The sequence below is a fragment of the Oncorhynchus clarkii genome, chromosome 2, assembly GCF_045791955.1.
Source record: "Oncorhynchus clarkii lewisi isolate Uvic-CL-2024 chromosome 2, UVic_Ocla_1.0, whole genome shotgun sequence".
Taxonomy (NCBI): domain Eukaryota; kingdom Metazoa; phylum Chordata; class Actinopteri; order Salmoniformes; family Salmonidae; genus Oncorhynchus; species Oncorhynchus clarkii.
In genome coordinates, this window is record NC_092148.1 from 46388679 (window position 1) to 46460767 (window position 72089).

The 72089-nt window shown below is 42.0% G+C and overlaps 2 protein-coding genes across 10 annotated transcripts in view; both read left to right on the top strand.

Annotated features, from left to right (window-relative positions):
• The first annotated feature begins 243 nt into the window (after positions 1-243).
• On the top strand, positions 244-46136 carry LOC139368392 (protein tyrosine phosphatase non-receptor type 9a). Of its 2 annotated transcripts, XM_071107210.1 has the most exons (14): positions 1125-1197; positions 2064-2111; positions 15917-16060; positions 21346-21435; positions 32090-32214; positions 34404-34509; positions 34653-34763; positions 36178-36494; positions 36904-36991; positions 40694-40763; positions 42556-42634; positions 42815-42965; positions 43216-43423; positions 43803-46136. In XM_071107210.1, exons 3-14 carry the CDS (start codon positions 16007-16009, stop codon positions 43991-43993), a joined length of 1590 nt encoding a protein of 529 aa, XP_070963311.1. In that variant the 5' UTR covers positions 1125-1197; positions 2064-2111; positions 15917-16006; the 3' UTR covers positions 43994-46136. The 2 variants fall into 2 exon arrangements, with proteins under 2 accessions (XP_070963302.1, XP_070963311.1); XM_071107201.1 differs by lacking the exons at positions 1125-1197; positions 2064-2111 and adding an exon at positions 244-787.
• A 3637-nt stretch (positions 46137-49773) lies between these two features.
• Positions 49774-72089, top strand: part of LOC139368400 (SIN3 transcription regulator family member Aa) — a 30867-nt gene continuing 8551 nt past the window's right edge. The window contains exons 1-12 of one of the 8 annotated variants that reach the window (XM_071107281.1): positions 49775-49815; positions 65996-66209; positions 66429-66590; positions 66734-66840; positions 66958-67252; positions 67404-67652; positions 67750-67902; positions 68665-68820; positions 69001-69090; positions 71147-71265; positions 71467-71677; positions 72021-72089. The exon at positions 72021-72089 is cut by the window's right edge and continues 48 nt beyond it. In XM_071107281.1, coding sequence (XP_070963382.1) covers positions 66435-66590; positions 66734-66840; positions 66958-67252; positions 67404-67652; positions 67750-67902; positions 68665-68820; positions 69001-69090; positions 71147-71265; positions 71467-71677; positions 72021-72089 — 1605 coding nt within the window. In that variant the 5' untranslated portion in view covers positions 49775-49815; positions 65996-66209; positions 66429-66434. Of the gene's footprint in view, positions 49816-62632; positions 62889-64622; positions 64837-65995; positions 66210-66428; positions 66591-66733; positions 66841-66957; positions 67253-67400; positions 67653-67749; positions 67903-68664; positions 68821-69000; positions 69091-71146; positions 71266-71466; positions 71678-72020 lie in introns of those variants that run through there. The other 7 variants (XM_071107235.1, XM_071107254.1, XM_071107224.1 and 4 more) reach the window with 7 other exon arrangements.

The window sequence follows — 72089 nt, forward strand, 5'->3', positions numbered from 1 at the left end:
TCGCAATAAACACTATTTATGTTCACTATAACCCCAATATTGTCAACATACCAGCCTGAACATAGTATTTTTCAATTAGTGGTCTGTATATAATGTTTTTTTAAAACACGTGTATATATACACATACACACACATACACATAAATTCCTTCTTAAATGTTGGTTATAAGCACCAATCTTTTGAAAGAGTTATCCACCTCGCAATGTTTTGAAATACAGGCTTTTATTTTGAAGGTTTCTCATTACCATAGAAAAGTGACGTCACTAGTGCTGCTGGCAGAATAGTAGTCCAGGCGACGTACGTAGAGAATAAAAGATTGAACACCATGCCTTTTGACTTTACTCTTGATTCTTAGCAAAGGTGGGTGACTTTACTGGCTGGACAAATGGGTCAAATTCGATCAACTGCGATTCGTCCCAGAGAAACGCCAAACTGTTGAGGACTAATTTCTTCAGGACTCGAGAAGATTTGACACAACAGCGATTTTCGCTCATGCATGAGTATTTTGATGGAAGATTCCATATAATTTCTTATTCGACTAAAACAGGCCAGACGAACAAAAACAGTATAAGCTTTCCATTTCTATATGAGGAACATTTCAGTTTTGTGAAATGCCAGTAACCTAGGCAAAACCGGTTGATGTACTGCCCGGTACGAGGATAGAACTGTCGTCGTTTACCTTTACGAAAAATAAGGGAAAAAAGGCCACCAAGTTGAAGAATTAAGGTGTCAATCTCAAGAACGAGACTGAAGAATGGCAGCCAGTTTGTCAGCGGAGGAAGAACAGGTAATTTTGAAAACAATGCAAAATATTTGATCATCTATACCGCGGTTAGAAATCCTATTGTTGTGTGTCAAGTAAGTTGCATTCCAGGTAGCCTACCATAGCCATAATCCGACTTTCGTTCATTTTTTCTCACTAGTCTGAATGGTGTGGTACAATATGCTAGCCCAATAATTTACTGTTAATACGAGCCTACCGTTACTGTAGCAGGCCATTGGATTCCATGAAAATACGACGCCACGCATTGGCGTGAGTAACCGGAAGTGTTGTCGAATCCAACGGTTTGTTTTAGCATTAGCTAGCCTAGAATGCATTGCTGAAGACAATTGAAGTTTTAATTAAAATCTAGCAGTATTTAATTGTTCTCAATGTATAATTAGGAGTACAGCGCCCTCTCCCATCCCTGGATTCAGGTACGTTTAACGAGCCATCACCCGCCGACTCCGCGGTGTCCTGATCACGGCACCCTGCAGTTCAGACCTTAAAGGGAAAATGTAATTACAACGACCTTAATGTCTGACTCTATAGGCTACCTACACCACTGCAAGTTATGCTCTTAAATGGTTAAATTGTTGCGACGCAGGCATCCCAATTACAAACATTGTATACATTTATGGCACAGGCCTTTACATTGTCGCATACGTTGGCGATGCTTCTAACAGGGAAATTCAAAATATTACAATGGATTGTTTATGATGTATTAAAGCTAGTGAAAAACACAATTGAAACTTGATTTCCGCGAATGTAGACAGTCTATCAAATGCTATAGCATTACAAACGAACAGTATAAGGGGCGGCAGGTGGTCCAGTAACCGTAATGTTGCTAGTTCGAATCCCCGAGCTGAAAAGGTAAAAATCTTCGTTCTGCCCCTGAACAAGGCAGTTAGCCTACGAACAGTGGGTTGTCATTGTAAATAAGGATTTGTTCTGAAATGACTTGCCTAGTTACATTAAATAAGGGCAAGAATCTCAAAAGCAATGATTTGTGCGCACACTTTATATTTGCATTGATGCACTTAGCCCACACATCCCATGCCACACAACAACAATATGGCTAGTACAGGTCAATATATCCATGCCAAGCTGCTGCCTCTGTATTAAAAAAACCCAGGGTTTATAAGGCAGGGAACTGATTATATAATGATAGGCTATCTATTGCTAGAGTGGTATTGTCCATATGATTAACATTTATCCACAGCATAAAAAGGAGCTGGTATGCTATAAAGGCTGACGTCCCTTTTTCCAGCCTGTTGCTAATGATGCCTTTTACACTTTCCAGGCCCTAATCCCATTTCCCATTCTCCGTGGCTCATCTGGCCGGCAGGCAGTAAGTCTTATCTGGGGACTTCATTTCCTCTGCGGGCCCAGCCATGGTGGAGGGCTGAACGCCTGTAGGCTGGGTTATTAGAACCTCGTTCTGGTTGTGTCCGGTTGTAACAGGAGGCCTCTGGGGGCCTGCTAGTATGGTGGAACTTCACTTATAGGCAGCTGTTAAAAACATTTCCACTGGAGTGATGCTGCTGTTGTGGGGATACTTTGTGTGTGTATGTTGGGGGAGGGGGCAGGCAGTCAGTCGGCTCCCAGGAAGCTTAACAGGAAGAAAGAGCGAGTGGGGGATAGAAAGAATGACGCACGAGACTTCCTGTTAGGATCGACTTGTGCCAAATGGGACTGAACGGAATAGGATGGCACTCTCCACATATGGCTAATGTCGAAGTGCCTCAGCAATAATCATGTTGCATATGAATCATCTTTAACATTTCTAAATTTAACAGCTCATACATTTGGCAAGTCTATAAGTCCTGGCTGGTTTCTTTTAGATTCTGGCCTGTATATCCTAGTAGTGATGCACGGTACACCAACATTTCTGTAGTTCTTCAAAACGGTTTCTCGTGGCGTCTACTGATTTGAGAGGATCAAGTCTATCAGCACAGCTGATCCTTTTATAGTGCGAGTACACCGTTCATGCCTCCTCTTGCCTGCCTGTGCTACTTACTCATTGCTAGCTGTAGCCTGCCATGAGGAACCACTGATCTCACTGGGAGTCTGTACTGCATCGCCACTTATGCTGCACAGAAGTTAACACACTTGAATAATGCAACATGGCATGTAGAAATGTTGAAACTGTTCATTTCTGACTGTTCCCAAAACAATGTCGAGTACAGGTTAGAACACTGCATACAATGGGAAGCAGATACCGATAGCTTTCCTTGCTAGCTTTCAGCTGAAGCCAACATCAATTCACTACTCTTGTACCTTGTTTGTGTATGGAAAGATGTTTTTAAAGGGTAAGTTCACCCAAAAACACATCTGGGACATTTATAACACCTGCCTGGCTGTTTGTCAGTACCCTAGACAGTTTTTAGGTCCGTTGTTTGAGTATTTAGATTTGTGGTTTTATATAAAAATGCTGAATTTTCTAAATGACCAAAAATGCATGTATGCCATTTTTTTTGTCACATGCTTTGTAAACAACAGGTGGAGACTAACAGTGAAATGCTTACTTACAGGCAATGTTCCCTCTAAGCTTTGCGTGTGCAGTAGCCCCAAGACTGACATGCTGAAATATCAGCCCACTGAGAGAAGCAACAGATTGTACTTCAATCAACTTTTCTAGAACAGTGGTCACCAACCTGTTGCTCACGATCAACTGGTTGATCTCCAATGCATTCCTAGTTGGATCGGCAAACATTTCTGTAAAAAATAATAATGGAGCAATGACGCTTTGAGTTCCTATTTTTTTTAAAATTCTCTCTGGCTTTTGCGGAAGGCGCACCCGATTCAGCTGCCTTGCACTCCAGGAACGCAAACTGTTGCCATTTTGAACCATTTAATGTGTCTGACGGTACAAAGGTACAAAATCTGTCGTTCTGCCCCTGAACAGGCAGTTAACCCACTGTTCCTAGGCCGTCATTGAAAATAAGAATTTGTTCTTAACTGACTTGCCTAGTAAAATAAAGGTGTTAAAAAAAACAACAAAACAAAACACTGCATTTCAGGTTGGCACAGAGATCCAATCAAGTGCACTATAGGCCTACCACTGGCCAATCGGATGGCTCAGATGACCGTGTCTGCAGTAATGTAGCAGGCATAAAAGAAAGCTACAGCAAAGTTTATACTGAGATTTTTACAACCATGACTAGAGACTGTCCACAAATACAGCAAAGAAATGTTTTTGAGTGCGTTCTTAGCGCTGTCAACATTGTGTTCAACACTTTTAATATATGTATATTATATTAATATATAATATATGTTCTTCCTATTTCCAGTCAGCACTGCAATAATGAGTAGGAAAGTGTAACTACAGTGCATTCGGAAAGTATTCAGACACCTTTTTCTACAACTTTAATATCACATTTACATAAGTATTCAGACCCTTTACTCTGTGCTTTGATGAAGCCCCTTTTGGCAGCGATCACATCCTCGTCTTCTTGGGTACGACGCTACAAGCTTGGCATGCCTGTATTTGGAGTTTTTCCCCATTCTTCTCTGCAGACCCTCTCAAGCTCTCAGGTTGGATGGGGAGTGTCACTGCAACGCTTTTTACAGGTCTCTCCAGAGACATCTGATTGGGCTCTGGCTGGGTCACTCAAGGACATTGAGACTTTTCCCGAAACCACGCCTGCGCTGTCTTGGCTGTGTGCTTAGGGTTGTTTTCCTTTTGGAAAGCCGATATGAGCAAGACCTTTTTAAACAGGTGAACATTCCTCAAGGCTGTGGGGCTAGACTGATTACCAGGACGTGTACTCAAAGCATGCACGGACCAACTGGCAAGTGTCGACCGATTTATGATTTTTCAATGGAGATGGCGATTTATTGGAGAACCAAAAAAAGCCGATACCGATTAATCTGCATTATTTTTTTAGATGTATATTAATGATAATTACAACAATACTGAATTATTTTATCTTAATATAGTACATCAATAAAATCCATTTAGCCTCAAATAAATAATGAAACATTTTCAATTTGGTTTAAATAATGCAAAAACAAAGTGTTGGAGAAAGTAAAAGTGCAATATGTGCCATGTAAAAAAGCCAACGTTTAAGTTCCTTGCTCAGAACATGAAAACATATGCAAGCTGGTGGTTCCTTTTAACATGAGTCTTCAATATTCCCAGGTAAGAAGTTTTAGGTTGTAGTTATTATAGGACTATTTCTCTCTACACCATTTGTATTTCATATACCTTTGACTATTGGATGTTCTAATAGGTACTTTAGTATTGCCAGCGTAATCTCGGGAGTTGATAGGCTTGAAGTCATAAACAGCGCAATGCTTGAAGCACAGCGAAGAGCTGCTGGCAAATGCAGGAAAGTGCTGTTTGAATGAATGCTTACGAGCCTGCTGCTGCCTACCACCGCTCAGACTGCTCTATCAAATCATAGACCTAATTCTAATATAATAACACCAAAATACGAGCCGTAGGTTATTTAATATGGTCAAATCCGGAAACTATCATTTTGAAAACGAAACGTTTATTCTTTCAGTGAAATACAGAACCGTTCCATATTATATCTAAAGGGTGGCATCCCTAAGTCTAAATATTGCTGTTACATTGCACAACCATCAATGTTATGTCATAATTATGTACAATTCTGGCAAATTAATTACGGTCTTTATTAGGAAGAAATAGTCTTCACACAGTTCGCAACTAGCCAGGCGGCCTAAACGGCTCCATATACCCTGACTCTGCTTGCACAGAACGCAAGAGAGGTGACACAATTTCTCTCGTTAAAATAAATTCATGTTAGCAGGCAATATTAACTAAATATGCAGGTTTAAAAATGTATACTTGTGTATTGATCTTAAGAGAGGCATTGATGGTTAGGTACACATTGGTGCAACGACAGTGCTTTTTTTTCACGAATGTGCTTGTTAATAGATCACCCATTTGGCAAAGAAGGCTGTTATTTGATGATAAATTAACAGGCACCGCATTGATTATATGCAACGCAGGACAAGAGAAACTAGTAATATCATCAACCATGTGTAGTTAACTAGTGATCATGTTGAGATTGTTTATTTATAAGATAAGTTTATGCTAGCTAGCACCTTACCTTGGCTCCTTGCTGTACTCTCATAACCGGTAGTCAGCCTGTCTCCCCGTGGAGTGCAATGTAATCGGCCATAATCGGTGTCCAAAAATGCTGATTACCGATTGTTATATGAACTTGAAATCGGCCATGCCGATTAATCGGTCAACCTCTTGTCTTCACTGACATTTTCACCCTCTCCCTGACCGAGTCTGTAATACCTACATGTTTCAATCAGACCACCATAGTCCCTGTGCCCAAGAAAGGGAATTACTACTGCCCTGTAGCAGTATAGATGTGAGTGCTACGGGGTGATAGTCCCTGTGCCCATGAACAACAAGGGAACTTATGGTGGTCTGCTTTAAACATGAAGATATTAGACTGGGTCAGGGAGAGGTTGAAAATGTCAGTGAAGACACTTGCTAGCTGGTCAGCGCATGCTCTGAATGCGTATCCTGGTAAACCGTCTCGCCCCGCGGCCTTGTGAATGTTTACCTGTTTTAAAAGGTCTTTCTCATATTGGCTACAGAGTGTGAGATCACAGTTGTCTGGAACAGCTGATGCTCTCATGCATGGTTCAGTGTTGCTTGCCTTTGAAGCAAGCAGAGAAGGCATTTAGCTCATCTGGCAGATTCGTGTCACTTGGCAGCCTGTGGCTGGGTTTCCCTTTGTAATCTGTGATAGTTTGCAAGCCCTGCCACATCCGATGAGAGTCTAAGCCAGCATAATCAGATTAGATTTTACATGCTGACCAGACCGGACACATCAGTTTGAAATCCATGTTCACACTGCTCGCGCACGCCAACGAGCGTCTGCGATGCCAAGGGGTAAAATAGAAGTAATTCCTATTTCTGACGCAGATCGCGCTGCAAGTCCTGCCTCTCCCATCTCCTCATTGGTTTATAGAAGCAGGTACCCACGTGCCATATCCTCATTGGTTATACCCACGTGGGTGATTGAAAGATGAAATGTTTTGCCGGTTGTCGTAGTACTAATATGAAAGTGTAGATGCCAATCACCATATAAGTTCAAAGAAAGCCTGGAAGGAGGAGAGATGAATCGAAACGATTCAGTTGTCCGTTTTATGTGTGGATTAGTTGTCGGAGTAGAGGACCTTGTGCATTTCAGGTAAAATAACAACTCGATGTTTATATCCCAGGACAAATTAGCTAGCAACAGCAAGCTAGCTAAATAGGACAAATTAGCCAGCAAGTGCAAGCAAACGAGCTAAATTGCCATACATGTTTAATGCTTTTTTTTGACCTGTCCGCAAATGTCATTCGTTCAGAGGTTGTTTTGATATTTGAACCTGTGTCGTGATCGCGTTTGGTGTAGGGGGACAAAATAAATGTGTGCACAATGGCGCACGCGCGCAGCCGGTTAGGGTTCCGTGTTAGTCCCGTATTGACACTTTGCCTGTTGCTTGCTCATCGGAGGTCGTAACGGTATTTTTATAGGTGTCCCGCTCCTTGAAGGTGTAAGCTCAGTGCGGATGTTGCTTATAATCTATGGCTTCTGGTTGGGATGTACAGTCACTGTGGGGATGTCGTCGATGCACTTATTCATGAAGCTGGTGACACCTCAATGTTATCAGATGAATCCCGGAGCATATTCCAGTCCTGTAGCTTAGCATCCGCTTCATCGGACCACTTCCACATTGAGCATGTGACTGGTACTTCTTGTAAGCAGGATTCAAGCGGATAAAGTTACCGTCAGCTTTGCCGAAGGGAGGGCAAGGGACAGCCTTTCATGTATTTTGTGTGGAGTAAGGGTGAGCTAGAGTCTGTTTCCTCTAGTTGCACAGGTGACATGCTGGTAAAACAGATTTTAGTTTCTCTTTGTTAAAATCACTGGCCACGAGAACTGCTGGATCTACATTTTGTCTGCTTACGGCCCTATACAGCATTGGTTTGTGGTGGTAAGTGGAGAACTATGAAAAAATAACTCTCTTCATAAATAATAGGTATTCTAACTCGGGTGAGCAAAAACTCAAAACTTGCGCACCAGCTGTTAACAAAGAGATTCTGAAACTTCTACAAACATGGAGCATTGGTACATTGTGGGAGGCAACCCATCTGTCTAGAGACTAATCGGACGATGTTGGCCTTTTACGGATAGCGGACGATTATTGGGTGAAATTATGATAGTCAAATTGATTTAATATCTCTTGCTTATCTGAACACGTGGCCATTCTCATGCTGCTAATGCTGTATCATTATTGTCACAATGTAAGAAATCAACATTTTGAAGCATATATAACTACTGGGACTACTGCTCTTATGGATGGCAATGTTCATGCTGTAAAACAGTAGTGGTACATCTTCTGATCTATCAGACGGTTTTGTTCCCCCACCCCAAAAAAATCAATCAGACCCAGAACTTATCGTTCAGGCTCTAATATGAACTCAGTCACTGGTGGTTCGTATAGCTTTCAGACTTGTGAAATGGCCAGTCTCTCATGTCTACTCGCTTGATATTGATCTCCTCTGGCCCTTGTTACAGCATATAGCCAGTCCCCCCTCTCCATGTGAACCAAGGAACTCACTGAATATGGTCCTAACTACTACTGTCAGGTACAGTCAAGTTTCTGCGCTTTCATTTGTCTATCTTAGCCTTTTAAGGAGACGCAACAGACTGGGCAGAGTGTGTGACCTGTTCCTAGAGCAAGCAGTCATTTTTGCTTTTCTGCAGATGGAGCTAGATCCGTAAGAAAATGACTCTGTGAGGATGGACACTTTTTGCTTTTATTGCAACATGTGTAACCCAGCAGAACCACCATTTGAGGAACAACATACTGAATCCTCTACAATGTGTAAATATTTGCGTGTATCCTCTTGATTCACAGAATTTGCCTGCGCCAAAACATTTTTCTTCGAAGTAGAACATTTTGGGTTGGTGACACACAGGGTCCATAGAATACTTTTTTAGGAATCCATTCATGCACTTAGCTACCTTCTCTAATTCAGGTGAACTATCTTGACGTAACAGGTCAGTAATGGGTCCAACTCTTGGTGCATGTTCAAGTGAACTGTGAAGGTTAAAAGTTTTGGTGAACCAGAAAGTTATTCTAGAGGTAGGTTACATTTGAATAGTTTATCCATGCACAAACACCTGTTTTTAGTCCCTCAATAACATTGTAATTTAATGGGCCTATGGGTGAGTCTGAGAGCATATTCGGTGTCCTTGAGTATCTCAATTTGTAGTGGTCCTTTATTGAATCCTGGTTGTTGGGCTCTTTTGGATCATGATAATAGCATTCCTTCATCTTCTCTGGGAGTCCAGGGTTCCTGGTGGTATTTTGAGTCGAGCCAGACTGGTATTATTGGCCCATTTGTTGTCTTTTACTCGACTATCTATATATATATATATATATATATATATATATATATATATATATATATATACACACACACATACTTTTAAAAAAAAAATATCGTATCAGTTTTTATACAATTGATATTTATCTAGGAAGAAAAAAAAAAAAGATCATACTATTTAGAGCACTTTAAAATGTACTGATAATCTGATTTAGATATTGAGGCCCACCTCCTTTAAACACCACCTGTAACCAGAGGAAATGCTTTTTCCGTGAAATTTCTAAAAGAGCCGGGCCAATATCGTGACATTCTTGGATTTACCAGTTAAAAGAATCGACTGATACACAGAAACGAAGATGAGAATTAAAGAACTACACGGTGAAAACACAATACAGCAACACGGTGCAATTTCTTTTTTCAACAATTACAAGTTGGCTTTCTCCTCAGCTTTTAGCTGTTTTAATAGTGCAGGAGCCCCTGACACTCACCAGTTTGTCTTCGAAAGCCTGGGCTTTGCAAGAGGAGGACGGTGGCATCCTGTCCTTTTTAGCTCTGCTCATCAGTAGCTTTTTGTATTCTTGAAGAGCCTGACTTGACTACCCCCCCTCTCACTGGCTGGAGAAGTGGAACTCTTGCTTTGAGCTTTCATTTCCCCCCTTGGGCTTCTGTGACAGCTTGCTGGTGCTGCCTGGCTGGGCTCGTCAAAGAGAATGTCCGGAAGCCTTTAGGGAGGACATGGATGGACCTAGAAGGCGTGCACAGTTAGATTGGTCTATTTTCTAGTTGAAACATGATATAATGGGGGTCTCTAGTGCCTTTTCACACTACTGTAGGTTTTACAAATAAACAAAATCAGTAGTATCTTCATTAGATTTTGCAGCTACTCTTCCTTGGGTCCTCAAAAAACAAACCATTGCAAGTAACAAAACGCTGATAGTCCCACAAAGGTAAAATACAACAATATACAAACAATACATCATAGAAAATACAGAACAGAATGAATATATAGTGTTATGAAACCCTTTTTGTCCAAATGTGTTTCTTTTGAATATTTTAGTGAATGGATAATGGGGAAGTTTAAAGCTTTGAATTAGCTCCTTCAGGCCTGGTGTTTAGAGGGAAAGATGGCATGATATGAGGGACCGGAAGTTAATGGTCCACCTTGACGATTGCCCCGTCAGCTCCAATAGCACATAGCTAATGTTATTTTTCATAGCATTCTTCTATAAAACATTTATGCACATCACTTTTTCTCTTTTAAAAACATTGTTGGTTCAAATCTCTACTCAACCTTGTAGTTCATAAATAACGCTTAGATAACTGAGCAGAGTGCTGAAATGGAATTGTTCACAGTTATGTGATTGGTAAATCAACAAGGGAGGGGAGGGGGGGGGACAGTCCCAGGCAGTGTTCATGTATCTAAAGTACATTTTGCTTAACCATCTTATTGGCCAAGGCGTCTGTTTGGTGTGCGCACATGGGTGTGCGTGAAATCTACATCCACAGGGCTCTACAGTGCAACCATTTTACTTGCATATAGCCTAAATGTTTTGCTGTGTGACCTGGAATTTTGCGCCTAGACAAATTTGATAGATTCCAGCTTTATTACCCCATATTTCTTTGTGTGCTTACACTTTTCAATTTAGGCGCACACATTCTCCTTGTTTAAAATGTTTTTTAAAGTTGGCCCCTGTTGGTTCGACCTGGGTGTGGGGTGCTCCCTACCTGGCCATGGACCCCTAGTACCCCCCTGAAACCATTTAGAGCCATATTAAAAATACGCTCCTGGTAACCCGTTCAATTGCCAGGTGCACGGCTGTCCATTTGCAATGTCTTACAATGGACATTTACCAACATGAATTGGACATGCTCTAATGTACTGTAGAAATGCTCAATTGACTGGCTCGTTGAACTCTGGATGGCCGAGCAGTGATAGTGGTTCCTGTCCATCGCTCGTCTCCATCGCTCGTTGATTTCAGCCTGTCCATTTGGTGATAGTAAATACATTGGAAATGTACACTGTCCATTTGCAATATAAAATGTACAATGCCAATATATTATACTGTCATCAAGTCAGTCAATAAGATATCATATTGACACCAAACTCACTTTGTCCAACTCTTTTAATAGCCAGGATTCACATATTTCAGAGCTGGCCCACAATTCATAGTGCCTTCTGTTGAAACCATAAACCTTCAAAAACATGGTTATATTCATGCTGCGAGTCCTGTTCTGACATTGTGTAGACCTAGCTGAGGCGACCATGAGTTTCGGCTCGATTAAGGTCGTTCAGCAACGACCTTAATTAGTGCTGAAAATTCGCTTTTTCCGGGCGTTGCTACAGGGTCCATGAAAGAGCTATTGGACAAACTTAAGGCTCTGGTTTCAATGCACCTAGTCTTGTGATTTTGGGACATTTTTAAATGTTGTCATTTTCACAACGTTCAAAATTAATTGAAGTTATTGCAAATGGACAAGGCTTTTTCTCGGCCTGAGAACCTAGAGCCACAACTCACCGAAGCTCTAGAATCAAATCAAATGTATTTAAATAGCCCTTCTTACATCAGCTGATAACTCAAAGTGCTGTACAGAAACCCAGCCTAAAACCCCAAACGGCAAGCAATGCAGGTGTAGAAGCATGGTGGCTAGGAAACTCCCAGCATGGTCAAATAATAATCACAGTAGTTGTCGAGGGTGCAACAAGTCAGCACCTCAGGTGTAAATGTCAGTTGGCTTTTCATAGCCGATCATTAGGAGTATCTCTACCGCTCCTGCTGTCTCTAGAGAGTTGAAAACCACAGGTCTGGGACAGGTAGCATGTCCGGTGAACAGGTCGGGGTTCCTTAGCCGCAGGCAGAACAGTTAACTGGAGCAGCAGCACGGCCAGGTGGACTGGGGACAGCAAGGAGTCATCATGCCAGGTGGTCCTAGGGCTCAGATCCTCAGAGAGAGAAAGAGAATTAGAGAGCATACTTACATTCACATATTCACACAGGACACCAGATAAGACAGGAGAAGTACTCCAGATATAACAAACTGACCCTAGCCCCCCGACACAAACTACTGCAGCATAAATACTGGAGGCTGAGACGGGAGGGGTCAGGAGACACTGTGGCGCCATCTGATGACACCCCCAGACAGGGCCAAATAGGAAGGATATAACCCCACCCACTTTGCCAAAGCACTGCCCCCACACCACTAGAGGGATATCTTCAACCACCAACTTGCCATCCTGAGACAAGGCCGACTATAGCCCACAAAGATCTCCGCCACGGCACAACCCAAGGGGGGGTGCCAACCCGGACAGGAAGATCAAGTCAGTGACGCACCCCCCCTAGGGACGGCATGAAAGAGCACCAGTAAGCCAGTGACTCAGCCCCTGTAATAGGGTTAGAGGCAGAGAATCCCAGTGGAGAGTGGGGAACCAGCCAGGCAGAGACAGCAAGGGCGGTTTGTTGCTCCAGAGCCTTTCCGTTCACCTTCACACTCCTGGGCCAGACTACACTCAATCATATGACCCCCTGAGTCTTCAGTAAAGACTTAAAGATTGAGACCGAGTCTGTGTCTCTCACATGGGTAGGCAGACCATTCCATAAAAATGGAGCTCTATAGGAGAAAGCCCTGCCTCCAGCTGTTTGCTTAGAAATTCTAGGGACAATTAGGAGGCCTGCGTCTTGTGACCGTAGCGTACGTGTAGGTATGTACGGCAGGACCAAATCGGAAAGATGGGTAGGAGCAAGCCCATGTAATGCTTTGTAGGTTAGCAGTAAAACCTTGAAATCAGCCCTTGCCTTAACAGGAAGCCAGTGTAGGGAGGCTAGCACTGGAGTAATATGATCACGTTTTTTGATTCTAGTCAGGATTCTAGCAGCCGTATTTGGCACTAACTGAAGTTTATTTAGTGCTTTATCCGGGTAGCCGGAAAGTAGAGCATTGCAGTTGTCTAACCTAGAAGTGACAAAAGAATAGATGAATTTTTCTGCATCATTTTTGGACAAAGTTTCTGACTTTTGCAATGTTACATAGATGGAAAAAAGCTGTCCTTGAAACAGTCTTGATATGTTCGTCAAAAGAGAGATCAGGGTCCAGAGTAACGCTGAGGTCCTTCACAGTTTTATCTGAGACAACAGTACAACCAAGATTAATTGAAACAGAAGATCTCTGTTTTTTGGGACCTAAAACAAGCATCTCTGTTTTGTCCGAGTTTAAAAGTAGAACGTTTGCAGCCATCCACTTCCTTTTTTCTGAAACACAGGCTTCTAGCGAGGGCAATTTTGGGGCTTCACCATGTTTCATTGAAATGTACAGCTGTGTGTCATCCGCATAGCATGTTTTCAAATGACATCCCCAAGAGGTAAAATATATAGTGAAAACAATAGTGGTCCTAAAACGGAACCTTGAGGAACTCCGAAAATTACAGTTGATTTGTCAGAGGACAAACCATTCAGAGACAAACTGATATCTTTCCGACAGATAAGATCTAAACCAGGTCAGAACTTGTCCGTGTAGACCAATTTGGGTTTCCAATCTCTCCAAAAGAATGTGGTGATCGACGGTATCAAAAGCAGCACTAAGGTCTAGGAGCACGAGGACGGATGCAGTGCCTCGGTCTGACGCCATTTAAAGGTAATTTACCAAGTCAATGGCTACTGTAATGGCATTGAATAGAAAACTACAACAACAAAAAATCCTACTTCCTGAATTGATTTTTCTCAGGTTTTCGCCTGCCAAATCAGTTCTGTTATACTCACAGACATTATTTTAACAGTTTTGAAACTTTAGTGTTTTCTATCCAAATCTACTAATTCTATTCATATCTTCTGATCCTGAGTAGAAGGCAGTTTAATTTGGGCATGCTTTTCATCCAAAATTCCAAATGCTGCCCCCTACCCTAGAGAAGTTGAGGGTTAATTCCACACTTATCGGGAGGACCTTAGCAACATTCCTGTGGTTGCATTGTGCTTCTAACCTTAACGGTTCTGTTGCTGTCACCCAAAAGCACCTCAAATTTAGGTCAGGCTTCATTCCGGGCCTACTTTTGCACAGCCGCTGCAGTCAAACTAAGCGAGCTACATTCAAGTGGGGCATCAGGCCATCAGTCAATAAGATATCATTCTGACACCAAACTGATACATACTGACACCAAACCCACTTTGTCCAACTCGTTTAGAAGCCAACTATCACATTTCAGAGCCGTCCCAAAATTCACAGCGCCTTCTGTTAAAACCATAAAAAAAACTTAGAACGTAACTACGTTATCTGCAGGTCCAGTTCTGACATTATGTGTAGGCCTAGCTGAAGCGACTCCCGAGTTCGGAGACCGAGCAGCGACCTTAATTAGTGCTGAAAATGCACTTTTTCCGGGTGTTGTAACAGGATCCCTGAAATAGCTATCGGACAAACTTTTTCTGGGTCGAGGCGGTTTCAATGCACCTGGTCTTGTGATTTCTGGGACTTTTCTAAGTGTTGTCATTTTCGCACCGTTCAAAATGAATTGAGTTATTGCAAATGGACTAAGGTGTTCCTCGGCCTGAGAATCTTTTTAGAGCCACACAACTCACCATGCACTACCGACTGAAGCTCCAGAACAGGTTTATAAAATGTCACATCTCTAGGTCTGACGGTTCTTTGATAGTTTGAACACCGGTAACTATTGCAGGCTCTGTGTATGTAAACCCCACACTGTGTCACTCCACATTGACTGTGTGCCTTAACAGATTCGCCTTAACACGCCGCAACTGGATCTAACTTTTTTGAAGAAAAAAACACATTTGCTTAACCATCACCAAATGGACGTTGTACGATTTCTAGTAAATTACGATAGATAAATGGAAGTTTCTATTTTTCCTTACACCGTAGCTTTATGTACTTAGACTTGAAGCGGTCAAATTAGTGCTGTATTACCGTTTTCAACCTTTAATCCCAGAAAATGGGCATTCATTCAAAGAGCGTTGAGGCCTCGACGCCATCTTGTTTCTGGGCTAAAAGTACATTGGGCCAAACCTGTGCTCACGAGTTTCGTGTTCGAAGTCTTTTCCATTTTACGAGAAACGGCCATGTACGTTTAATGGTTTGACCATTTGCAATAAGCAGCTAGTCGCCATCTGGTGGAATTTTCCTGTACAGCAGAAAAATGTCAAAGAATTTAAACATCAGTCTCTCTGACATTTTAGTTTGACTTCCTGGAAAACCGTCCCCTGGGGGACAACTTGAGGCCGTCGGCCTATTTTAATAACACCCGCGGACATCTAGTAAGGGGCCGTACATTTGCAATGCGTCCCTTGTGTTGGTAGGTTTGATAGTCAGACATTATGGAATCCAGTTGTTCTGATTTTAGATTAATAGACCACTGTTGGAAGTACAGAAATGTGGAAGCAAAAAGTGCTACTGTACCTATAATTTGAATTTTTTTAAATTATGCTGTTTATTTTCACACACAGCCAAGTTAAGTCCCCACCCCCACCAAACACCCCTTCCTAAGTAAACCTATGGTGGCACTTTAAAGAGGAGGAAGGGCTCATGGTACTGGCTGTAACGGAATAAATGGAATGGTTTCCATGTTTTATACCATTACCTTTACGCCATTCCAGACATTATTATGAGCTGTCCTACCCTCTGTAGCCTCCTGTGAGATAGCATTTCATGTCATAGAAAGGTCATACATGCACCACTTCCTCATAGGATGTATCATGTTAAACTTGAGTTTCACTTATTCTAGTCTTTCATTTCTCCCTGGAGTGAGTACGTTGTGTGTGACCATCTCTCTCTGTGTGTATTTTTAGGCTACCAAGGAGTTTCTGGAGGAAATCAACAAGTGGACCACTCAGCATGGAGTGTCCCCCCTGTCCTGGGAAGTGGCCGTCAAGTTCCTCATGGCGCGCAAGTTCGACGTGCTCCGGGCCATCGAGCTCTTCCACAGCTACAGGGTGGGTGTGTGTGTGGGTGGGGCGTGCCAGTGGTTGCTGAACTAAACTTTTTAGAAAGATTTATTTTAATTAAAATGTTTTTTTTTCTCCTACATTTGAGGGGGAACATCCCCCTCTTCCTCTCTGGAAGAACCTCCTCTGGTCACATGCAGGTGTATGTACACATAAACACGACCGGAAACATGTCGGCGTGCACACATTTGGGCTTATATGATTGATGGTCATGACAGTGTTATAATGTATTTTCTACAAGTTATTTAAAATTAGAATTATTTTTTAAATGATTGAAGAATTTAAGAAACAAACTTTCAAACAGAAGGAAAACATTTTTTTGACACTTATGTAGGTGTCATAACCAGCCATAAAATAATGCAAAATGTTACAGCGGGTGTAAATATAGTGTCATGAAAAAGTGAAGTTGAGTGTTACAATATGCACTTTACTAGCAAAGTCTCCGGTAAGTGACGAAGTCCTTTCCATCTATGTAATGTATTACAGGTTATGGACAGGTGGATGACATGAGTTTGCCTCAACTCATGTGCTGAGCAGGTAGAGTTCAAGACCTACAGGCAGATGTGAGATGTAGGCTACTGAGGAAGCTTTGCATCGGTCAGTAGCCTACAGAGTAATTTGAGAAGAGTGCAATTGTTGAACCTATGTACATATTCTAAACCGTGTAACAGTTTTATGTAGAATAAACCATACTTTCCATAATACTGTAGAAGCAGTGTTCAGTTAAGAATAAATTCTCATTTACAATGACTGCCTAGGAACAGTGGGTTAACTGCCTTGTTCAGGGGCAGAACGACATATTTTTACCTTGTCAGCTCGATTCGATCTAGCAACTTTTCAGTTACTGAACCAACGCTCTAACCACTAGGCTATTTGCCGCCCCAGTAATATAACAATGTGCAAATAAATGTTTGAAGAGCACACAGCACCCAAGGTAATGGGTTCATGGGTTTTGTGCCTCGGATTGGACACAGTCTACTGTGCGCAAATGTGTAGGATAGACTATTGCGCAACGACCAATGCTATTTCTATTAATTTTATCAACTTAAAATTAATAATGGGCTTATTCACAATATGATCTGCTAATGAATAAAAAATGAAAACACTCCATGTTAGACCTGAATTTTAAACAATACAAGGGGCTTGAATTAGCCTACTTGAATTTGGAGTAGGCTGCCTACCTTGACAATCAGACATCTCCTCAGTGTGGTGTTTGAAAAGTCCGGGTTATTGTTGGAGCCAATTTATAAGTTGTCCTGCTCTCCTACAATTATCTGTGATTTCATTTAAAAAAAATGTTTTTGAGTGAAGTGTCCACTCGTTTTGTTTCCTGCCACTTCAGTTGAAGGGTGTTGTGGTAAATGTTGGCTTCAACTTGGGTTTCCAAACAAAGTCTTTCATAAAAAAAAAAGGGGGGGGGGGGGCCTGGTTTTTGTCACATTCTCTTTATAAAAACAGCGATGGTGTGACACATGGTGAGATTAATGCTTCAGCTATTCATAGCTTTGTGTGCCTGCGTCGGCCACATAGGCTACAGAGAAATCTCCTTGCATCCCATCTATTTTAGTCAGACAATGTCCACATTATTCTCACATACAGTACTTTAGAATGTAATCATAATTTGAATATAAATGCTTAGTGGTAATGGCCTACTTTTTTTCTTTTTTACGCTACATGCTTTTTTGGGGGAGGGGGATTCTGCTGTATATTAGGCCCTATATGTACCATTTTATAAAAATTATACAGTTGTATAACACTGAAGTCCTTCAATTAAGTGCTTGAGAAAGTCCTTGAATTTGACTTGCCAATGTCTGTATGAACCCTGCTTAAAGGATGTATAGTCCTAGGCCTATTTTGTATAGGTGGCGTAATGGGCTAATTTGCATATACAGTGCACTCAAAGTATGCGTACCGATATTTTGCGCATCCCTAGTAGTAAAGCTATACAGTGCCTTCGGAAAGTACTCGGATCCCATGACCTTTTTCAACATTTTGTTAGAGCCTTATTCTAAAATTGATTTAAATAAAAAGAAAATCCTCAGCAATCTACACACAATATCCCATAATGACAAAGCGAAAACGGGTTTTAAAAAATTAATAAAAATATCCATGAGATATTTCTACAACTTGATTTGGATTCCACCTGTAGTAGATTCAATTGATTGGACATGATTTTGGAAAGGCACACACCTGTCTGAGGTCACACAGTTGACCATGCATATCAGAGCAAAAACCAAGCCACGAGGTCGATGGAATTGTCCGTGGAGCGCATAGACAGGATTGTGTCGAGGCACAGATCTGGAGAAGAGTATCATAAAATGTCTGCAGCATTGACGGTCCCCAAGAACAGTGGCCTCCATTCTTAAATGGAAGACGTTTGGAACCACCAATACTCTTCCTAGAGCTGTCTGCCCAGCCAAACTAAGCAATCGGGGTAGAAGGGCTTTGGTTAGGGAGGACTAGGAAACTAGTCAGGATTGAGGGAAGGATGAACGGAGCAAAGTACAGAGATCCTTGACAGAAACCTGCTCCAGAGCACTTAGAAATTTGGCAAAAGTGGGCATGTAAGTAATCCATACCCATCTCTCCAGTAAATCGTGACAAACTCTCAACTCAGTTTTCGATGAGACCTGACTTAATGACCAAAAATGATCCTATTTACAGTTTGTAGTAAATTTTGGACACTAATTTGTTTGACACATATCGATGCCATATAGGTTAAAACCAGAGAAGTTGGTTCTAAAGGGCAGTTGACCTTTAATTAATCCTCCATTTGGACGGGGCTGTGTTTCGTCACTTTTGTGGACAAATGGCTCTAACTGTTGAACACAAAATGGGACTTGTCCATTCCAATCCACCACAGAAAATGGAAAGTTCCCAAATGTCTTGTTCTCCCTCTAATTTCCTGAATAGCAGCAGGATGTGGCTAGATTTTGCTGCTTGCATTAAGTCACTTAATCAGAGGTTTTTTTTAGTAGTGGTTGATTAAAAAAAAAATAATAATAATAATTAAGGACTGAATAATCTTGCCTCGTATGAATAAGTTTGTGTGAAAGGTGTTTGAAATGCCCATGTTTTACCTCTGCTTGAATGAAAGTGTTTGAGGTTGAGCTGTATTTGGCTTGTTGATGTGACACTCCTTTTTGTCTTTTTTTTGTGGTCCATAAAGGCAAATATAACTTCATTTGGTTCAAATGGTGACCTACAGGTACCTGCCAAATAATGGAAACACTTGCGTAAATGAGGGAAACAAAGTATATTGAAAGTCGGTGGTTCCACACAGGTGTGGTTCTACCTTTTATTTAACTAGACAAGTCAGTTAAGAACAAATTCAAATTTTCAATGACGGCCTAGGAACAGTGGGTTAACTGCCTTGTTCAGGGGCAGAACGACAGATTTTTACCTTGTCAACTCAGGGATTTGATCTTGCAACCTTTTCGGTTACAAGTCCAACACTCTAACCACTAGGATACCTGCCGCCCCAATTAACATCCCATCATGCTTAGGGTCATGTCTAAAAATGCTGGGCAGGCCATGTCTATGACAATGCCCTCATCCACAGGGCACGAGTGGTCATTCAATGGTTTGATGAGCATGAAAACAATGTAAATCATATGCCATGGCAGTCTGTCGCCAGATCTCAACCCAATTGAACACTGGAGAGGTGCCTTTTAACAGAGTTTTCCATCAACAAAACACCAAATTATGGTATTTCTTGTGGAGGATTGGTTTCACATTCCTCTGAGAGTTCCAGATACTTGTAGAATCTAAGCCAAGGTGCTTTGAAGCGGTTCTGGCTAGTCTATTGCACCTCTATTGTTCCTCAAGCAAGGGGGGGCTGATGACTTCACTAATTTTCCATTGAAACCACTCCTTGAATGCCCTACTCCTTGAAGTTTGCAGTTGTCTAAAAAAAACAGTATTTTGCACAAAACATATTTTTTTTACCCTTGAGTGTGTGAACTTTACTGTATTTGTACTTGGAATATTGCTTTTCAACAGTAAAAGTAAAATAATCGCTGCAGGAAACATCATAATATACAAGTAAACTAAAGGTTGAAATTACTGTGAATTTTACTCTAAATGTAATGGGGAGACACTTGGTTACTGTCATTATACAATTCAATTATTGTTTTAAAAAAAATCCAATCAGTAATGTGGAATTTCCAAGAAATCAAAACATTTTCTTGTCAATTTGAGAATCATTAAGCCTTTTTATATTAGCATTATGTCACACCAGAGGACAAATTCAAGGCTCTAATTTTTGTTAATTAAACTGGACAAAAAGGTGGCCACAACAATTTGAAGAAAATACATTTCTCCCATTTGTACTCACTGGTAGTGTGCTTTGTGTGCACTCTCACTAAATATCGAATGCTACTTTGCCCCGTAGGGCCACTAGTATATTGTCCCACATATTAATTCTATGGTGACTCCTCCTATAACTGTAAGCATGTTATGTAATACGTCATAGTCCTTTGTCCATGGGTATCCAATTGTTTTCCACGGTAGTCCATTGAAGCCTCTTGATCCGCGTGGAGCAAAACGGGAGACAAGGTAAAGGCGCTCTAGTCACTTGGGCAGGTAGTTCTTTGGAACTGTTATTGTAGTGTAGCCTACAAGGTTTCATTCACAGCTTCCCACAGGTATTTATAGCTTATCTGCTTCTATATCACGGTATCTCTGTAATATGACACATCCTAGCACTGAAGCAACACATCCTGAAGCTCATCTGTCAAATGGTTTATTTTCCTTTCTCTTTCCTTTCATCTAAACTTCCTTGTAATCACATGACGAGTGAAAGCACACTCGCTGGTAGGCGTTATCCATATCATTGCCTTCATCCGTCCAGCCTTTGATCAGTACAGATTAAGGAAAGGCCAGTCACTGAAGAGTTCTGAGACACTGTCTGGGATGAGGAATGGAGTTCTGTTTGCATCCTCCAGTCTTTTGCTCCTGCCTAGCACCAACACACCCAATTCAACAAATCAAGGTCTTAATTGAAGACTGATTAGCTTATCATTTGAATTCGTTGTGCTGGGCTGGAACAGAAGCAGACTTTTGCTCTGGCTCGGCACAAACACACCTGATTGGACTAATAGTAGCGGCCTACATTGAAGATGTAGGTGGATTTGAATCAAGTGTGTTTAGTGCTGGACTGGAACAAAAAGCATGCACACATTGCAACCCGAACACCTGTGTAGTGGATGGATGTTGTACTGTAGGCCTCACAGGCCTGATGTTCCCTTTTTAACTCTTTCTCATGTTTCTAGGAGACCCGTCTGAAAGAGGGCATTGTCAAACTACAGCCCCAGGAGGAACCTCTGCGCTCAGAACTGCTCAGTGGAAAGTTCACTGTGCTGGTGAGTCTAATAGTTTCAAGTTTTAATGTCACATGTACAGTTAAATGCCTTTCTTACAAGCTCTAACCCCAAAAATGCAGTAATCAATAATTTAATACTAAAAATGACAAGGTAGAACAAACACACAAGATCTAAAAAATAAGAACACAAATTAAGCATACTACATACAGGGTCAGTTCCAGTACCATATTTACAATGTGCAGGGATACTGGATTGATAGGGGTAAGGTGACTAGGCATCAGGATATATTATTAATAACAGAGTGGCAGCTGTGTGTTGGGCCCTGTGAGTGTGCATGGAAAAATAAGAAAATATAAAGGTCAACTCCGATATTTTGTTCGCTATTTAGTGGTCTTATGGCATGGGGATCAAAGCTGTTCAGGTGCTTGTTTGTGTCCGACTTGACTTCTGTGGCTTGGGTGGTTGGAGTCTTTAAAAACATTTTTTTTTATGATTTTCCAGGCCTTCCTTTTACACCGCCTAACTGTCCGCACCACACTGTAGCGCCATGCGATCGAGGACAGTGCTATTGTCATACCAAGTAGTGATGCAGCCAGTCAAGGTGCTCTCAATGGTACAGCTGTACAACTTTTTGAGGATTTTGAGAGCCCATGCCAAGCCTTTTCAACCTCCTGGGTGGGAAGAGGCGCTGTCGCGGCTTCTTCACGACTGTGTGTGCATTAAGTGCTTAGTGATTTGGACACCGAGGAACTTGAAGCTCTCAACGCGTTCCACTGCAGGCCCATTGATGGAGTTGTGCGTGGCCACACAGTCGTGGGTGAACAGGGAGTACAGGAGAGGAATAAGCACACATCCCTGTTAACCAATTGTGTGTGCCAAGAGTGTATGCCAGCTTTGGCAACCCTGTGCGTTTTCTCCTGCATCGTGCCTACTGAACATAGCCCAGATGCTGAAAAAGATGAACACTATAACAACTCCAGGACTAGACATTAAATTGGATATCCTCTGTCTATGGAGCAGCTAGTAGATGTTGTTTCCCTTCCTGTCACTCACTCCCCATTAGGAGGAAGCTCTCGTCAGGATGGGGAGACCTGCAGAGGAAATGCTCTTGAACTTTATTTTTATTTTACAGCTTTGAGATTTCTGGAGCTGTATGAGCTTGGGGGGGGGGGGGCGGCATATGCATAACCATGGTAGCAATTAAAAGGGAACCGTTTAGAGATTATGGGAAATTCTTAGACTAAAGGTACACTGTTGATTTAATGTGCATTTTACATTTTTGCTGCATTTGTTAAAATTACTCTGGATACATTCAGTAGTATGGTAATATGCTTGGAACATTTGGGGTAGGTGCAACAAGACAAAAAAAAGGGTTTGAGTGCGAGGTATAACTAACTGGCCACACACCTCCAGTGTGTACAGTTCCTAAGTAATTTCAATGCACTTTTATGACTCAGTCTTCAACTAAGGTTTTTTTGTTTCCTGAAAAGCTTCTACCCACAAGCCATAAGACTACTAAATAGTAGCTATTGGTTAGCTATTTAACTATCTGCATTGACAGACTCATCACATATGCTGTTGCTACTGTTTACTGTCTATCCTGTCGTCTGGTCACTTTATCCTGGAGTGACTTCAGAAATGATTTACACCCCTTCACTTTCTCCACATTTTGGTGTTACAAAGGGGGATTAAATGTTGTTTTTTCGATTTGTGTAACACTAATATACACTATATATACAAAAGTATATGGACATCCCTTCAAATTAGTGGATTTGGTTGACTTCAGCCACACCTGTTGCTGACAGGTGTATACAATTTGAACACACAGCCATGCAATCTCCATAGACGAACATTTGCAGTAGCTTGGCCTTACTGAAGCGCTCCGTGACTTTCAAAGTGGCACCATCATAGGATGCCACCATTCCAACAAGTCAGTTCGTCAAATTGTTGCACTGGTTAACTGAGTGCTGTTATTGTGAAGTGGAAACGTATAGGAGCAACAACGGCTCAGCCGAGAAGTGGTAGGCCACACAAGCTCACAGAACAAGACCGCCGAGTGCTGTAGCGTATAAAAATAGTCTGTCCTCGGTTGCAACACTCACTACCAAGTTTCAAACTGCCCCTGGAAGCAACGTCAGCACAATAACTGTTTGTCGGGAGCTTCATGAAATGGGTTTCCATGGCCGAGCAGCCGCACACAAGCCTAAGATCACTATGCCAAGCGTCAACTGGAGTGGTGTAACGTTCTCCACCATTGGAGTCTGGAGCAGTGGAAACACATTCTCTGGAGTGATGAATCACGCTTCACCATCTGGCAGTCCAGTCTGATGGACTAATCTGGGTTTGGTAGATGTCAGGAGAAAGCTACCTGCCCGACTGCTTAGTGCCAAATGTAAAGTTTGGTGGAGGAGCAATAATGGTCTAGGGCTGTGATATGGTTCGGGCTAGTCCCCTTGTTCCAGTGAAGGGAAATTAACGCTACAGCATACAATGACGTGCTAGATGATACTGTGCTTCCAACTTTGGCAACAATTTGGGGAAGGCCCTTTCCTGTTTCAGCATGACAATGCTCCCGTGCACAAAGTGGGGTCCATACAGAAATGGTTTGTCGATCGGTGTATAAAATATTGACTGACCTCAACCCTAACTTACACCTTTGGGATGAATTGGAATGCCGACTGCAAGCCAGGCCTAATCGCCAAAAATCAATGCCCAACCTCCCTAATGCTCTTGTGGCTGAATGGAAGCAAGTCTCAGCTTCAATGTTCCAACATCTAGTGGTAAGCCTTCCCAGAAGCGTGGAGGCTGTTATAGAAGCAAAGTAGGGACCATATTAATGCCCATGATTTATGGAATGAGATGTTTGAGGAGCAGGTGTCCACATACACTACATGACCAAAAGTATCTTGATTAGATAAGAATTCAACCCCCTGAGACAATACATGTTAGAATCAATTACAGCTGTGAGTCTAATAGCTTTACATACCTGAATTGTACAATATTTTAACATTCTTTAAGCTTTGTCAATTTGGTTGTTGATCATTGCTAGACAGACATTTTCAAGTCTTGCCATAGATTTAAGATGATTTTTAAGTCAACTGTAATTGGGTAACTCAGGAACTTTCAATGTCGTCTTGGTAAGCAAAGTGTGTTATGTTATGAGGTAGTCATAAAAAAAACACTTTTAAACACTATTACTATTAGTCCATGCAACGTATGTGTATTGTTAAGCACATTTTTACTCTTGAACTTATGTACAGTTGAAGTTTACATACACCTTAGCCAAGTGCATTTAAACTCAGTTTTTCACAATTCCTGACGTTTAATCCTAGTAAAAATTCCCGGGCTTAGGACACTTTATTTTTAAGAATGTGAAATGTCAGAATAATAGTATAATGATTTTATTTCAGCTTTTATTTCTTTCATCACATTCCCAGTGGGTCAGAAGTTTACATAAACAATTTAAAGGCAATCCTACCAAATACTAATTGTGTAACTTGGGTCAAACATTTTGGGTAGCCTTCCACAAGCTTCCCACAATAAGTTGTGTGAATGTTGGCCCATTCCTCGTGACAGAGCTGGTGTAACTGAGTCAGGTTTGTAGGCCTCCTTGCTCGCACACGCTTTTTCAGTTCTGCCCACAAATTTTCTATAGGATTGAGGTCGGTGCTTTGTGATGGCCACTTCAATACCTTGAATTTGTTGTCCTTAAGCCATTTTGCCAGAACTTTGGAAGTACAGTGCCTTGCGAAAGTATTCGGCCCCCTTGAACTTTGCGACCTTTTGCCACATTTCAGGCTTCAAACATAAAGATATAAAACTGTATTTTTTTGTGAAGAATCAACAACAAGTGGGACACAATCATGAAGTGGAACGACATTTATTAGATATTTCAAACTTTTTTAACAAATCAAGAACTGAAAAATTGGGTGTGCAAAATTATTCAGCCCCCTTAAGTTAATACTTTGTAGCGCCACCTTTTGCTGCGATTACAGCTGTAAGTCGCTTGGGGTATGTCTATCAGTTTTGCACATCGAGAGACTGAAATTTTTTCCCATTCCTCCTTGCAAAACAGCTCGAGCTCAGTGAGGTTGGATGGAGAGCATTTGTGAACAGCAGTTTTCAGTTCTTTCCACGGATTCTCGATTGGATTCAGGTCTGGACTTTGACTTGGCCATTCTAACACCTGGATATGTTTATTTTTGAACCATTCCATTGTAGATGTTGCTTTATGTTTTGGATCATTGTCTTGTTGGAAGACAAATCTCCGTCCCAGTCTCAGGTCTTTTGCAGACTCCATCAGGTTTTCTTACAGAATGGTCCTGTATTTGGCTCCATCCATCTTCCCATCAATTTTAACCATCTTCCCTGTCCCTGCTGAAGAAAAGCAGGCCCAAACCATGATGCTGCCACCACCATGTTTGACAGTGGGGATGGTGTGTTCAGGGTGATGAGCTGTGTTGCTTTTACGCCAAACATAACGTTTTGCATTATTGCCAAAAAGTTCAATTTTGGTTTCATCTGACCAGAGCACCTTCTTCCACATGTTTGGTGTGTCTCCCAGGTGGCTTGTGGCAAACTTTAAACAACACTTTTTATGGATATCTTTAAGAAATGGCTTTCTTCTTGCCACTCTTCCATAAAGGCCAGATTTGTGCAATATACGACTGATTGTTGTCCTATGGACAGAGTCTCCCACCTCAGCTGTAGATCTCTGCAGTTCATCCAGAGTGATCATGGGCCTCTTGGCTGCATCTCTGATCAGTCTTCTCCTTGTATGAGCTGAAAGTTTAGAGGGACGGCCAGGTCTTGGTAGATTTGCAGTGGTCTGATACTCCTTCCATTTCAATATTATCGCTTGCACAGTGCTCCTTGGGATGTTTAAAGCTTGGGAAATATTTTTGTATCCAAATCCGGCTTTAAACTTCTTCACAACAGTATCTCGGACCTGCCTGGTGTGTTCCTTGTTCTTCATGATGCTCTCTGCGCTTTTAACGGACCTCTGAGACTATCACAGTGCAGGTGCATTTATACGGAGACTTGATTACACACAGGTGGATTGTATTTATCATCATTAGTCATTTAGGTCAACATTGGATCATTCAGAGATCCTCACTGAACTTCTGGAGAGAGTTTGCTGCACTGAAAGTAAAGGGGCTGAATAATTTTGCACGCCCAATTTTTCAGTTTTTGAGTTGTTAAAAAAGTTTGAAATATCCAATAAATGTCGTTCCACTTCATGATTGTGTCCCACTTGTTGTTGATTCTTTACAAAAAAATACAGTTTTATATCTTTATGTTTGAAGCCTGAAATGTGGCAAAAGGTCGCAAAGTTCAAGGGGGCCGAATACTTTCGCAAGGCACTGTATGTTTGGGGTCATTGTCCATTTTGGAAGACCCATTTGCAATCCAGCTTTAACTTCCTGACTGATGTCTTCAGATGTTGCTTCAATATATCCCCCTTAATTTCCTGCCTCATGATGCCATCTATTTTGTGAAGTGATAAGTGCCTCCTGCAGCAAAGCACCCCCACAACATGATGCTGCCACACCCGTGCTTCACGGTTGGGATGGTGTTCTTCGGCTTGCAAGCGTCCCCCTTTTTCCTCCAAACATAACGATGGTCATTATGACCAAACAATTCTAATTTTGTTTCATCACACCAAAGGACATTTCTCCAAAAAGTAAGATATTTGTCCCCATATGCAGCTGCATATCGTAGTCGGACTTTTTTTATGGCGGTTTTGGAGCAGTGGCTTCTGCCTTGCTGAGCGGCCTTTCCAGGTTCTGTCGATATATAACTAGTTTTACTGTGGATATAGATACTATGGTACCCGTTTCCTCCAGCATCTTCACAAGGTCCTTTGCTGTTCTGGGATTGATTTTCCCTTTTTGCACCAAAGTACGCTCATCTCTAGGAGACAGAACGCGTCTCCTTCCTGAGCAGTATGTCGGCTGCTTGGTCCTATGGTATTTATACTTGCGTACTATTGTTTCTACAGATGAACATGGTACCTTCAGGTGTTTGGAAATTGCTCCCAAGGATGAACCAGACTTGTGGATGTCTACATCTTTTTTTCTGAGGTCTTGGCTGATTTATTTTTATTTTCCCATGATGTCAAGAAAAGAGGTACTGAGTTTGAAGGTAGGCCTTGAAATACAACCACAGGTACACCTCCAATCAACTCAAAGTATGTCAAAGCCATGGCATTTTCTGGAATTTTGCAAGCTGTTTAAAGGCACAGTCAACTTAGTGTATGTGAACTTCTGACCGACTGGAATTGTGATACAGTAAAATAATCTGTCTGTAAACAATTATTGGAAAAATTACTTGTCATGCACAAAGTATATGTCCTAACCGACCTGCCAAAACTATAGTTTGTTAACAAGAAATTTGTGGTGGTTGAAAAACAAGTTTTTTTTAATGACTCCAACCTGAGTGTATATAAACTTACCATTTCAACTATATTTTCACTTGTGAATGATGCCCAGCATGTGCAGTAAGGCAAGAAACAGTGCATGCCTTTTTCTGTGACTATTTAAAAAAGCATAGTCGCTCACCTCATGTAGCCTAGCCCATAGGCCTTTGTTTTTGTATCACAACTAAAATGGCCAAATAACTTTACGTTTAATCCGCTTTACAACCATTGTAGAGCCTAAGTGGCATACATAGGGGGCATGTGAGTTTCAAGTTTGGTTAAGAATTTTCACCATAATTGCACATTTAAAATAAAGCGTTACATTCTTTATTCCATTTTCAGTCACTTTTGAGAAGTTTTCTCCCTAGCCTACTGCAGTGTGTGCATTGCTGCACTTATGTGAAGAATTAGCCTAATAATTTATCAACATTTTTTTTAAGCTAAATGGTTCTGCTCTGTTGTCAGCCTCATTTGCTCTTAAACAGTTTTTTGTATTAATTTGGGATCTCACATCCCACAAATGTCCCAGAGTATGTTTGGAATATTTATTTATAGCACAGAAGGAGAGGTTGACCAATAGACTAGGTTTAACTTTAGAACTATGGGGATAGTAGGTTGATGTAGGTGTTTGTTAGGCCTACTCATTTTGTTGCCAGACAAAGTAGGCAACACGTGGACAGTTCTATCATCTTAAATATGCGCCTCCAAATTCGATGAGGGATTTGTGCAGTTGCGTCCCCGACATGTCGGTCTTCACTTGTAGTATACTACTTCGCTGAGATGCCTGTGAGAAGGACCCCATCACTTAATTGAGATATCTGAGAGAGCCTTTTTGAGTGAGAGGTGCTTCGGCGTATGGTAGCCGGGAGAAGGGAATTCTAATGATTATATTCAGCCCAAGAGCACAATACACTTTGGGTTGCAAAAGTGATGGATTTGTTTAGGGGGCTTTACAGCCACGCAAGGAGGATGCCACCGGGAAATATAAGGCCTGGTTAGAATATTAAGTGCTTGTCAAATTGTGAAGGAGAGACTGAAGTGTATGCAGCCTGCACAAAACAAACAAATCGGAGCTTGTGCCTTTCATGCTTTTTTTTTTTTTCTAATTATCATTAGTCGCATCATGCAGCCGTAAAATGTATTAAAAATCTAAACGTATAGCTGAACGTTTGTATCGCAACTAAAGTTGCATAAATAACTCTAAATTGAAGCATATAGTCGGACTTGTTTCTTTGTTAACCCAGCAGCATTGCAGTTCTTGACACAACAGTGCACCTGGCACCTACTACCATACTCTGTTCAAAGGCGCTTAAATATTGTCTTGCCCATTCACTTAAAAATCCTTTAACCTGTATCCCCTATTCATCTACACTGATTTGAAGTGGATTTCTTCAACAAAACATTATTTAACCTTTATTTAACTAGGTAAGCTAGTTGAACAAGTTCTCATTTGTAACTGCGACCTGGCCAGGATAAAGCATAGCAGTTCGACACATACAACAACACAGAGTTACACATGGAATGAAAAAAACATAGTCAATAATACAGTAATTGCAAATTAGGTCAAATAAGGGAGTTACGGCAATCAATAGGCCATGGTGGCAAAGTAATTACAATATGGCAATTAAACACTGGAATGGTAATGTGCAAAAGATGGCTGTGCATGTAGAGATACTGTGGTGCAAAATAAATGAATAAATACCATATGGGGATGAGGTAGATAGCTGGGCTGTATACAGGTGCAGTGATCTGTGATCTGCTCTGACAGCTGGTTATTAAAGCTAGTGAGGGAGATGGGAATCTCTAGCTTCTCTAGAACTGGAAGGAAAGGCGACCAAAGGAGGAATTGGCTTTGGGGGTGACCAGTGAGATATACCTGCTGGAGCGCATGCTACGAGTGGGTGCTGCTATGGTGACCAGCGAGCTGAGATAGGGTGGGGCTTTACCTAGCAGAGACTTAACCTGTAGCCAGTGGATTTGGCGACGAGTATGAAGCGAGGGCCAGCCAACGAGAGCGTATAGGTCGCAGTGGTGAGTAGTGTATGGGGCTTTGGTGGCAAAACAGATGGCACTGTGATAGACTACATCCAGTTTGTGTTGGAGGCTATTTTATAGATGACATCGCCAAAGTCAAGGATCGGTAGGATGGTCAGTTTTACAAGGTTATGTTTGGCAGCATGAGTGAAGGAAGCTTTGTTGCAAAATAGGAAGCGGATTCTAGATTTAATTTGATTGGAGATGCTTAATGTGAGTCTGAAAGGAGAGTTTACAGTCTTGCCAGACACCTAGGTATTTGTAGTTATCCATGTATTCTAAGCCAGAGCCAGAAGGTTTTAACAAGTTACTTCAATAAGGGATCATAGCTTTCACCTGGTCAGCTGGTGTCCTTAATGTAATTTACACTCAGTGTATATTACAATAGTTTTATGACATGGAAATGTGAGGTGCACATTTGGACTCATGGGTGTTTGGCTTGCTTGTATGACATCAATGTGGTATTATAATCATCAACGTCTCATCTTTCAAAACACGTAGTCCTTGTAAGTTACAGCATTTCCCTCACTCAAGCAATGAAAAAATGTGCAAAAGCTGCCAAATTAGTGGGAGGATGGGGGAAACTTCTAGTCGCGTGTGGTGGTCTAAGTCAGAACAGCTGTCAAAATCCTTACAGAGCTGTGACAGAGTCCCTGAGATCATGTTACTGTACAGCCACTGGTTTCAATTTAGGCACTTATCAGTGTGCAAATTTGACATTTTCAACCCATATACGGGTATGAGTGTAAAAGGCTGCTAGTAGTAGTAGTAGTACTACTAGTAATATAAATTGGATGTTGAATTCAAAATGGTATTTTATAGTAATTCAGAATTGTGAATGTTAATGGTGAGCTGCGTAGAGTTTAAGCAAGAATGTTGGGGGGGGGGGGGTGTAAGATATCATGTTGGTAGTCCTTAGAAGACTGTTGCAATGGGTTCATAACTCAATAGTTCAAATAGAGAAGTCAGGGTCGTTCCATGTAGTTTGTCTTGGACTGGGATCAAGTGTGGTAGTGAAGGGTCCCTCCCTCTCTCCCTGCCCTCCTTGCCTGGAAATCTGAGTCAGTCAGCAGGGCTAGAGCTATGACAGCTGATTGTCACCGATCCCTCTTCTCTTCCCCCTCCCTTCCCATTGTCACGCCACTGCCAGTCTGCTGCATCAATTTGAGACCACCTCCTTCCTCACAGAAAGAACACTTCCACCACTTCAGCACTGGCCCTCTGTCTGTATCCTGTCAGGTATTTTTAGTCGTAAGACTATTTTGCCCTCAAATAACAGGAATGTCCGTGGCCTGTATTCATTATGCGCCTAGGAGGAGTGCTGATCTAGGATCATGTCTTCCCCATAATCTTATTCATTCTAATCTAAAATGTCAAACATCTTATTCAGCACTCTCACTCGAAGACACTTTATGAATGTGGGCCCTGATAAAGGGGTAAATAAATTTGTCAAAATAGTCACTCAATCTGCTTTTTGGATGTTGGGGTGAGTGTAAATTGTGGCAATGTATGCTCTTCACTGTTGCGGTTCAGACTAGACTTCAGTTAAAATTCTGTCATTTTGAATAGGTCACACAGTTGCGCAAAGTGCAAGAACAATGTATTTTCATTGATACTCCAGTAACCTGGTAACTTGTTTTAAATGAATGGGACCCTTGTTTTAACAATTGTTTCCGGTTAAGTGCAATGTCCCATTTCATACTGGTTGTTTCATACAAGTCACTCCTTCAGAGATGAGGCGGCGCCCATTTTAAATCTGACTGTGAACCCAGGTGCTTCCACGTGGCCAAAGCTCTCATTGCTTCTCATGGTCATGTCTACTCTGCCACCTTGTGGTCAACCTGAACCCAGACCCCATCTTAGATACTTGGACCTGCACGCTGCTGCTCTGCCCCATGTATTTGATTGCATGTTGGATCCAGTGTGCAACTAGTCCTGTATGTACTTCTACTGTCAACTTTATGCACCTCTGTCAGAATACCACTTACAATTCCCTGTGTGTTTAGATCAACAGAAAAAAATTGACGTTAATACTAAATTACATTTGCGGTCACTTTTTAACACGGTTTTAAAAGACTTCTGGTTTGTGATGTGCTGCTTATTATCTTCCTTTGCTCAACTAAGGTACTGTATAGAATCTTATTTGAATATTAGGATGTTGGCATCTGTGCCCCGCAGTGCAGCTAAGATGCACACCCTAATCGCTCCTTACTTTGACCCCTGTCTGTTCTGTTCTACCAGAGTGTGCGAGACCCATCAGGTGCCTCCATAGCCTTGTACACGGCCAAACTCCACCACCCCAACAAGACAGGCAACCATGTTGTCCTGCAAGCTCTTTTCTACCTCCTGGACCAGGCTGTGGAGAGGTGAGAACAGAGATTTTATATACACTGCTCAAAAAAATAAAGGGAACACTTAAACAACACAATGTAACTCAAGTCAATCACACTTCTGTGAAATCAAACTGTCCACTTAGGAAGCAACACTGACAATTTTCACATGCTGTTGTGCAAATGGAATAGACAACAGGTGGAAATTATAGGCATTTTGCAAGACACCCCCAATAAAGGAGTGGTTCTGCAGGTGGGGACCACAGACCACTTCTCAGTTCCTATGCTTCCTGGCTGATGTTTTGGTCACTTTTGAATGCTGGCGGTGCTTTCACTCTAGTGGTAGCATGAGACTGAGTCTACAACCCACAAGTGGCTCAGGTAGTGCAGCTCATCCAGGATGGCACATCAATGCGAGCTGTAGCAAGAAGGTTTACTGTGTGTCAGTGTCGTGTCCAGAGCATGGAGGCGCTACCAGGAGACAGGCCAGTACATCAGGAGACGTGGAGGAGGCCGTAGGAGGGCAACAACCCAGCAGCAGGACCGCTACCTCGGCCTTTGTGCAAGGAGGAGCAAGAGGAGCACTGCCAGAGCCCTGCAAAATGACGACCTGTGCTCTTCACAGATGAAAGCAGGTTCACACTGAGCACGTGACAGAGTCTGGCGACGCCGTGGAGAATGTTCTGCTGCCTGCAACATCCTCCAGCATGACCGGTTTGGCAGTGGGTCAGTCATGGTGTGGGGTGGCATTTCTTTGGGGGGCCGCACAGCCCTCTGTGCTCGCCAGAAGTAGCCTGACTGCCATTAGGTACCGAGATGAGATCCTCAGACCCCTTGTGAGACCATATGCTGGTGCGGTTGGCCCTGGGTTCCTCCTGGGTTCCTCATAATGCAAGACAATGCTAGACCTCATGTGGCTGGAGTGTGTCAGCAGTTCCTGCAAGAGGAATATATTGATGCTATGGACTGGCCCGCCCGTTCCCCAGACCTGAATCCAATTGAGCACATCTGGGACAAGATGTGGCGTTGGTGGATGGAGCAAGACGTTTCACCAGACTGTCCAGGAGTTGGCGGATGCTTTAGTCCAGGTCTGGGAGGAGATCCCTCAGGAGACCATCCGCCACCTCATCAGGAGCATGCCCAGGCGTTGTAGGGGGGTCATACAGGCACGTGGAGGCCACACACACTACTGAGCCTCATTTTGACTTGTTTTAAGGACATTACATCAATGTTGGATCAGCCTGTAGTGTGGTTTTCCACTTTAATTTTGAGTGTGACTCCAAATCCAGACCTCCATGGGTTGATACATTTGATTTCCATTGATAATTTTTGTGATTTTGTTGTCAGCACATTCAACTATGTAAAGAAAAAAGTATTTAATAAGAATATTTCATTCATTCAGATCTAGGATGTGTTATTTTAGTGTTCACTTTATTTTTTTTGTGTGTGTGTATATATGTATGTCATATATATTTATTTATTTATTTATTTATATTTATTTTTATATATATTTATTTTTATATATATTTATATATATTTATATTTATATATATTTATATTTATATATATTTATATTTATATATATTTATATATATTTATATATATATATAAATATATATAGCAGACACTTTTATCCAAAGACATGTTTTCACGCATTGGTGGTCCTGGGAATCTCACCCACTATCATGGTGTTCCAAGCGCCATGTTCTACCAACTAAGCTACGGAGGACCAGTATTATCTGTTCAGTTTTGTGGATGAGACTCCAGCTTAAATGACATGATCAATTCCCTTTCATTGATAATCAAGACCATTGGGTAAAAAAAACTGACAAATTGTACCAAAAATGAGACATGTTGGTGTGTGACCTGGCAGGCATATATATATATATATATATATATATATTTTTTTTACACCACTAATTATGTGCATCAATGGCATTCATTCATAGTACATTATGCATAGCACACGGAATTATAAATATGCTTATAATGTATTAAGGTATTACCATCATACAGTACCAGTCAAAAGTTTGGACACCTACTCAAGGGTTTTTATTTTTTTTACTATTTTCTACATTGTAGAATAATAGTGAAGACATCAAAACTATGAAATACATGATTCCATATGTGTTAACCAAAAAGTGTTAAACCAATATATTTGAGATTCTTCAAGTAGCCACCCTTTGCCTTGATGACAGCTTTGCACACTCTCTCTTTCCCTCCAGCTTTGAAACTCAAAGAAACGGCCTGGTGTTCATTTACGACATGGCGGGCTCTAACTACACCAACTTTGAGCTGGACCTGAGCAAGAAGATCCTCAACTTACTCAAGGTTAGAAAGTACTGAGCCAGCATATTGTAGTAGTGTATCAATATCTGTTCACCAGGATAATATGTTGACAGAAAATGTATGTTTATGAAAAAGTGGCCAGGATTGCAAAACCGTTCCAAAATTGCAGCTCTGCTCTCCACCAGGGGGCGTTCCCTGCCAGGCTGAAGAAAGTGTTGATAGTGGGTGCCCCTGTCTGGTTCCGCGTGCCCTACAACCTGCTGAGCCTGCTGCTTAAGGAGAAACTCAGGGAGAGGGTGAGTGCAGTGGTATTATTCTCACGATGGGCAGAATCATATCTTCAGAAACGAGCACAAGTCCAACTTTAACTATCAAGAATGTGTGACTGTTATAAATCTACTTCCTAAGTATATGTGGCCAATGCAGGAATCACACAACCCTGGTGTTGCTAGCACCATGCAAGCTGTGCCATCAGTTTCCATTTAAAACAGTGGTTTTTCAGATGCAGCATCATTGAGATGTTCTGGCATGGTGCACTATCATAGGCTTAGTCTCACAGTGTAGAGTGACGCATGGCCCCTGTGTCTCAAGACATTACACCAGTAACCCCTTTCACTCCCTGCCGTAGTTTAGGAACATCTCCTAGTAAGGAAAAGATAAACACTCCTGGGACCTGGGGATGATCGTTAAGATCCCTTCCAGTGTATAAAACCTGACGATGGAAGGTGAACCCACTGTCCACCCCTGCATGTAATTGGTACACAAGGCACTTCCTCAGCTGTCATGATTGATGGCTGCAAGGTGTCTCCTCTGTGACCTCTACACAGGAAGTCACTCCCCTCAGGGAATGCCAATGTTTGGTATCTGGAATCACCACTGCAGCGTCCAAAATGGCACCCTACGCCCTATATAGTGCACTACTTTTGATCAGAGCCCAATGGACCCTAGTCAAAAGTAGTGCCCTCTATTTGGAAAACAGTGCCATTTCACTAAACTGTATGACAAATCTTTTGCGTGCCTCTTATAGATACAGTACATGCTGTATCTCTTAAAGCAGATTAGTTAAGGCAGTAGAAGAGTGATTTGATTTGCCTCACCAGAACTAGAAAGACAACTTGAGTTAGTCATTGATCTCGTTTTAACTTTAACCTGCATCTTTTGATGAACTGGAGGAGGTCATGAGATTGGGTGCTTGGTGTTATCACCACAATCACATTTTTCATTGAGATGACATTTGTAGAATGGCTTTAATATGCAACATCAGAACTGGAATCCATTTATTGAACGGGTCATGGGAGCATAAATTAAAAGCACACAGAGTTTCCCAAACTCAGTCCTGCCCCTCCCCCACAAAATGTGCACCAGGCTCCAGAAATTAGTTTTTGAAACCCTCGTTTTATTTATCGACTTACTCTTTTTTTTCTTTTTTTTTAATCGAGTCACATTTTCAATCTGATGTCTTGTCCCATGATGCATTGAATAGGAATGAAATCAACCTAATCCTCTATTGTACAGAATCCATTGAACATCCTGAAGGCTGAAACCTACAGCTTACAAATCAGGATGTCCTAAAAAGGATTCCAGACTTGTATTGACATGTGGTCCAGTTGTAATGACGTGAGTGTGTTTTGAAACGGAGCAAGGAAGTTATTTGACTGTGGTAGGTGAAGCCCTCACTCTTTCCTACATCCTTCCCCTCTCCTCTCCCAGGTCCAGATGGTCAGAATGTCTGACCTCTGCCAGCACCTCCCACGGGACTGTCTCCCTGAGCACCTGGGTGGGCTGCTGCCCCTGGATGCCCACGGCTGGAACCAGCAGCTTCTGGCTGGGCAGAACGGCCGTGTGGACCCCGTGGATGAGCTGGTTGGCATCCCCCTGGAGGACTCGTCGGTCCACAACCCTGGACCTGAGGCCATGCGTCTGCCTGAGTTCATGGCCCACCTGGGCAGGCTCCAGCGCTCAGGCATCCACCTGGAGTATGAGGAAATCCGCAAGGAGCAACCACCTGGGACATTCCATTGTGCCCTGTGAGTAGATGGATAGAAGCACTTATAAAGGTTTAGCTTTGGGTCAGTCTACATTTCCAGGCTTTTGAGCTGGATGGGGAGAAGCCTAGAGTTCCGGGCCAATATTCACAAAGCGTCTGAGTAGGCGCTGATCTAGGATAAATCTCTCCTGTCCGTGTAATTGTATTCTTTATGATCTAAGGCAAAACTGATCATATACCAGCACTCCTACTCTGATTCTTTGAGGCCCCTGAACCCTCACTGGGTTACAAAGGAGAGGAGACTGTAGGTTTATCAATTAAACTTCCATGGAAAGAAGTAAAGTGTCAAACTGGGTGGCAAAACTTTGCACCAGTAGGAACTTGATGTATTGTTTTCTGATATTCATAAATCACCATTGGTTGATTTTTGTGTCTGTCAATTTCTCCAGTACTGCATACAACCAGGAGAGGAATCGCTATGGGGATGTCCTGTGTCTTGACCAAACAAGAGTTCACCTGAAAACCAGAAGAAACGAGGTGTGTACTTCTCAAAAGTTAAATGACGTTAAATGTAGTTAAAGTTTACAGAATCATAATACAAGAGATATCAGTAACACTTTCTAGGAACCACCTGTGCATCGTGCATACAGTGCCTTCACTAAGTATTCATCATACCCCTTGACTTATTCCACATTTTGTTACAGCCTGAATTCAAAATATATTAAATTAAAAAAATTGTCCATCTACACACAATACCCCATAATGACTAAGTGAAAATGTTTGCACATTTATTGAAAATGAAATACAGATCTCATTTACATACAGTGGGGCAAAAAAGTATTTAGTCAGCCACCAATTGTGCAAGTTCTCCCAATTAAAAAGATGAGAGGCCTGTAATTTTCATCATAGGTACACTTCAACTATGACAGACAAAATGAGAAAAAAATCCAGACTGGGAAGACGGAATCTGCAATAGGTAGGCAGCTTGGTTTGAAGAAATCAGCTGTGGGAGCAGCTGATAATCTCCCTCGATCTGGGGCTCCACGCAAGATCTCACCCCGTGGGGTCAAAATGATCACAAGAACGGTGAGCAAAAATCCCAGAACCACACGGGGGGGGGGGGACCTAGTGAATGACCTGCAGAGAGCTGGGACCAAAGTAACAAAGCCTACCATCAGTAACACACTACGTCGCCAGGGACTCAAATCCTGCAGTGCCAGACGTGTCCCCCTGCTTAAGCCAGTACATGTCCAGGCCCGTCTGAAGTTTGCTAGAGAGCATTTGGATGATCCAGAAGAAGATTGGGAGAATGTCATATGGTCAGATGAAACCAAAATATAACTTTTTGGTTAAAAACTCAACTCGTTGTGTTTGGAGGACAAAGAATGCTGAGTTGCATCCAAAGAACACCATACCTACTGTGAAGCATGGGGGTGGAAACATCATGCGTTGGGGCTGTTTTTCTGCAAAGGGACCAGGACGACTGATCCGTGTAAAGGAAAGAATGAATGGGGCCATGTATCGTGAGATTTTGAGTGAAAACCTCCTTCCATCAGCAAGGGCATTGAAGATGAAATGTGGCTGGGTCTTTCAGCATGACAATGATCCCAAACACACCGCCCGGGCAACGAAGGAGTGGCTTCGTAAGAAGCATTTCAAGGTCCTGGAGTGGCCTAGCCAGTCTCCAGATCTCAACCCCATAGAAAATCTTTGGAGGGAGTTGAAAGTCCGTGTTGCCCAGCAACAGCCCCAAAACATCACTGCTCTAGAGGAGATATGCATGGAGGAATGGGCCAAAATACCAGCAACAGTGTGTGAAAACCTTGTGAAGACTTACAGAAAACGTTTGACCTCTGTCATTGCCAACAAAGGGTATATAACAAAGTATTGAGATACTTTTGTTATTGACCAAATACTTATTTTCCACCATAATTTACAAATAAATTCATGAATAATCCTACAATGTGATTTTCTGGATTTCTTTTCTAATTTTGTCTGTCATAGTTGAAGTGTACCTATGATGAAAATTACAGGCCTCATCTTTTTAAGTGGGAGAACTTGCACAATTGGTGGCTGACTAAATACTTTTTTGCCCCACTAGCTATTCACACCCCTGAGTCAATTCACACCCCCACCAAGCCACTTTGGTGGCAATTACAGGTTTGAGTTGTCTTGGGTATGTCCGTATCAGCTTTGAACATCTGGATCTGGGGATTTCTCCCATTCTTCCTTGCAGATTTTCTCAAGCTCTGTTAAATTAGATGGGGAGTGAACAGCAATCTTCAAGTCTTTCCACAGATTTTCAATGGGATTCAAGTCTGGGCTTTGGCTAGGCCACTCAAGAACTCACATTTTTGATCTGAAGCCATTCCAACATTGCTGTGGCTGTATGCTTGGGGTCATTGTCCTGTTGGCACGTAAATCTTCTCTAGTCAAAGGTTGTTTGCGCTCTGAAGCGAGTTTTCATTGAGGATTTGCCTGTGTTTGGCTCCATTCATTGTTTCTTCTATCCTCACCAGTCTCCCAGCATCCCCATAGCATGATGCTGCCACCACCATGCTTACAGTAGGGATGGTGTTTTACGGTTGATGAGCTGTGCCTGTTTTTCTCCAGACATAGTGCTTTTTATTCAGGCCAAAGAGTTCAGTTTGTCGCATTAGACCACAGAATCCTTTGCCTTATGCTTTGAGTCATTTGTGGGATTTTTGTCAAATCCAGGTGTGCTGTCATGTCCCTTTTCCTCCGGAGTGGCTTCGGTCTGCCACTCTCCCATAAAGCCCAGATTGGTAAAGTACTGCAGAGCCTGTTCTCCTATTGCAGCCAAGGAACTGTAATTCTGTCAGTGGCCATTGAGTTCTTGGTCACCTCCCTCACCTAGGTTCTTCTTGCCCGGTTGCTCAGTTTGGTCAGACAGCCAGAGTCTGGCACAGTCTGGGTAGTGACATATATTTTTTTTAAATTTCCAAATGATGGAGACCACTGTGCTCTTGGATACTTTAAACACTCTAGAAATTGTTTTATACCCTTGCCCGGATATATGCCACAATTCTATTTCGGAGATCTACGGACAGCTCCTTGGATCGCATGGTATAGTTTCTGCTCTGAATATGCACTGTCAACTGTGGAGCCTTATACACTTGATTGTACAAAACATTAGGAGCACCTGCTCTTTGACCAGGTGAAAGCTATGATCCCTTATTGTAACCTGCTAAATCCACTTCAATCTGTGTAGATGAAGGGAAGGAGACCGGTTAAAGAAGGATTTTTTATGCCTTGAGACATGGATTGTGTATGTGTGCCATTCAGAGGGTGAATGGGTAAGACCAAAGATTTAAGTGCCTTTGAAAGGGGTATAGTAGTAGGTGCCAGGTGCACTGTTTTATGTCAAACTCTGTAGCGTTGCAGTTCTTTTCACACTCAACAGTTTCCTGTGTGTAACGAAGGTCCACCACCCAAAGGACATCCAGGCAACTTGACACAACTGTGGGATGCATTGGAGTCAACATGGGCCAGCATCCCTGCGGAACGCTTTCGACACCTTGTAGAGTCCATGCCCGATGTATTGAGGCTGTTCTGAGGGCACAAGGGCGTGCAGCTCAATATTAGGAAGGTGTTCAGTGTATAAATCATGTCCAAACAATTGAATTTGCCACAGGTGGACTTCAATCATGTTGCGCTAGCTCAAGATTGATCAAAGGGAAATGGAGTGTCATAGCAAGGGGGTGTGAATACTTATGTAAATTGGAGATATTTCTGTATTTCATTTTCAATAAATGTGCATTATGTAACTTGGATATTTCATTTTCAATATGTGCAAAAATGTCTAAACATGTTTTCACTTTGTCATTATGGGGTATTGTGTGTAGGTGGGTGAGAAAATAACATTTTTTCATCAATTTTGAATTCATGCTGTAACGCAAAAAAATGTGGAATTAGTCAAAGGCTAGGAATACTTTCTGAAGGCATTGCCTTTCATCAAGCACAAAGTGCATTAGAAGACTTGCTGTATGTCTGTCTTTGTAAACGCACCTATGCCTACTGTTTACATGTGGTTCCCAGAACTTGAAAAATATTCATTTAAATGATTGATTAATCTTGAATATGCTATTAAGACACACAAATAACTGAGCTATATTTTCATATGTTTGTATAATGGTATCTGAATTGCTACTGTACAGCTCTGTTACAAGACCCCTATTCTATCATTCGCTGTGACAAAGTCCTGTTTTTTTCCCACAGAGATCAGATTACATCAATGCCAGCTTCATGGACGGCTACAAACAGAAGAATGCGTACATCGGTACTCAAGGTACAAAGTCGTCAGTCTATGATGCCTGCTAGTTTCACCATCAGATACTTTTGCACAAATTCCTTTTTTCATGGGATATTTATTCATTTGAAAGAGGTTCTCAAACTATTGGTATTTAGGTAACACTAAAGTTGGCAGGTAAAATGCATTGATGTGGTGGATGCGTTGTAAGACTTGCCATAAGCATTGATAGCCCCCTGATGATTGACAAAATCATTTTGAGTCAGTTGAAAATGTGATACATAAAGACACATTTTAAATGCCCAGTCCAGTTTTTTTAAAGTTTTTTTTCTGTCTTGTTGGGGATGTGGTAGGGATGTTGAAATTAGTTATTTCTTCACTGTCTAAATTTGCAAAAGCTAGTCCTCTATCCTAGTTTCTTTACTTTTCAGACTCCCTAGCTTTACATTAACATTTTTGTAATTTAGCAGAGCGACTTAGTTAGCTAGGTGGGACAACCACGTATCAGTCAAAGTAAAATGTTCCTCAAAGTAGCTATCAGCAAAGTCTGAGCTAGTGGGGGGGGGGGGGGGGTGTCAAGCGTTAGTTTACAAAGGAGGGTGGGGGTTGGTGTGCTGTGGGATTATTTAAGAAGAGGTAGGGTTTTAGGAAGAGGAGCAGGGATTCTGTTGCCACCATTGTGCCAGGACAGAGAAGAGCTTGGATTGGGCTGAGCACAAGCTGCCCTCCAGTAGGGGTGTAAGAGACCAGAGGTGGCAGAAGGGAGGGCTCGGGTTGGGGTGTAGGGTTTGAGCATAGCTTGAAGGTAGGGAGGGGCAGCTCCATAGGCAAGTACCATGGTTTTGTTGTGGTGCAAGCTTCAAATGGAAGCCAGTGGCGTGTGCGGAAGAGCGGGTGGCATGGGAGAACTTGGGAAGGTTAAACACCAGGCGGGCTGCAGTGTTCTGGATAAGCTGCAGGGGTTGAATGGCTAGGTTTGGAGGAGAGGGAGACAGAAAAGGAAACAAGGTAGTTTGATCAGAGACCTGGAAGGGGGTTGCACTGAGATGAGTAGGTGAACAGCCTCTAGTCAAGCGTATTGCTTGCCTTGTGAGTGGGAGGGGACTGGGAAAGAGTGAGGTCAAAAGGAGGGGAAAGAGTGAGTTTGAAAGAAAGTAATCGAAGGCAGACGTCGGAAGGTTGAAGTTGCCGGGGAGGGAGGAGGAGCCCTGTGCCATAACCGCGATGTCCAGATGCTCTCGGACTATGAGAGAGAACATAGTCAGATGAAAAGAGAGCAGCGGTGTTCAATGTCTCCGTCAGGGCCAAAAAGTCAAGGGACTGAAGGGCAGCATAGGCTGAGATGAACTCTGCGTTCTTGATCGGCAGTTCCAAACGATGCCATAAGCTTATTTTTTTTGGTGATTACTTTCGAGCGGGACACAGTCAAGAAATAGTATAAATGTATGTCATTATCACTTCTACACAGTTTCCATTAGTTTTTTTGTCCTTTTTAAAGTATATTGAGTTCAGGAATTGGCGTAAGCAGCATGAGTCCATAGCCCCATCCTGCCCCGGTGTCACGGTATAGGCTGGTGTTGCAATGATGTGGGGAATGTTGTCCTGGCACATATTTGGTCCCTTCGTGCCAATTGCGCAACGTTTCTACCCCCCTAAGAATTTAGGCTGTTCTGGAGGCAAAGGGGGTCCAACCTGGTACTAGATCGATGTATCTAATAAACTGGACACAGTGTCAAACATACACGTATGCTCGTATGCTTGACACCCCTGCTTTATGATGTCTTTATTAAAAGTAGTTAATTCTCTTCATTCTACCCTCTGCTGTCCATAGGACCACTGGAGAAAACCTATGGGGATTTCTGGAGGATGGTCTGGGAGCAAAACGTGCTAGTCATTGTCATGACGACAAGGTAGTTCATCTTCTTGCATATTTGTTTTACCCAGTGGGCATGATGTAGAGAATTGTTGTTAAATGAGTCATTGACATTTGGAAATGACTGTTGTGAACCAGACCCAAATACTGTAGGTTACAATGGGGCACTTCCTAGAGGTTCTAGAAAGATCGTCAATAATCGATCTGTGTATTGCAGAGCGGACGAGGGAGGTCGGAAGAAGTGTGGTCAGTACTGGCCTCTAGAGGAAGGCGGCCAGGAGGTGTATGGTCACATGGCTGTGGTCAACCAGAGGGTGGACAATCACTCCCACTACAACCAGACCACCCTGGAGCTGCACAACATGGAGGTACAGTAGCAAGCTACAGGTCTCAAGTGACCTCTGCTCCCTTTACCCAAGGAGAACACATGCCTTCCCATTGATGAATTTGTATTTTTTTTCCAAGGACAAAAATCTGAGATTATCTAGCAATAGCACACACTACCATCTCTTCTTAGACTGTTGGCTAATATCAAAACTTCTATTGAGTTTGAACAATTGCAAAACATTGGTTGTTCACCCATTTTGAAGCTACATCTCGTGTGTGTGTGTGTTCCAGAATTGTGAGCAGAGGCAGGTGACCCACTTCCAGTACCTGAGCTGGCCCGATTACGGCGTCCCCACCTCGGCCGTGACGCTCATTGACTTTCTGGGGGCTGTCAAGAGGCAGCAGAGGCGGTCAGTGAAGACCATGGGGCCCCAGTGGAGGGGCCACCCCTTGGGACCCCCCATGGTGGTTCACTGCAGTGCTGGCATCGGCAGAACAGGTGAATTATTAATTATCATTGACGACCACCACTCTTTTAGTCTATGCGTGTCAGACTCATTCTAGTCCTTGAGTCCCAAATAAAGACACATAAAACATGATATCATAAAGGTTCATACAGGCTTATATCAAACTTAATTATCTTATTTCCTGCCAAAAATAAGCCCTGTGGTAAGATCGGTGTAAAGCACAGAATGACATAGAATCTCTATGGACAGTCATAGGTGTCACCTCAATTTCTCTAATAGGGATTCTATTTCTACGGCACCTGTTCACCTTGGCTATAATGTATGGAGGGCCATAGTGAACTAATGTTATTCCTGTATTTTCCCCACAACACATTTGTTGATAATGATGTCTCCCGCCTTCCCTCTCCCCAGGTACCTTCTGTGCCCTGGACATCTGTCTGTCCCAGCTGCAGGATGTGGGGACGCTCAACGTGTGTCAGACGGTGCGGCGGATGAGAACGCAGAGGGCCTTCACCATCCAGACCCCAGACCAGTACTACTTCTGCCACAACGCCATCCTGGAGCACGCTCAGAGACAGGGCCTGCTCTCAGCAAATCAGTGATGCCTGGGGGTCGCCTCATAGTTCTCACGGCCAATCTGTGATGCCCTGGGTGTTGTCGTAGCCTATCAGTGACCCTTCTCGCAGCCAATCTGTGAATCCAGGGGACACTTTGTAGCCAATCAGCATGCCCACTTCTAGCAAATGCCATCACTTCTTCCCTTTTTAAGAGGCCTTTAAGACCAACTCATTCCTCCTTCTGACTCTGCCACTTCTAACAGAGCCACAGTTGTGATGAAAAATGTTAGATAGTAAGACATAATAACATACAAGACACAGCAACCTGGCAACAAATGTTGTCAGTTTTGTGTCTTCTGAGGAAGATTTTGAATTATTATGTGGCCGTTATCTGTGTCTATGCGAGTCTGTCGTTAGTGTTGTGACACATCATTCGCTTTGGTGTCTTGTGTGATCCAGATACTTAGCAGTAACCGATGACATGAACTTTGCGTTCAACTTCCTTTTTTAAGAACCTACCACATCTGTGACCAGTTCAGTGGTCTTTGAGAAGGCCTTTTCTCTTGCTCTCTCCCTCTCGCCATCCTCTACCTGTGAAAGCAGAGAAGAATGGTATTGGAGAAGAAAGTAAGAATAGGGTTTTTTTTTTCAATGGTCTTTTGCCTCTTGGTATTGTCGTTGTGACCTTAGCGATACAACTATACTTGGCATACAAGCATTGAACCCCTCCTGGGATGACCCCCCCCCAACTTCCCCTGGGCCATTGAATCGAATGGCTACATGTAGAAGTTGCCCCTGAGATGCATGTGGACTTCTCATCTTACCCTACCCCCAATCCAAGCCTCAACCATTGAGAGTTAAAATGCATAGATGACCTTAAATTCAACTTTAAGTAATACTAAACACATTAATGTTTTTGTGAGCAGCTGATAAAGTTGGTATCTCAATGCATTTCCTGCAGATCTAATAATTAAGAGCTGGCCTCCTGACAACACATGAACCATCTGCCTTCACTCTGTTATTGTAAGTCATTCACATTGGCTGTTCAAACGTTCCTTGTGAAAATCTTGTAGTGATCGTGACATTAAATGTTTGGTCGCCGCTGCTTTCACTCAGTAGTTGTTCCGTATGCTTCAGTTGTGTCATGTACGTCTATTGAGCCTCCTATGCTGCGATGGACCTGGTGTAGGAAGGCCATAACCCTGCTTCCGCTTTAAGACACCAGTCCTAGACCTCACCTCAGTAAAGTGCAATAGACTTTTATACACAGCCATGTTGAAGCACTTTGTGCTTTTAGAGATTACAGTTCTTGTGTTGGTAAAGTGCATTTAAGGTGAAATTACAATTATAGGAGATTGTATACGTGTGATATACGGTGCCTTCAGAAAGTATTCATACTTATTTACTTATTCCACATTTTGTTACAGCCTGAATTAAATAGATTTTTTTTCTCACCCATCTACACACAATACCTCATAATGACAAAGTGAAAACCATGTTTTGTTTTTTATTACATTTATTGAAAATTAAATACAGAAATCGAATTTACATAAGTATTCACACCCCTGAGTCAATACTTTGTAGAAGCATCTTTGGTGGTGATTACAGCTTTATGTTTTCTTGGGTAAGTTTAAGAGCTTTGCACACCTGGATTTTACAATCTTGGTAAGCAACTCCAGTGTAAATTTGGCCTTATGTTTTAGGTAATTGTCTTGCTGAAAGGTGAATTTGTCTACCAGTGTCCTTTGGAAAGCAGAGTGAACCAGTTTTTTTCTCATAGGATTTTTTTATTTGCTTATAGCTGTATTCTGTTTATTTTTAGCTTAAACTCCCTAGTCCTTGCCAATGACAAGCATACCCATAACATGATGCAGCCACCACCATGCTAGAAAATATGAAGTGGTACTCATTGATGTTGGATTTGCCCCAAACACAAAGTTTTGTATTCAGGGAAAAAGTGAATTTCTTTGCCACATTACTTTAAGTGCCTTGTTGCAAACAATGTGCATGTTTTGGAATTTGCGTATCCTGTACGGGCTTCCTTTTCACTCTGTCATTAGGTTAGTATTGGAAAAGGGAAAGGGGGATACCTAGACAGTTGTACAACTGAAATGTGTCTTCATTGTGGAGTAACTACAATGTTCCATTCTCATATTACAACCATTAAATTCTAACTGTTTTAAAACCACCTTTGGCCTCATGGTCAAATCCCTGAGCATTTTCCTTCCTCTCCAGCAATTGAATTAGGAAGGACGCCTTTATCTTTGTAATGACTGGGTGTATTGATACACCGTCCAAAGCCTAATTAATAACTTCACCTTGCTCAGAAGGATATTCCGTGTCTGCTTTTTATATTTTTACACATCTACCAATCAGTGCCCTTTGCAAAGCATTGAAAAACCTGCCTGGTCTTTGTGGTTGAATCTGTGCTTGAAATTCACTACTCAATTGAAGGACCTTACAATGTATTATCTGTATGTGTGGGGTACAAAGATGGGGTACTCATTCAAAACTAATGTTAACCACTAGTATTGAACACTGAATGATTCCATGCAACTTGTGATTTGTAGCACATTTTACTCCTGAACTTATTTAGGCTTGCCACAACAAAGGGGTTAAATACTTATTGACATTTCAGCGTTAAATGTTTCCACAACCAAAATTCCACTTTGACATTTGGGTGTAGATCAGTGACACAAATCTTAATTTAATCCATTTTTTTTTTAGGCTGTAACAACAAAATGTGGAAAAAGTAAAGGGGTGTGAACTCTCCTGAAGGCACTGTAGGTACAATATAACTTGATTACTGTTGATTGGACATTTGACCTTCAAAGTATTCAGACCCCTTTACTTTCCCCACATTTTGTTAGCTTTATTCTGAAATATATAAAAACAAAATTAAATCCTCAATCTACACACAATACCCCATTATGACAAAGCAAAAACAGGATTTTAGACCATTTTTACAAATGTTTTTTTTTTAATACCTTATTTACATGAGTATTCAGACCCTTTGCTATGAGTCTTGAAAATGAGCTCAGGTGCATCCTATTTCCATTGATTATCCTTGATGTTTCTACAACTGGGTTGGACATGATTTGGTAAGGCACACACTTGTATAAGGTCCCACAGTTGACAGTGCATGTCAGAGCAAAAACCAAGCCATGAGGTCAAAGGAATTGTCCGTAGAGCTCTGGGACAGGATTGTGTCGAGGCACAGATCTAGGGAAAGGGTACAAAAACATTTCTGCAGCATTGAAGTTCCCCAAGAACACAGTGGCCTCATCATTCTTAAATTGAAGAAGTTTGGAACCACGAAGACTCTTCCGAGAGCTGGCCGCCTAGCCAAACTGAGCAATCCAGGAAGAAGGGCCTTGGTCAGGGAGGTGACCAAGAACCTTATGGTCACTCTGACAGAGCTCCAGTGTTCTTCTGTGGAGATGGGAGAACCTTCCATCTCTGCAGAACTCTACCAAGCAGGCCTTTATGGTAGTGGGCAGATGGAAGCCACTCCTCAGTAAAAGGAGACTAGTCAGGATCAAGGGAAAGATTAATGGAACAAAGTACAGAAGATCCTTGATGAAAACCTGCTCCAGAGCGTTTGGGCCCCCGTCTGAGGTCCCAAACGCTCTGGAGCAGGTTAAGGTTTACCTTGCAACAGGACAAAGACCCCAAGACAATAAAGGAGTGGCTTCTGGACACTCTGAATGTCCTTGAGTGGCCCAGCAAGAGACTGGACTTGACCCGATCTAACATCTCTGGAGAGACCTGGAAATAGCTGTGCAGCGACACTCCCCATCCAACCTGACAGAGCTTGAGAGGATCTGCAGAAAATAATGGGAGAAACTCTCCAAATACAGCTGTGTCAAGCTTGTAGCGTCATACCCAAGAAGACCATAGGCTGTAATCGCTGCCAATGGTGCTTCAACAAAATATTTAGGAAAGGGTCTGAATACTTAAGTAAATGTGATATTTCACTTTTTATACATTTGCAAAAATGGCTAAACCTGTTTTTGCTTTGTCACTGTGTTTAGATTGGGGGGGTGATTTAATCACATTTAGAATAAGGCTGTAACGTAACAATGTGGAAAAAGTTAAGGGGTCTGAATAGTTTCTGAATAGTTTCTGAACCTGACATCTTGTCATGATTACACGTAGAATATTACCGTTCCCATTGCTGTACAGTGCCTGTGCATCATTACATGGCATCTTATAGTTGGATGAAATAATGTGTTCTTTGCAACTGAATTCATATTGAATTTGCTTGAAGTGGAGCCTCATTTAAGTCCGCCATCTTCGTGCACTCTTATTTTAGAATTATTACTTTAAATGACGGACACAAAGTGTGACCAATATTATTTTTCTATTGTATTCAACTTTTTCTTACAAGTATTCAGACTTTAAAAGTATCTACTTTAAATTATATTCTCAGTTGTAACATGACTTGTTATTAGTATGATTGAGGACAACTGACTCAAACTATGCTGTATGAAAAGCCAACCTTTGTCTACACATGTGCATTTGAAATGGTTCTGTCTCATTACCCAATTTTTGTTTTGCCAAGTATTATGTTTTCCAATCAAAGGAGATTGGGATATGTCCAATAACCTTTCAAAGGAAGACCAAAACAGTGTATTCAGCATATTAAATGAAAAATGGTGATTCCCAATTGATTGTGTGCTTTTGTCATATTTGAATCTGGTTTGTCTAGACTAATCATAATTCTGAAATAATCTAAGTTTGAAGAAAATGATTAATTTGGCTGTAATTATTTTTCTGTGACTTGATTACATTTATTAGCATCTATAAAAGGCTAGTCTTGGCTCCAGAATTGTTTTGCAGCTTTCTGAGGTGGCCAAAAGCTCCATAAATTCCAGAAGGGGGAGCTAAGATCTTTTCAACTCCAACTTTAGTATTCCATCTCCCCTGTGATAACCGTTACTTGCTCTTGCTAAAACTTTGCGTTATCTCCTGTTTACCTTTTTTAAAAGTTTGTGTCCAGTAGTAGTGGTTTGGACATCAATGATAGGATGCCCTAATATTATCACCACAGGGAAGTTGTCGCCCCTAATGAGCCTTCATACTATCCTTACATCTTACTTCAATTTTCTTAGTATTGTTGGACAAATGTGAGTACAATTGCATTTACTGCACAGACTCAACTCACAGGTTTTGTTTTTTGCTCCAACACAGCAGTAGCCTATGGCCAAGTGTCACTTGTCAGTCTGCATGCATTTAAGATATCATAGAAGTTAAAAGTAGCAGAGGCTTTTCTTTTTCAAGTGTCATGCCTCATGTCTTGACTCCATGGCTATAATTTAGGCTTGCTTGAATCAAGATGCTCTTAATTTGGAGGAAACCTGGTGGCATCCAACTGAAAGTGAAGAGAGGGTAGCCTAATCGAGAATAGATATTATTACATTATGTACCATTTTTAATTCTATGGTATAAGATGCATTAAAAATTCTGCTCACATTAGTTGCTCCCAGAGGCTATTTAATAAAAATTGGTAACATTTCAACCATCAAGGTCTTCCTCTTTTGCTGTTTACTCTGTTGTCACCAGGTGACAGTCTTCTGACATAGCTTATACATCTGGATAGAATCTACTGACAAGAACATACCTACAATTTAAAAAAAATATATATATGAATCAAAGTTCATACTAAATCCTTATTTGTTTAAAACTATTACATTTCTTAGACTAGACCAGCATAAAAAAGTAGGCCTATAGGTAACAGTTTGGCGGGTAATATTTAAACTCAAATGACGTAAGAAGAAGTGTACGCCAATGCAAGAGGAGGGGGGGGCGTTTCCAACTATTTTGTTACAAACACGAATCCGGAGTGAGAAGACCATTTTTCCTAGGTATGTAACAGCTGGTAAAGCAAACATAAATGTTTCTGCTTTCATATTTCGAACCATATGACGTTCATAAAGATTGGGAAGGTTAAGGGCATATAGGCTATGAATCTTGTTCTTGCAAATGTATTGGTGTTTACGCGATAATGTCAAAGGAACGGCCAAAATAAGGACATGGTTGCAAGCCAAATTTCCCCCTAGTATGCGTTTCTGTTGCTGAAAGAACACGAATTAACTGTAAATGGGGTTAAATATAAATTGTTTACACTTCCAGAGAAGTAAAAAAAAGACTATGTAGTATCTTGCAGACCTCGGTGTATAGGCTACAGTTTGCAAATGGATCGGCAGGGGGAGGGAGTTATTGTGGTGAATAGGACATTTTACTCCGAGTATCAAAGTAAACACAGAATTTAATCAAGACGGTCAAACTAAGACATTTACAACTGCTTTTGACACGGAATTGCCTATAACTTCAATTGTAATGACGCTTACAAAATGTTTCATAGTTCCTATTTGACTTTGGCATTGAATGTGGAGGGCAACTGACTTGCATGTTTCAAAACGAAATCATCTAAATTGTTGTCTTGTATATCAGGTTTCAACCATTGTCCTCGTTGCGAGTACCAAATCTACGCACAACAAAGCTGCTGCAGCCGAGGAAATATAATTTGCTATGTTTCCCGTATTGCTTTAGAACGCAGCATTTCAATCGTTCCTGTTCATTTTCGGTAGAAAAAGTAAGAGGGGCATATCGAACCAGCTAGCATTTGGGATTTTGCAGGGCTAATGTGACGCTCCAGTTACAATCTGCTAGCTATATCGAGGGAGACCGAGACTTGTCTGCCATCAATCCTATAAAACTTGAAATGTCCTTCCTCTGTCCTAGCTGGTTAGCTTTAATGTTGGCTACATGCTTAAAATGTTTCCGCTCTAGCAATAACCATATGGCTTTTTGTGTTTGACAACATTCTAGATCTGGTGCCTACGTCGGTCGAAATGGTTAGCTGTGTTATTTCCGAGCCTGAATAAGTCACATAGGCGAATCCAGTTGAGGCGCCTGTTTGGCTGTATTCAGCAGAAGCATGCCAAAACCCGATTCAGAACGAATTAAAATGTGTGTACTCGTCAATGTCTCGTAATCTGTACACTGGCACGGTTGTCATACAATCGCTGCTGTAACTCCTCGGGTGGAGGAGGGAGAAATCCCTGGCTGTGTTTCAGCTCCGCCTCCCGTGGGCGATGGTTTATTTTGGAAGTTCCACCACAGTTTCTAAACCCAGAGGCGCAATATCGCGAGACTTCTGGGAACGCTTGCGAAACAGACCAGGGTTTGAGGAGTGAAATGTTATTCCAAAGTTAATTTGATCGAAATCTAAAGGCACTACCTAGATTTGAGCCAATATATTAATGAATGTCAGGCCAATGTCTTGCTGAATATGTTATTACTCCGACCTCGTAGAAGTGCCGAACTGACACGTTTTCAATTGTCAAAAACAACTTTTGTCGGAGTGCCTTTGACAGCCTGAATATGCGCAGTAATGCGCGAGACAACTCGGTGGATAATCTGTTTCCCTCCAGCAGGTGACGTTGTTTCGCCCACAAATCAATGAGTTTTTGTATGGAGGTCAATGAGTGTTACGTTTGGTCAACACTTTTTTTTCCTACGTGAGGTTTATTTGATCGAATATACGTTTTGTAATGCTTCAGTTGTTACGAGTGTACTGATAAGTAGTATAAATGACATGCCACCAACTTAGAGAAAAATCACGTTATAGTAGTTGTCTCGAGATGACTATGCATATTCATAAAATGAGGTGGCGAAAGATACCATTGCACTACTTAACGCGCTTCCAAATTCAGTTTAGAGATACACCCGCGTCATTGGCATAGGGTTTGCTGGATGCATTTTGATTTGGACTGAAATAGGAGCCGGGACTCATGTTGAGTGCCATGACGGTTGATATTTAGGTGCAGGATCGCCACAGTACTTTTGAGCTAATATTCTATAAGAGGAACTGGAGTTTAAGCAGTAGAACATTTTAGGTGCCGGTCTGGGGCCGAAAAGCTCCCCCCTGACAGAAAATTAAGTAAATTGAGGGTGGGGGGTGATTTTGGCAAGTTCATTTTCTTGCCTGCTGAAATCGTTGTCGTTCCCCCCTTCTAATTTCCTTAATTTTGTGGCTGGAGTCAAATACTTCCCGTGGCACACACTACTGGTCAACATGAGCTACCAAAATTATTCTGAAGTGTGCCAGGCCTTGCAGTCCCAAGATAGAAAGGGGTAAGAATTTCGTCAGGCAAGAAAATGGCCTTGCCGAAATCCCTTCCACCTAATTTTTTAAAAATTTTGTGGCTAGTCAAATACTTTCTATAGCACAAACTTCACTTCGGGATAGGCAACCGAAATTAATTATTCATGTATGTGTGTTATATTAAACATAGGAGGGAGTCAAATGTAGGCAAGCAATAAACATTACAGAACAACTAGTCAAATAAGACATGGGAGAGATGATGAATTTTAGCAAATAGATTTATTTATAGAATACATTTGAAACAAATAACCAAACCTGAAAACTACAGACATTACTAGTGCCGCCCCCGCGATCAAACCGACATAAAAAAAAATTGAAATGCTGCCTAACGTGATCAGAAATGTTAACTAGCAAGCAAGTCGCAGCAATTAATATTTGTGTGTGCGCGTTCATGCGAAGGGGATGGAGAATTCTGGCAGGGGGAGCCTAACACCGGTATACCGCTCTGGTGAGCTCCTGCCCGTCAAGCACTGCCTCTGACTGGTCTTGGAACAGTAACAATGGGCACTCTCTCCCCGCTTGGCTCTATGGGATATGTAGTGATTTCTGCCAACACAGCCAGATATGTACACAGTCTTGTACCCTTAACCTTATTTAAACTGACTATCATATTTGTTGATTAAATCGGACATAATTAGTATAATGTGTAATGCTAGAATTAAGTTAATTGACAGAACTCTACAACTCGCCAATGGCCAAATTAATTCCCCCGACATGAAGGGTCCACGGAGATCCTCCTCACACCTCTGAAAGAGGCTATACAGACATGCCCGGTGACCAAATTGATGATGTTTTCCGTGCAGCGAGAGTTGAGTGGAGACTAACGGATTCGGTTCAGTCAGTCATCCTGATGAGGAATAACTTGTGATATTGATACCATCTGGATAACGTGATAGTCTTTACTGCTCAATGGGGATGTACAATATTAAGTTTTAAATTCTCACTGAAGTTTCTAGCCACAATATCCAATTTGGCTAGAAACTTCAGCGAGAATTTGAAATGTAATATTGTACATCCCCATTGAGCAGTAAAGACTATCACGTTATCCAGATGGTATCAATATCACAAGTTATTCCTCATGTGGGCTGCTATCCTAATACAAAATAAAGTCAAGTGGGATGGAACAAATGTGAGCAGAAACTTAAACATTGTGAGAATTTTGTGCAACTTCCGGTGTGCGTTTATAGTGAACACTGAGGTTGTACCTTTACAATTTTAGACCGTAGCCAATATGCTATTGTGGCTATTTGAGCGTAATGTAGGCCTACCAACAAAACATTTTTTACATGGAAATAGCTTTTGATTTCTATGAAATAGCCTATGTGGTGTTCAATGCAGGCCTACATTACATGAGACTTTTTAAAAATGTTTTTATATTATATGAAGGGCTTGCCATGAATTCATGCATTTTGACTTGGTCTGTAATGCCATGGGCCAAATAGGTAACTGTAAATAGTATTGTTGTGTGATGCAAGAAACCACTAACAATATAGAATGTATTATTATTTTTACCATACAGACAATGTAGGGTACCCCTCTGTTTATTGGCTTATTTGCATAGTCAAGCCTGTCTCCAAATGCAAGACTCACCCTTTTTTTTATTGAACCTTTATTTAACTAGGCTAGTCAGTTAAGAACAAATTATTATTTACAATGACGGCCTAGGAACAGTGGGTTAACTGTTCAGGGGCAGAACGAACATTTTTACCTTGTCAGCTCCGGGATTCGATCTACCTGCTGCCCCTTTTAATTAAGACAAGTTTTTCAAAGACAACTTGAAATGTAGCCTACACGTTTTGTGCTCTTGTAGGAAGCAATAACTTCCCATTGCTGACCTATACTTGTCTATAACTGGGCAAATAACTCGCTAACTAGCAAAGAATATGAACAAATGCGTGCACACTCGCGGCTCTGAACTGTTCTAAAAAAGTGCATTCACTCGCGGGTGATTGAAAGACCGCTCAAGGGATAATAACCCTGCTAATAACATTGTATTGGCTCTGCTACAACAAAATCAGACTCAATCTTGCAAAGTTAGATTTGTTTTCTTTAATTGAAAAGGGGATGATATAATGTTGATTTGATCACAGAAAAAACGTTGATCTATATAGTGAAAACTAATGGGGTGAACTCAGTGAAGTTTAATCTCTTGTCTCTGCTCAGCATTTCTTCTTCGTGGCAGTCCCGGTGGTGGTGCGCAGTTAAGGGAACATTGGTGATCAATACTGCAAATTATTTATCCCTTGTTCATCTACATAACATCACTGACTTTTACAAGTTTTAACTAGCGCCATGCAGTTGCCAGCTAGCCAGCATAATCTACGTTAGCTGGGAAGGGTTTATTGGAACAACTGACTGAACCGAATACATTCTACTCTCAGCTACGCAACATAAGTGACCCATTTGGGCATCCTGCGGGAACGTAAAGCCTCTCCCCAGCAAAAACTGCACCTTCTTGAAATGCAATTGTCTTGTCAGCTTGTTTGTAATTTACAAATTACCTACATTTAAGAAAAGTACAACATGTAAAGATTACTTTTCAACATTGCCTGCTCCCAAGCGTTCGCACTACTTAGAAAAATGTAATATTGTAGGGCTTCCCAGATGCCCATTTTCATGACGGTGCTAACGTTAGCCACTGGAGTGGTAACGTTAGCTACCAACCAGAACATAGAATAGCCAATAACACTATAAAGTACAGTTGGAGTCGGAAGTTTACATACACCTAAGCCAAATACATTTAAACTCAGTTTTTCACAATTCCTGACATTTTAATCCAAGCAAAAATTCCCTGTTTTAGGTCAATTAGGATCACCATGTTATTTTAAGAATGTGTCAGAATAATAGTAGTGATTTATTTAAGCTTTTATTTCTTTAATCACATTCCCAGTGTGTCAGAAGTTTACTTACACTCAATTAGTATTTGGAAGCATTGCCTTTAAATTGTTTAACTTGGGTCAAACGTTTTAGGTAGCCTTCCACAAGCTTCCCACAATAAGTTGGGTGAATTTTGGCCCATTCCTCCTGACATAGCTAGTGTAACTGAGTCAGGTGTGTAGGGATCCATGCTCGCAAACGCTTTTTTTCAGTTCTGCCCACAAATATTGTATGGGATTGAGGTCAGCGCTTTGTGATGGCCATTCCAATACCTTGACTTTGTTGTCCTTAAGCCATTTTGCCACAACTTTGGAAGTATGCTTGGGGTCATTGTCCATTTGGAAGACCCATTTGCGGCCAAGCTTTAACTGATGTCTTGAGATGTTGCTTCAGTATATCCACATAAGTTTCCTGCCTCCTGATGCCATCTATTTTGTGAAGTGCACTTGTCCCTCCTGCAGAAAAGCACCCCCACAACATGATGCTGCCACCCCCGTGCTTCACGGTTGGGATACTGTGTTTCGGCTTGCGAGCCTCCCCCTTTTTCCTCCAAACATAACGACGGTCATTATGCCCAAACAGTTCTATTTATGTTTCATCAGACCAGAGGACATTTCTCCAAAAAAAAGTACGATATTTGTCCCCATGTGCAATTGCAAACCATAGTTTGGCTTTTTTATGGCGGTTTTAGAGCAGTGGCTACTTCCTTGCTGAGCGGCCATTCAGGTTATGTTGATATAGGACTCATTTTACTGTGGATATTAGAGGTCGACCGATTTAATCGGACTGGCCGATTTCAAGTTTTCATAACAATCGGTAATTGACATTTTTGGACACCGATTACATTGCACTCCACGAGGAGACTGCGTGGCAGGCTGACTACCTGTTATGCGAGTGCAGCAAGGAGCCACGGTGAGGTGCTAGCTAGCATTAAACTTACCTTATAAAAAAACAATAAATCTTAACATAATCACTCGTTAACTACACATGGTTGATATTACTAGTTTATCTAGCTTGTCCTGTGTTGCATATAATTGATGCGGTGCCTGTTAATTTATCATTGAATCACAGCCTACTTTGCCAAACGGGTGATTTAACAAGCGCATTCGAGAAAAAAAGCACTGTCGTTTCACCAATGTGTACTTAACCATAAACATCAATGCCTTTCTTAAAATCAATACACAATATATATTTTTAAACCTGCATATTTAGTTAATATTGCCTGCTAACATGAATTTCTTTTAACTAGGGAAATTGTGTCACTTCTCTTGCGTTCTGTGCAAGCAGAGTCAGGGTATATGCAGCCGTTTAGGCCGCCTGGCTCGTTGCGAACTGTGTGAAGACTATTTCTTCCTAACAAAAACCGTAATTAATTTGCCAGAATTTTACATAATTATGACATAACATTGATGGTTGTGCAATGTAACAGCAATATTTAGACTTAGGGATGCCACCCTTTAGATATAATATGGAACGGTTCTGTATTTCACTGAAAGAATAAACGTTTTGTTTTCAAAATGATAGTTTCCGGATTTTACCATATTAATAACCTAAATAACCTAATAACCAATAACCTACCGTATTTTGGTGTTATTATATTATAATTAGGTCTATGATTTGATAGAGCAGTCTGAGCGGTGGTAGGCAGCAGCAGGCTCGTAAGCATTCATTCAAACAGCACTTTCCTGCATTTGCCAGCAGCTCTCCCTTTCTTTTTTTGAGCAGTGTATAATACATCAATAATCAATTTAGTTTCAAATAAATAATTTAACATGTTTAATTTGGTTTAAATAATGCAAAAACAAAGTGTTGGAGAAGAAAGTAAAAGTGCAATATGTGCCATGTAAAAAAGCTAACGTTTAAGTTCCTTGCTCAGAACATATGAAAGCTAGTGGTTCCTTTTAACATGAGTCTTCAATATTCCCAGGTAAGAAGTTTTAGGTTGTAGTTATTATAGGACTATTTCTCTCTACACCATTTGTATTTCATATACCTTTGACTATTGGATGTTCTAATAGGTACTTTAGTATTGCCAGCCTAATCTCGGGAGTTGATAGGCTTGAAGTCATAAACAGCGCAGATACTTTTGTATCTGTTTCCTCCAGCATCTTCACAAGGTCCTGTGCTGTTGTTCTGGGATTGATTTGCACTTTTCTCACCAAAGTACGTTCATCTCTAGGAGGCAGAACGCGTCTCCTTCCTGAGCCGTATGACGGCTGAGTGGTCCCATGGTGTTTATACTTGCGTTCTAAAGTTTGTACAGATGAAAGTGGTACCTTCAGGCATTTGGAAATTGCTGCCAAGGATGAACCAGACCTACAATTTATTTTCTGAGGTCTTGGCTGATTTCTTTTGATTTTCCCATGATGTCAAGCAAAGAGGCACTGAGTTTGAAGGTAAGCCTTGAAATACATTCACAGGTACACCTCCATTTGACTCAAATGATGTCAATTAGCCTATCAGAAGCTTCTAAAGCCATGACATCATTTTCTGGAATTTTCCAAGCTGTTTAAAGGCGCAGTCAACTTAGTGTATGTGAACTTCTGCATAATCTGTCTGTAAACAATTGTTGGAAAAATTACTTGTGTAGATGTCCTAACAGACTTGCCAAAACTATAGTTTGTTAACAAGAAATTTGTGAAGCGGTTGAAAAACAAGTTTTAATGACACCAACCTAAGTGTATGTAAACTTCCGACTTCAACTGTACAAGTAGTAAATACAGAGCGTTTGAGTGTTTCGCTCTGTGTGTTCAGAGCGCACACTGGACACTGGCCAAGGAGTAGGGTTGATCCGAGCATTCTGACATTCTGACCTCAACTCTAACTTCCGCAGTCAAGCACCCAAGTTAACTGACTTAAGTTGGCTAGCTTGCTAGCTACTTCCAGACACAAATGAGCAATCCCCTCAATCTGATCATTTTACTTGCCATAGCAGAGCTAGTTAGGCTGTTTTACATGTTATTTAGAGTGTTGCTGACTGACTGTGCTGCTAGCAATAATTTAATTAAAAAAATATGCAGATGTTTACTGACACCGGTCATATTCTACGGGTGTTACGTGTTCATAAATTCATCAGTTATTCTGACCTCTGTCACACTCAGACGAGAGTGCTCTGAAATCGGAGTAGATAGCCAGTGAATTTTACGAACACACCCTTGGACACCTGGTCCCCACAATTTCCCATTCTTCCACACCGAATAGCCTGAAGTCTAGGTTGAAGATGGTAAGAAAGACAATGCTATTAATAAATAAAAATAAATAAAAAACGTCTAAATGAACAGATTGACAGTAAAGCAGTTATGGTATGTGTGACTGCTAAGTAGTTAACTGAAATGTACTACAATTAAGTTTATTATTCACTTTGATGGCGAACTTCTTGCTGCTACCATTCACTCCCATTCGTTCAGAATGCGAAAGCTGGTTCCTTGTTGAATAGTGGCACTACACATACTATTTCTTTTTGCATTGTGTAATTACAGAAAATTTACATGTATGCAGTAAGTGGAATGTGGAATGACTGTTTCACAGTATTACTGTGATTCGCTGAGATATTCGTCTATTGATTTCTCCCAGCATGGTGGCATCGATTGTCAAAATGGAAAAGCTGTTTTGATTTTGTGTCTGGACTGGAAACGCACACCAGAAAGCACATCAGGTAGAAGGAGAAGATGGGAGGCGGATGTTTCTTTTGAAACTGATGTAGCGTTGAGTGGAGAGGAGTGAGAAGAAATGCATTGCAGTGGCGAACAAGAAGGGAAATAAGAAAAGTATTGTCATGGAATCTAGTAAAGCCTTGCTCTTACTTTTGGACCGAGGGCGTGATCTGGGAGATCCGTTTGACATCTCGAATATCATAGATGCGTTGGATAAGGTTGATAACAAGAAGTGGGCTTATCTTGATTTTTTGTGTGTCCGAAGAACAGAAGGGAGCGTGCTTTGCAACTGAAAAATATATTGAATTGGAATGTGTTGCGTGTGTGGATCTGTGTAGCAGGGTACCTATCAAGGGGGTTATCTCTGGAGTGGCGCTAGAAGTGTGTGCAAGGGATGTAACTGAAAAAGTAGATGCAGTAGTTGATGCCTGTATGTCCTGTATGGTGGATGGAGTAAGGAAGACCACTCCATCCATTATTTTGTACTTTGAAGAAGAGTCTCTTCCTTTGTATGTACAGTACCAGTCAAAAGTTTGGACACAGCTACTAATTCAAGGGTTTTTCTTTATTTGTATTAATTCTACATTGTAGGATAATCGTGACGACGTCAAAACTATGAAATAACACACATGGAATCATGTAGTAACCAAAAACGTGTTAAACAAATCAAAATATATTTTATATTTGAGATTCTTTAAATAGCCACCCTTTGCCTTGATGACAACTTTGCACACTCTTGGCATTCTCTCAGCCAGCTTCATGAGGTAGTCACCTGAAATACATTTCAATTAACAGGTGTGCCTGAAGTTAATTTGTGGAATTTCTTTCCTCCTTAATGAGTTTGAGCCAATCAGTTGTGTTGTGACATGGTTTGGTAAAAGACCAAGTCCATATTATGGCAAGAACAGCTCAAATAAGCAAAGAGAAATGACAGTCCCCCATTACTTTAAGACATGAAGGTCAGTAATTCCGGAAAATTTCAAGAACTGAAAGTTTCTTCAAGTGCAGTCGCAAAAACCATCAACCGCTATGATGAAACTGGCTCTCATGAGGACCGCCACAGGAAAGGAAGACCCAGAGTTACCTCTGCTGCAGAGGATAGGTTTGAGTTACCAGCCTCAAAAATTGCAGATCTAATAAATGCTTCAGAGTTCAAGTAACACGCATCTCAACATCAACTGTTCAGGGGAAGCTGCGTGAATAAGGCCTTAATGGTCAAATTTCTGCAAAGAAACCACTACTAAAGGACACCAATAAGAAGGCTTGCTTGGGCCAAGAAACACGAGCAATGGACATTAGACCGGTGGAAATCTGTCCTTTAGTCTGATGAGTCCAAATTTGAGATTTTTGGTTCCAACCGCTGTCTCTTTGTGAGACGCAGAGTAGGTGAACGGATGATCTCTGCAGTTGTGGTTCCCACCGTGAAGCATGGAGGAGGAGGTGTGATGGTGCTTTGCTGGTCACACTCAGTGATTTATTTAGAATTCCAGACACACTTAACCAGCATGGCTACCACAGCATTCTGCAGCAACACGCCATCCCATCTGGTTTGAGCTTAGTCCCACTATTATGTTTTTCAACAGGACGATGACCCAACACACCTCCAGGCTGTGTAAGGGCTATTTAACCAAGAAGTAGAGCGATGGAGTGCTGCATCAGATGACCTGGCCTCCACAATACCCCGACCTCAACCCAATTGAGATGGTTTGGGATGAGTTGGACCACAGAGTGAAGGAAAAGCAGCCAACAAGTGCTCAGCATATGTGGGAACTAGTTCAACATGGTTGGAAAAGCATTCCAGATGAAGCTGGTTGGGAGAATGCCAAGTGTGCAAAGCTGTCATCAAGGTAAAGGGTGGCTACTTTGAAGAACCTCAAATGTTAAATATACTTTGATTTGTTAAAAAAAAAAAGTCTACTAAGTGATTCCATAAGTGTTATTTCATAGTTTTGATGTCTTCACTATTATTCTACAACATAGGAAATAGTAAAAAAAAAAATTAACAAAAACCCTTGAATGAGTAGGTGTCAACTTTTGACTGGTTCTTTATATTTAGGCTATGCAAGCTAACCTGTAAGAGGCTTTGTGCTCAAACCCATGCAGTGTGATGAATGTAAATATGTGAAGTGTATGTTGACGGGAGGAGTATTATATGCCATTTGAGGCGAAATGCTGCAATTGTGGTGGCGAGCATGCGCCCGAATGCAGGAAGTGCCCTGTTAGGGTGAAGGAGACAGAGGTGGCGAGAAGAGTGGAAGGCGGCAGTAAAGTTTAAGAAACCATGGTATTTGGATTAGAGAAATTAGTAAATGTTACTCGCCAACAGGAGCCTGACATGTTGCATGTTAAAAAGGTGCAAACGTATTGGAAATCTAAGAAAATAGGCAGTGTTGTGAGTGTGGCTTAATGTTTTTTGGCATTACAAGGAATCCTGTTGCTGAATGTTCCATCCTGTAGGGATGTGATTTGGACTATGACTGAAGGAGTGGGATTGGTTTTAGGATTTAATTTTGTATTGTATTTTTTTCCACTTTCTCGTAGTTTATTCCCCCCCCCCTTGTTCATTACCCATATAGTGTGGCAGCATACACCTTTGTTTGCAGGCTGCCATAATACCAGAGAAGACGACTTTGTGGCTGTGTTTATCTAGTGAAAATAGGGTCAAGTGGCCAATGTAGAAATCAATGTGAATAATTTTGGATATTTCAGGGGTATTACATTAGTTGTATAGCTAATATGCAGTGTTTGTAGATCAACAGGTGAATGAACCTACAGCAGTCAAGGATAATCATGACTGGGGTCATTTTTGCTGTTCTCCAAATAGTATTGTTTTTTAATTGTTTAGAAATGCAGTAAATGAGCTTCAACTTTGAGATATCCTTCAACTTCACTAAAACTCCAACCCTGGTTATGGCCCTTCACTCATCAGATGAAGGATATCAGTCAAACAATCAGGTATTTTAAACAGTTATGTGTATAACATTAGCTCAAATTGCAATGATTAACGTTACATGTCGACAAATAACTTTCTCATAACCCAGCTAAGCAACTCACGTATGGCAGGCTATGGAACCATCGGCATTGGGTAAGGAAATATGTGTGTACTGTTGTAGATACCAAACCAGCTTATTAATTGAAAACAAGGGTTTTCTTTGTTAACGTGACATGACGGACATCTGCATTCATCCATGCGTGCTGACAAGATAGCCAATGCAATGCCTGAGGCAGGAATATTTAGCTAACCAGCTAGCGCACCCACTGGCAGGCAGCTTGTGGTCGGTCATTCGGTGTTCAAACAAGATAGCTGAAAAATTAGAAATTGAACTCCGCTAACTGGGTAGTTGGGGCTAGCTAACGTTGGGTAGTTACTGCTTTTGCATACATTCATTCTGCACAATGCTAGTGGGTGAAGATTAAAGTCAATTAAGCGGTATTCATAAATGGAACAGATTAGCGACCTATCCAGCATTACAATTGGAGTTAGCTGGTAATACATTTCCCCCAAAAAATGACATACAAATACATGGCTCTGGCTAGCATACAGCAAGGTCAGCTGCAACCAAGGCAATTTTTGTAGTTAGCTAGCTTGCTTCGTTAATGGAGGAAATGCTATCTAACAACCTAGAAAAATGGAGGCTTGATAACAAGAATAGTGTTGAGGATTTTATAGAAATGTTAAACTGAGTATATACATTATTAATTAGTCTAGTTATTACGGCGGTGATCTGCATGCGGTTGTATTTGCATTCTCGAATGCAGCTTTCCGACGCTCGCAACCCGGAACTACCAGAACGGCTTTGTTTACAAACATTTGCGAGCATTTTGTTCAGTCTAATTTTCGAATGTTGTGTGCGCGAGGGTTGCGGGTGAAAGTACAGCCCCTTTCCAGTTAATATTTGAGGGACTTCTCAAAAGCCAATAATAGCTACAATACCATCCCACTTTGCCGCTTCTTTCGAGTCCCGACCAATAACATTGTTCAGTGGGTGGGAACGAGAAATACACAATCGTGGCCACGCCTCTTGTTTAAGAACCGAGCGGAGGTTGTTTTCTCTCGAGGATAATTTTCCTATTGCGGTGATTGTTCAAATACTTATAGCTGTTTTAAATTATTTTATTTACAAAAGTATATGCATGCTCCTGTTAGTCTTTTCGGCTTTCAAAGGTTTAAGTTTATACCCACGAATTGACTGCAACTTTAACGTGCCTGTTCAAGTCTGTGTTACCAGGGCAGGGGGTGAGTTCATTTGTCAAGAATTGAAAAAACAATCATTGTTTCGTTTGAATGAGCCATTTCCCGATAGCAACTTTGATATAGCTAGCACTAAAGGGAAACTGGCGTGTGGAACGGTACTTTCAGTCACTGCTGAAGTACTCTTTAGCACAGATTTGAGGAAAAGGGGTGGTAAATTGGCTAGCATGTGAATATTTTGCAACGCGAACTTATTGTAGATAGTCTGCCGTGCTCCACTCGAATCGATTCTCAATGTGTTGTTTATGTTGTATGCTAACAAGACAGCTTAGCTAGCTAACACACCTACCTACCTTTGCAATGGACACAAATTGGTAGTTTGCGAATTTTTAAAAGGCACCGTTAATGTCATCTTTTGTTGTGGTGGTCTTATCTATGGCATTTGAAAACTAACTAGTTGACGTTAGTATGTTTTCTCTAAAGCACTCAATACTTGAGTCGTTATCCAAAGGCGGGCACTGGATCGCTTCGTCTTGTAACTCGGCTACTCGCGGTCGGTGTTCTGAAATGGTGACAGGCCGCAAAGCGGAGGGGGAGGGTAGAGGGGACTGGCCATTACTTTCAACTTGAAAATAAGGCCGAAGCTATTATTGTGGCCAATACACTTGCACATGAGCCGTTCTCCTTTATACTTAACTCACAATGCCTTTATTTGGGAAACGCTGGTGGTTTGTTTGCAAGCTATTCATGTGGCCACGATCAAGATACACAGCATAAGTGGTTAACTAACTAGTTTGTGACGTTAGTGTGTTGGCAGTTTGTCAACTTAGCGTCTTCAATCAGGTAGGTAACTTGTTGGCTATTTAGCGAGTCGGCCAGCCGAGGTTGTCTAGGTAGGTGGCACCTACCACATGTGTAGGCTAGCCACAGATGTATTGACATTAATTCAATATAGCTAACGTTAACTCAACTTTTGCTAGCAAGCTTGCCATTTCTAAGCATAAATGTAGCATTGTGTAACTTACAGGAAGGAGCCTGTCCGAAATGTTAACCAGCTGCTAGCTAGATATTTTATTACATCAAAATACTTATTTATTGGAACCTTTCGTTACACTAAGTAGAAATCTCATATTGACTGTTTTGTCATCATACGAAAATGCAGGAAATAAATCACTACCACGGTAGCTAGATCATGAATGGAATGTAGCAAGCCAGTCACATTCAATCATGGGTGTATTCATTTACCTCTTCGAACGGAAACCGTATAAGAAGCAAACGAAATGGGGACGAACCTTCCTGAATTTGTCCAGTAGAAACTCTGTTTTTTATTGCAAAACATTTTCCGTTAGGAATAAACGGTTTCTGTTCTGCAAAGCAAATCGGCGTAATGTTTTGAATACACCCCAGTACTGTGGCGCCGCTTCGATTAGCAACTCGTAGTTCTGCAGCATGCCTTGGTTGTTTTCAGTCTACATAGTATTGCAACACGTGCCACTCGTATTTCCATGTCCATGTTTAGCTTCAGATTCAAATGACACACTCATACTTTCTTCCCAGCATGGATGTTTGAAATAAATAAATCCTGTTTGTGTATTAAGTTTAGGCTTACATTTTTTATGTATACCTTCCTACCTGAAAGTACATATATTCTTGACGCTGTCTTGGTCTCCATTTATTAAGTGAAAAGGTCAACACAATTTTTGCGCGAGTATGACCAAAAAAACGGCCCGGTAAATACATGACTACCCAGACGCCATGCTGAAGTTGTTTCGTCCGCAGGTCTTTCAGCCCCCTCGAGCATGAGTTCAAAATGAAACGGCGCTTGGAGGAACAGGAACCGGTATTTGCGTCCCAACAGCGGCGCCTCACCTGCAGCACGGAGGCTTTCCCTCACCGTGTCCTGGCCCCTGCGCCTGCCGCATACGAGGCCGTGGGCGACAGCATGCAGCCTACCGCAGGCAACATTCAGTATTCTGTCCCACAGGGCTACCAGGTACGCAGGGCTACACACGCAACCAAGTTTTACGGTTTAATAGGTTTAACTGCAATTTTTAATCATAAATTAGCAGTAACTTCCCTAATTGTGATATTCTGTTGCTATGTACACTTTGGAATGATTTAACAATTGATCAATCAATTCCAGAACTGCATTCATAAAACAACCAAACAATCAGTAATTTCCTCCCCCAAAAATAAATGCCATATATGCATGTGCACTACTGATCAAAAGTTTTAGAACACCTATTCATTCAAGGTTTTTTATTTATTTATTACTATTTTCTGCATTGTAGAATAATACTGAAGACGTACAAATTATGAAATCACACATACGGAATCATTTAATAACCAAAAAAGTGTTAAACAAATCAAAATATATTTTATATTTTTGATTCTTAAAATAGCCACCCTTTGCCTTGATGACAGTTCTGCACACTCTTGGCATTCTCCATATTATGGCAAGAACAGCTCAAATAAGCAAAGAAAAATGACAGTCCATCATTACTTGAAGACATGAAGGTCAGTCAATCCGGAAAATGTAAATAACTAAATAGTTTCTTTTTAAGTGCAGTCGCAAAAACCATCAAGCGCTATGATGAAACTGGCTCTCATGAGGACCGCCACAGGAAAGGAAGACCAAGAGTTACCTCTGCTGCAGAGGATAAGTTCATTAGAGTTACCAGCCTCAGAAATTGCAGCTCTAATAAATGCTTCACTGAGTTCAAGTAACAGACGCATCTCAACATCAACTGTTCAGAGGAGGCTGCGTGAATCAGGCCTTCACGATCAAATTGCTGCAAAGAAACCACTACTAAAGGATGCCAATAAGAAGAGGCTTGCTTGGGCCAATAAACACGATCAATGGACATTAGACCGGTGGAAATTTGTTCTGGAGTCCAAATTGGAGATTTTTTGGTTCCAACCTCCGTGTCTTTGTGAGACTCAATGTGAGTGAACGGATCTCTGCATGTGTGGTTCCCACCGTGAGGCATGGAGGAGGTGTGATGGTATGCGGGAGCTTTGCAGGTGACACTGTCAGTGATTTATTTAGAGTTCAAGGCACACTTAACCAGCATGGCTACCACAGCATTCTGCAGCGTTACGCCATCCCATCTGGCTTGCTCTTAGTGGGACTATCATTTGTTTTTCAACAGGACAATGGCCCAAAACCTCCAGGCTGTGTAAGGGCTATTTGACCAAGAAGGAGAGTGATGGAGTGCTGCATCAGATGACCTGGCCTCCACAATACCCCGACCTCAACCCAATTGAGATGGTTTGGGATGAGTTGGACCGCAGTGAAGGAAAAGCAACCAACAAGTGCTTGGCATATGTGTGAACTCCTTCAACACTGTTGGAAAAGCATTGCAGGTGAAGCTGGTTGAGAGAATGCCAAGAGTGTGCACAGCTGTCATCAATGCAACGGGTGGCTATTTTAAAGATAAAAATATTTTTAAATATATATTTTTATTTGTTTAATACTTGTTTGGGTTACTACATGATTCCACATGTTTTGATGTCTTCACTATTATTCTACAATGTAGAAAATAGTACAAATAAAACCAATTTGACTCTGTGTCCCCCCTACAGGTCCCCATGGTGCCACAGAACTCGAGTGGTCATGTGCACACCCCTAGCCCAACTGTACACCACCACAGTCCAGCGGTCCAGCCCCACGGGCCCCCTGTAATGCAGTGTCACGCTCACCCCCCTGCCTCAGCCCAGGGCCAGCAGCAATTCCAGAGGCTCAAGGTGAGACCTCCTGGCCCCCCCGTTTGGTGTTTTCCAGGCCAGCCTAATGAGAGCAATTTAGATTTTTTTATGAAATATAATCAAATAAGACCCAGATGAACAGTAATCAGACTTAGAGTGATGGATATCTTTCTGTCTCTCAGGTGGAAGATGCTTTGTCTTACCTGGATCAAGTGAAACTCCAGTTTGGCAACCAACCTCAAGTCTACAATGACTTCCTGGACATCATGAAGGAGTTCAAGTCTCAAAGGTGAGGTCATTCACGATTGACATTTAAGGTTTTGCCTCTCTTACTCTGGCCACAGATGTATTGCATGACAAAAGTTAACTGCCTTTCAAGCAAATATGTTTCTCTGTTTCGTCACAGCATTGACACTCCAGGGGTGATAAGCAGGGTATCCCAGCTCTTCAAAGGCCACCCCGACCTCATTATGGGATTCAACACCTTCCTGCCACCGGGCTACAAGATCGAGGTTGCGACCAACGACCTGGTCAATGTAACCACGCCGGGTCAGATCCACCACATCACCCCTCACGGCATTTCTGTCTCACAAATCCCCCTGTCGGGACCACCCACCCCGCACCAGCCCCAGGTGCCAGCCCCCACCACCACCTCTGCACCACCCCATCCCACACAGCCAACCCCTACCAAGATGAGCAAGGTGAGTGGGTGAAAATATAAATATTACACATTATTTGCCTGTATTATGTTTACCACTCTGTTTTCTCAGTCTGCTAGTCCAAAATGTTAAATATGTTAGTTTTTCCCCAACATGATTTTATATACATATTCGTTTTGTCTTTGTCTAGCAGCCACTGCAATCTCCAGTCCTCACGCCAAGCAGCCAGCCCAATCCGTCCATCCCCGCCTATGCCTCCCCCCAATCCCCAACCCTGCAGCCCCACACACCGATCAGTGGCACGCCCAATGCCCCTCCGCTGCAGAACAACCAGCCTGTGGAGTTCAATCATGCCATCAACTACGTCAACAAGATCAAGAACCGTTTCCAGGGTCAGCCGGACATCTACAAAGCCTTCCTGGAGATCCTGCACACCTACCAGGTCAGCAGCCAAACCACATTTTCCTCTTAGACCACCTATCACGTAATATTCCAATTGGAGCATTCATAATAGCAATGTTTTTCTTTGTCAACTCTAGAAGGAGCAGCGGAATGCTAAGGAGGCAGGAGGGAACTACACCCCAGCCCTGACAGAGCAGGAGGTCTATGCCCAGGTGGCCCGGCTCTTCAAGAACCAGGAGGACCTTCTCTCTGAGTTTGGCCAGTTCTTACCAGATGCCAACAGCTCGGTGGTGAGTAGAGCACAAAGCATTTATCTGTGCCCTGAGAATCTAAACTGAGTATACAAAACATTAACAACACCGGCTCTTTCCTTGACATAGACTGACCAGGTGAAAGCTATAATCCCTTATTGTCACTTCTTAAATCTTTTTCAATCAGTGTAATTGAAGTGCAGGAGACGGGTTAAAGAAGGATTTTTAGCCTTGAGACATGGATTGTATTCGTGTGCCATTCAGGGTGAATAGGCAAGGCAAAATATTTAAGTGCCTTTTTGAAGGGGTTATGGTAGTAGGTGCAGGGCAAAACAGTTTGTGTCAAGAACTGCAATGCTCTTGGGTTTTTCACACTCTACAGTTTCCCATGTGTATCAAGAAAGGTCCACCACCCAAAGGATATCCAGCCAACTTTACACAACTGTGGGAAGCATTGGTGTCAACATGGGCCAGCATCCCTGTGGAACGCTTTCGACACCTTGTAGAGTCCTTGCCCCAATGAATTGAGGCTGTTCTGAGGGAAAAGGGGGTGTGGGGGTTTAACTCGATATTAGGAAGGTGATATCTAATGTTTGCTATACTCAGTGGATGCCTATAAAGTCTTTTCAAAGTATTCATTTGTATTCAGAAGTATTTGTCCCTAAAAGTCCATATCAGACATAAAATTCAGTGGTTGACATAACATTTCGAAAGCAGGTTTTCAAATGAGTACCTGAGGTAATATTGTGATGCAACTACCTCTGAGCTATCTGCCAATGTCGTGTCCCTTGTCCTCCCTAGCTATTAAGCAAGACGACAGCAGAAAAGGCGGAGTCTGTGTGGAATGACCACGGTGGCACAGCGAAGAAGCTGCAGCTCAACAACAAACAGAGGCCCAATCAGAACGGTTGCCAGATCCGCATGCTCTCTGGGACGGTTGCCACACCCCCTGTCAAGGTACACACCCCTTATATCTGCACACTGTAGATACAAAAATGCATTACCCTCTGACTGCTTTCCAGCATGCTCTACTATTTTACAGCTTGTGTTGAATTATTTATCAATATAAACTGATATATTCTTTACATCACAGTTGAGAATTCACGCTCTTTTGTTCACATCTTTGCTATCTTGAAGAAGAAGCCCAAGTTACTGAATTTGAAAGACTCGTCCCTGGTAGAAGCCAGCAAACATGGAGATGGCACAGAATCTCTGTTCTTTGAGAAGGTGAGTTTGAGCTTGGCTTTCTGCCCAATTTAGTTTCATTAGCTACGGTATTAAATAACCTGATAGGTCAATGTTTTTAACTCAATTTAATTCAATATTAACGAGTAAAAGTTGCTTATTTCCAGATATAATGAACTAAATGTTTTTATTTTTATTTTACCTTTATTTAACTAGGCGAGTCAGTTAAGAACAAATTCTTATTTTCAATGACGGCCTAGGAACTGTGGGCTAACTGCCTTGTTCAGGGGCAGAACAACAGATTTTTACCTTGTCAGTTCGGGGATTCGATCTTGCAACCTTTCAGTCCAACGCTCTAACCGCTAGGCTACCTGCCACCCCAGGCGGCATACCCCCCAGAAAGCTTGAAGGTGCAGTATGATATACACTGCTCAAAAAAATAAAGGGAACGCTTTAACAACACAATGTAACTCCAAGTCAATCACACTTCTTTGAAATCAAACTCTCCACTTGGGAAGCAACACTGATTGACAATACATTTCACATGCTGTTGTGCAAATGGAATAGACAACAGGTGGAAATTATAGGCAATTAGCAAGACACCCCCAATAAAGGAGTGGTTCTGCAGGTGGGGACCACAGACCACTTCTCAGTTCCTATGCTTCCTGGCTGATGTTTTGGTCACTTTTGAATGTTGGCGGTGCTTTCACTCTAGTGGTAGCATGAGACGGAGTCTACAACCCACACAAGTGGCTCAGGTAGTGCAGCTCATCCAGGATGGGACATCAATGCGAGCTGTGGCAAGAAGGTTTGCTGTGTCTGTCAGCGTAGTGTCCAGAGCATGGCGGCGCTACCAGGAGACAGGCCAGTACATCAGGAGATGTGGAGGAGGCCGTAGGAGGGCAACAACCCAGCAGCAGGACCGCTACCTCGGCCTTTGTGCAAGGAGGAGCAGGAGGAGCACTGCCAGAGCCCTGCAAAATGACCTCCAGCAGGCCACAAATGTGCATGTGTCTGTTCAAATGGTCAGAAACAGACCTCATGAGGGTGGTATGAGGGCCCAACGTCCACAGGTGGGGGGTTGTGCTAACAGCCCAACACCGTGCAGGACGTTTGGCATTTGCCAGAGACACCAAGATTGGCAAATTCGCCACTGGCGCCCTGTGCTCTTCACAGATGAAAGCAGGTTCACACTGAGCACATGTGACAGACGTGACAGTCTGGAGACGCCGTGGAGAACGTTCTGCTGCCTGCAACATCCTCCAGCATGACCGGTTTGGCGGTGGGTCAGTCATGGTGTGGGGTGGCATTTCTTTGGGGGGCCGCACAGCCCTCCATGTGCTCGCCAGAGGTAGCCTGACTGCCATTAGGTACCGAGATGAGATCCTCAGACCCCTTGTGAGACCATATGCTGGTGCAGTTGGCCCTGGGTTCCTCCTAATGCAAGACAATGTTAGACCTCATGTGGCTGGAGTGTGTCAGCAGTTCCTGCAAGAGAAAGTCATTGATGCTATGGACTGACCCGCCCGTTCCCCAGACCTGAATCCAATTGAGAACATCTGGGACATCATGTCTCGCTCCATCCACCAACGCCACGTTGTACCACAGACTGTCCAGGAGTTGGCGGATGCTTTAGTCCAGGTCTGGGAGGAGATCCCTCAGGAGACCATCTGCCAACTCATCAGGAGCATGCCCAGGCATTGTAGGGAGGTCATACAGGCACGTGGAGGCCACACACACTACTGAGCCTCTTTGACTTGTTTTAAGGACACTACATCAAAGTTGGATCAGCCTGTAGTGTGGTTTTCCACTTTAATTTTGAGTGTGACTCCAAATTCAGACCTCCATGGGTTGATAAATTTGATTTCCATTGATAATTTGTGTGTGATTTTGTTGTCAGCACATTCAACTATGTAAAGAAAAAAGTATTTAATAAAAATATTTCATTCATTCAGATCTAGAATGTGTTATTTTAGTGTTCCCTTTCCTTTTTTGAGCAGTGTAGTTAATCTTAAAGGGAACATGCTATTTTTTTTTAAACTTTTTGAATCTGTCTTTGCTTGACGTCTCATCCAGGTGTTTATATATTTTTTTGCAGGTGCGGAAGGCCTTGCGGAGTGCAGAGGCCTATGACAACTTCCTGCGTTGTTTGGTTATCTTCAACCAAGAGGTCATCTCCAGGGCTGAGCTGGTGCAACTGGTGCTGCCTTTCCTGGGGTGAGTACGGAAGTTGGGAAACTGCCTCACTCACTCAGTGACCGACTATTTCTAGATTCATCCACTCTTCATTGGTCGTGGCTTGTTTCACATCATTGACATGTTCGACTGATTATGCATTAATTTGATCCATTCAGTAAAGCTTTAAGTGTGGCTGAAGCAAAAACATTTTTTAACCAAAATGGCCACTGTCGTTGACAGGAGATTCCCCGAACTGTTCAATTGGTTCAAGAACTTCCTAGGATACCGGGAAATGTCCCACACTGAGCGCTATCCCAAGGAGCGTGCCTTGGAGGGCATTGCCATGGAGATCGACTATGCTTCCTGCAAGAGACTGGGCTCGAGTTACAGAGCACTGCCGAAGAGCTACACGCAGCCCAAGTGCACCGGGAGAACGCCACTGTGCAAAGAGGTAAGTGCAACACTGCCCCTCGAAGGCAATCTAAAGAACTACAGCCATTCAACAGGCCCTCAAGGGAACCTTTTTCACCAGCCATTAACCACACCTACCTGTCAGCTGTTCACACAAATAATTACTCACTGTGTGTACTGTTTTCTGAATGTAATGGATGTTCATGTCGAAACCATGTTTATATAGGTTTACTTGGTGAAATCAGAGCTGTATTATTACCAGAGCTATATTGTGTTGTGTGATGCAAAGCTGTGAGGCAATCTTTTTTTTCTTATTCTTTTTTACACCTTTTTATATGTGTAAAGTATGTACACAATGTTTAGTGTGTCCTTGCTTCATCCAGGTCCTCAATGACACCTGGGTGTCCTTCCCTTCCTGGTCTGAAGACTCCACCTTTGTGAGCTCCAAAAAG

Bases quoted from the DNA above. Each gene is read 5' to 3' on its own strand.
- LOC139368392 (XM_071107201.1), top strand. From the start codon at position 755: ATGGCAGCCAGTTTGTCAGCGGAGGAAGAACAG. The intron at 788-15,916 runs GTAATTTTGAAA...GTGTATTTTTAG, and splicing joins TGTCAGCGGAGGAAGAACAG to GCTACCAAGGAGTTTCTGGA. The intron at 36,992-40,693 runs GTGTGTACTTCT...TTTTTCCCACAG, and splicing joins TGAAAACCAGAAGAAACGAG to AGATCAGATTACATCAATGC.